We start from the raw sequence: 72,089 nt of genomic DNA, 5'->3' as shown, positions 1-72,089 counted from the left end.
TATAAATGGAAGGTAACTTCCACGAAACCAACGAGCAATGATTGTAAATAGGAAAGAAATGATTGGGTTATGACTGATTGACCTAGGAAAGAAATGTTTGACCATCCTTAAGACAGCTTGTCTCAAGACTTTGTGTTTGTGGATAGTACTTTCAAGTTTATCATAAAGGAACCGCCCGGTTGTATGGGCAGTCGGTTGGCGTATGGACGCCCGGACTTTGGGTGATGGCTTTTTCCACCCCGGTTTTTATAAATAAGGAATCCGCGTTCTTGCTTCTCCCCTTCCTCACAAGCACACACTGCACCGTGCACACATGCATCCACAATACATGCACTTTCATTGTATAGGGAGGGTTTATCTTAGGTACCTTTCTTGGTTGTATACACCTTTGCATCACACTATAGGGGAGTTAGAAAAATACACACTATACCATTGCATCACACTACAGGGAGAGTATAGGGTGTGTTAGATTCCTCATCTCTAGCTGTGCAGACCATTGTGTCATACCATAGGGAGGTTTAGGTTTGAATAATCACTTTGTCTTTGGCTATGTAGACCACTGTGTCACACTTTAGAGAGGGCTTAAGGAATGATACACTTATCAATTGATCACTTGTTCAATACAGTGCATTAGAAACTCAATAAGAAATAGGAAAGCTACACTATCATCACATCTACCATGTCTGCGTACACACATCTACTTAAACAGCTACATAGCAAGTTATGCAACCCTTTAGGAATATTTTTTTTGTGTGTGTGTTCAAATATGACAAATGTGCCAATCGTGCACCTTTTCCATTTCTCATTGAATGAATAATCATTCATTTTGAACAAGTGGCTTTACTACAAAGTTTAGATAAGAAAATACATTGTCCTTCACTGTGCAAACCATTGTGTTGCACTATAGGGAGGGGATAAATATAAACAAATGCTTTGTCTTTGACTGCACAGACCATCATGTTGCACTCCAAAGAAGGATTACGGAGTGATACACACCTACTTACCTACAATGAAGTAACGATTACTCGTAAAAAACAATTCATTACAAAATCGATGAGGAATAAAAGTTGTGCGCACTGTGCACATCTATCATATTTAGATACACATGCAAGTTTGCTTAAAGGGTTGCATAACCACGTATGCATTACTTCAAGCAAGACTTGTGTGCATTTTCAATTATGACAGGTGAGCACAATTGACAAATATGCTAGTTGTGCACATCTTCTATTTTTTACTACAGGGAGGACCATGGTTTTAATGTACACCTTGTCCTTGATTGTGCAGACCTCCACATCTCACTATAGGGAGGGTCATGTCTTTAAGTTTTTCATTTTAAACCACTTGCATCAATTTAGATCTTTTTATGTTTATATTTAATCTTATCAATTTTTGCTATTCACTAATGTTATTATGAAATTTTCATGCATTAACATTTTAGATTTACTTTTCTAATTTACTTTTCAAAATTCCAACCAAGATAGAGACAAAGTTGCCGCGTGCTCATCGTAAAGTCACTATTGATGTTCTTGTACTCTACCTATGTCATGTTACAGAGTATCATCTATGAGAGGCATTCAATTCGCTTGCATCCAAGTTTGAGGACTTCATTACAAAGCTTGTGAGACACTATTTGACCAAGCTAAAAACCTCATTTTCTTCAACCCAATTTGACCCAATCATGCTAGCAAATGGAGTCATGCATATAGCAATCAAGCATCTCTTGGGATAAATTGTTAGGATGTTTGGGAGCATCCAATATCTTAAGATCAAGACTGCCCAAGGGATTCTACATTGGATGCAACTTATTTCACAGCTCCGTTCAAAGTTCAAGGGCAAAAACAGAAGACTCCTCTAAATGCCCAAGGACTGAAGAGGAAGGACCAACAATTGTTCAATCTATAACCCAAATTCTAATAGCAATCACATCTTCTACATGTCCCTCTATCACAGATGCAATTGCTTTGGACAAAAGTCTAACCCCTCCAGGCCTTCTTTTGCTGCAACATATCACCCAAGGGAAAGAGAGAAATCCCTTAAGTAGGCTTAAGGCATGGGATTTATTGCTTTGTATAGATGGATCCCATAATGCTTGCTAGGGACACCCAATAGAATGAGTACGCACAATAAGGGATTCACCTACCTCCCTGAGGAGACAACAATCCTTGAGCACCTGGCTACTCAAGGTGTAGAACTGGCGAGCCACAGAGAGACTGCACAATCATTGCACGCTCATTGTTGCAAGCACTGGAAGCTGAGAATGGTGGATTGAAGCAAAAACTAGCAAGATACAAGGCAAAGTGTGGTCCCTTGGAAGAGGATATATTGGAAGTAGGGACAAGTAGGTCCATGGGAACAAATGATTTTTTCCTATCAGAGATCATGGGAGATTACACCCGAGATCTGAGCTAGATCTTTTTCATGCAAAGCCCATGTTTTTGTGAGTGCTCTTTCTGTAAAAGCCCACACTTTGTAATAACCAATTTAATGGAATTAGTTGATATCTGAGAGAGAGAGAGAGAGAGAGAGAGAGAGAGAGAGAGATGTCTAACACCCGAGGGATTTACTTGATTAAAGGTATGATGTATTTCTCACCCGCACATAGCTCTGGAATCATTACAAAAGTGGTTATGGGACTTTGAACCATCATATACAAAAGAGTTAGGCATGAGAAAAAATGGAGTGCTTATACATCATCTGGAGTGTCAATCATACGCACCATATCATCCACTTCCTCCACATCTGAACAGTCTGGATCCACATCTTCCGGATCCCACTCAATTTTATCATCAGAGTGGCTTCACCTACAATAGCTTCATGAAGAGTGCGCACTGTGTGCAGAGTGCAAGAGAGAAGAAGAGTAGACATGAGCACGATGTGGATGGATCTCTCAGTGAGGATTCAAAATTACCTCAATACTCCTTATTATTCTATATGATCAAAAAAATAGATAAGGTTAGTACGGTCAATGTGATGGGTGTTCGGCCATTTGGCCTGAACCCTAACAATCCCCCACTTGTAGTCCAACGTGGCCCAAGTGGCCTATGTATGTACATCTATACAACCGTGAAGCATCCAAGTGGCTTCACCCTATGTATGTACATCTATACAACCGTGAAGCATCCAAGTGGCTTCACCCTTTACCCATAATCTCCATGCAATGTGAAAACCGCATGGAGGGTAGGTTGTAATTAATTAACTAAGCTCTCCCTCTCAAAGGGGGAAAGAAGGAAACTTCTCCAAATGCTACCCCTTATTGCTTGAAATGACCATGGCTTGCCATTGGCCAAGCTTGGCAAGATCCAATAGAGATCAAGCTAGCATCAAGAGAGAAAGGGGTTGACCAAGGCAAGGCTAGGGCTCTCATTTTGGCTCGTTCTACCACTCACACACATTCTTTCATTGTGTTGAGCAAGAACTCCATCTCCTTCTCCAAGCTTGAGAAGTAGAGAGCCTATACCAACACCTCTTGGCTATGGAATGCAAATCCAACCAAGAGTCATGCGTCAAAGCAATGCTTTTCATCTTCTCCATCTTCATTACTATGCTATTCTATATGAGTAACTTCTTTCTCGTATGCTATTTCTTATTCCTCTTCCCTTACCTCACTCCATGCTAGCTCTCTCCACCTTTGAAGGTGTTTAAAGTCTTGGAATTGAGGCCAGGGACAAGTTAATGTTTTTTCAAGGTAGTTACGGGCATAATTTTGGTGCATAAAGTTTACCACCCTCATTGCATCGACAAGGTCTCAAGGAACACAAAGCATGTATTGTACCAAGTCTCTCTTTATGGGAGAATCTATGATACAAAATCCTTTTGGAGGGGGAACCGGCTCCAAGTAAATTTGGTCCCCAACCGTTGTCAATTTCTCTAATTCTCTCTCTCTTTTACAAGTATTGTTTATGCCAAGCTAATTAGGTATAATGTTCATTTTTCTACCTTTAATCAAGTGCTCTCCTTATTCTCTTTAAGAATTCTCTCAAGGAAATTCTCACTATTGTTACTTTAATTCCGCTACAATCAATATTATAGCCATATTCCGTTACAATCAGTGACCAAAAAAAGGTCTAATTCTGTCTGAAAACGCTCAAGGGCATGAGATACATGTGTAGATCTCCTTATTGCATGTGACTGCTAAACTTTGCTCTCTCAAGACCATCACTAGCACCCTCTAGAGCATTACTAGTGGCAGGTATGTAGACTGAGTTGTTTGTGTAATTAGACTTGAGACTACATCCTCAAATCTCACTTTGCGATACTCAACCTCTTTCACAAGCTTTTTGTGCATCTTTGACTCATTAAGGATCACTTACGAGTTGCAAATGACTCTTCGGGATTCCATTGCTCTATCTGCACCATAGCCAATGGAGATGCATTTGAGTGACTTGGGGTCTAGCTTCTTTCCAAGCTCTTTAGGCACATGTGAGAATGCCTCACACCCAAACACACGTAATCTGTCATAATTAGGCCTCTTGCCTATCCACATCTACCGTGGAATCTTGTAGTTCAATGTTGTACTAGGCGACCTATTGATTATATACACCGTTGTCATAATAGCCTCTCCCCAAAACTCATGAGGTAAATTTGCTATAGATAGCATGGAAATGACCCTCTCTTGAATAGTTCTATTCATGCGCTCACCAAGCCCATTCTGAGCAGGTGTAGAAGGTAAACTATGTTTTAATGCCTCATTTGCTAGAAAAGTCCTTAAACTCAGTGGAGATGTACTCTCCCCCATTGTCAGTGCACAAAGCCTTCAACTTCTTACCAAACTTGTTCTCCAATATAGCTAGGAATTTCTGGAAGACACTACAGACTTCGTCTTTCCTCTTCAAGAGGTAGACCCACATCTTTCGAGTAGAGTCGTCTATGAAAGTCAAGATATATAATGCTCCCTTGGAGACTTATGTGGCATAGGCCCCACATAGGTCACTATGAACCAAATCTAGAGAATTCCCTAACTTTCTATCCAATGGAAAAGTGGTGAGCCTAGTTTGTGTTCCATATATGCAATGCTCACATGAACTAAAATCAAAATAGTTTCACATGAATATAGCCAAAACGTTGCAATTGCTTCATTCCTTTCTAACTCATATGACCAAGCCGGCTATGCCACAACTCAATAGAAGGCAACTCAACTACATAGTATAGCGTTCTCTTTCACAGAAGAGACATACAAGGAATATAATGAGCCAGACTTTTGGTCTTTGAGAATGGACAAGCTACCCTTTTTAATTATCCAAGAACCATTGCCAAACATTGTAGTGTAGCCAAGGTCATCAAGCTCTCCTGTTGAAACCAAGCTCTTAGTTAGCTTTAGCAATAACACCTCAAAGCATGAACTCAGTACCATTATGCATACACAACTTCACATCTCCAATGCCACATATCTCAAGCTGGCGAGAATCACCTAGCTTAATTGAACCATGTGTACAAGTATAACTAGAGAACCACTCCTTGTGAAGAGTAACATGAAAGATGGCACCTGAGTTTATGATCCAATTCTGTACATAGCATTCATCAAGAGCTAATAACGCCTCTTGACTCAAATTGAAAGTTAAGACTAATACATCTAGTGACTGCGACATGTTAGGAACAACATCAACATGTAGAGACTTAACGACATTGAGCTCCTTTATCTTCACACTACTCTTAGGAGGTGCATGACTTACGACAATGACTTTACCCTTTTCTCTTTGTAGCAAACAACAATCTTTTTTCATGTGTCCTTTCTTGTGACAATATGGCATTCAATGTTCCTCACGTCATGTCCCCATGACTCTTGCAATGCGCATTGTTGTAATCCTGAGAATGACTTTACCCTTTTCTCTTTGTAGCAAATGGCAATGTTTTTTCATGTGTCCTTTCTTGTGACAATAGCGGCATTCAATGTTCCTCATGTCATGTCCATGACTCTTGCAATGCGCATTGTTGCAATCCTGAGAATGACCACGATTGCGACTACAACATCTTTTCCATTGATGGTTTTTCTGGCTACTTCCACTAATTATATATGCATCATCATGCCCACTAGTGACAATAGATTGACATCAAATCTCTTCCATGAGCAAAGCACTAGTAACATCACTGAAAACAAGCGTGCTTTGAGGGACAGAGTTGCTAATGGCAGTGTTAAATGGATCCCATGATGCATGCAAAGAGCATAACAAGAAAATGGCTTTCATTTCATCATATAAATTCAACCCTTTAGAAGCTAATTGTGTGAAAACACTACTGAAATCATTTAAATGCGAACTCACAATACTACCTTCTTTCATATTCAAGCGCATAAGATTTTTCATCAGAAACACTTTGTTCGATGCACTCTTACCATCCTAGGCTCAACATGATGACTCCTTTGCAGTAGTCTTGTCCATAATCATAAAGAAAATGGACTCACCAAGGTGTAGGCAAATGGTGAACATAGCACGAGCAGCAAGCTCCTCCCATTCAACATCGGTGTAAACACCCTTGTTATGCTCTTTCAATGGCATTGCAAGGCCCTTATTGACCAGGACATCAAGCATACACTGCTTCCATTGTGTAAGCTACCCTGCCTTCTACATCACCAAATAAACGTGCACACACCTTCTTAAAATTATTGGGGATCTCATTTAGGTTGAAACTTGTACATGAGCATGAAAGGACTGAAGCCTGTTGTGACATGCTTAGAACTGTTGTAAGCAAACTTGAGAATAGGTAAGTCTTCTTCCCAGTCTGTCTGTTTTTTGCTGACGTATGCTCTTAGCATATCCTCTAGCACCTGGTTAACCCATTCCGTTTGACCATCTGTTTCTAGATGATCAGCTATACTAAGGTTGAGTTGTGTACTCAATCGTCTAAAGACAGCTCTCCAGAAGTGGCTGTTAAACTTGGGGTCACGGTCACTAACAATATTACTTGGCAACCCATACAATTTGTATAGATTGTCCATAAATAACCTTGCTAGTTCCGGTGTCTTAACCGTTGATTTGGTTTGAATAAACTTACATAGTTTAGTCAACCTGTCTATGACCACCCATACTGAGTCAAGACCTCGTATAGTGGTTGGTAAACCTACAATGAAATCCATGGAGATACTTTCCCATTTTCCATTGGGAATTTCCAAAGGATGTTAGAGTCCTCCCACTTTCAAGCGCTCTGCTTTGTTAACTTGACATTTTTGGCAATGCAAGACATAAGCTTGAACAAATCCATGTAGACCTGGCCAGTAAAACTGTCGTCGTACGAGAGAATAAGTTTTTCTAATCCCCGGGTGCCCTGCACTTGGACTATCATGACATTCATAAAGAATTTGGCACTGAATGTCTATGTCCATCGGTACACAAGCTCTCCCCTTGTGGAGTAGGTACCCATTGTCGGTGGTGAAATGCTTCCATCGTTGTAGTTCATCACTTGATAAAGGAGAACTAGGTGTGGAGGTTAACTGTACACTACCTGCATTGGAGTGAGAAGGATCCCTCTTTTGAACATGGCTCCACACTTTGGAATATGTTTCATCTTGTTCATATTTGCCCTTGAGAGATTCTAAAAATTCACTACGAAGTTCCGTGAACAAGAGCGAATTGATCTCTGGCATTTGACTGAGAGCGTCTACCACTACATTGTATCGGCCTTTGCGATACCTTAACTTGGCATCATATTCCTGAAGGATCTCGGCCCACCTGGCTTTTCGACCCTTTAAATCTGTTTGTTGTGTAAACCATTTGATGTGTTTCATGGTCAAACACAATCTCGAACTGAGCACCATACAGATAGTGACGCCATGTCTTTAAGGCAGACACTATTGCATAGAGTTCACGTTCGTAAGCAAAATAATTCTGTTGAGCTGCATTCAGCTTCTTACTTTCAAATGCAATTGGCCGTCCGTCTTGTAATAGGACTGCTCCAATAGCACGGTCACTGGCCTCCATTTCCAAAACGAATGGTTTCAAAGGATCTACAATTGCCAGTATAGGAGCTGTAGCTAATGCATCTTTGAGTGTTTCAAAACTCTGTTGTTGAGCGGAACCCCACTGAAAAGCCTTACCTTTGCCTTTTAGTTGGTCCGTCATAGGTACAGCAAGGTGAGCATAGTTTTTAACGAACCTTCGGTAAAAACCTGCAAAGACTAAAAAGATATGTAATTCGTCCAGATTTTTAGGAGGTGGCCATTTCCGGATGGTATCCACTTTGGATTGATCCATGTATAGGCCATTAGCTGAAATGACATGCCCTAAATAATGAATTTCTTCTTTGAGAAAATCACATTTAGATTCCTTGGCATATAACTTGTTTGCACGTAACAACTCAAACACCTACCTGAGATGTTGTAAGTGCTCTTCTTCAGAAGCACTATAAACTAGAATGTCATCGAGGAACACAATGACAAATTTGCCCAAATATGGTTTCAAGACACTATCCATAAGGGTCATGAATGTCGCGGGCGCATTGGTTAACCCAAAGGGCATCACCAAAAACTCGTAATGTCCAAACCGTGTTCGGAATGCAGTCTTAGGTATATCGGCAAGCCGAATACGGACTTGGTGATATTCTGACCCGCAAGTCAATTTTCGTAAAAATGCGAGCATGAGTTGGCTTATCAAATAACTCATCTACCCTTGGCAATGGGTATTTGTTCTTAACTGTAACCGCATTTAAACCTCGGTAGTCTATGCACATGCACATACTGCCGTCCTTTTTCTTCACCAAAAGGATAGGCGAAGCCCATGGTGAAGAGCTGGGTTGTATAAACCCTCTGCTAAGGTAGTCAGCAAGCTGACGTTCCACCTCATTAGCCTCTTAGTAACTCATACGGTAAGGTGGTTTACTAACAAGTTTACAGCCTGCAGCCACGTCAATGCCATGTTGCACTGAGCATGTCGGTGGTAAACCTGATGGCAAATCATTAGGAAAGACATCTTGAAATTTCTTTAACAATTTTTGTAACTAATTAGCAACGTTTGCTTGTGTAGAATTAGAAATTGGCGAAATAGAGGAGAGAGAAGCATGCGGCGTTGAGGAATGTTCAACAAACTCAATGTTAGAAAGAAAATTAGACAGTGAATGACACAAGAAAACCTGTTCTATTTCATTATCAGAAACGAGCTGCATAAGCTCGACAGTACAAATCAGTGGTGATGATGGTATATCCTTTACTCCTCACAACAACACATGTGTGCCATGGGAATCAAACATTAAACTGTTGTGCTCGTAGCTACGCATCAGTGATGGCCCTAGGCTATGCAACCACTCCCTACCAAGAACCACATCAGCCCTTTCCATGTTCATAACTTGAAAATCCAAACAAGTAGAGTACCCTTGTACTTCCAATGGAACAGCTCGGCATTGAGTATCCCATATTTCACTATCATGTCCATTCATCATTGCTACCTTGTAGCGGTGGGTACTCGGAGTTTGAGGCAGTTTGAGCTTTTTCACCAATCCGTAATTGATAAAATTGTGCGTAGCACCGTCATCTACCAAGATGCGCACCTTGTGCCCTTGCAGATACCCGTGCATACGTACTAACTCATGTGGTCCAAAGGTTTGTTGCCACATGGAAGCTATGAGACAACATTCCTGCACCACCTCAGTGTGTGTTACTTCCACTGTAGAGAACTTGGAGGAAGACTCGAGAGGCAGTAGTTGCACCATGTGCACTGCTTTCTCCTTCCCCTGGGCAGCAGATTTCCCCTTGGGACAATCCTTTTTCCCATGGCCTCTTCCTAAGCATTGAAAACATAGCTTCTCTTTTTTGGCCTTATCAAAATCCTCAGGGGAGAGAGGACCCCCTGGGTTTTTTAGATGCATCTGAATTAGCAACTATAAATTCTTATCATCAGGGTCATCATGAATTGTGCTTTCACTATGGCTTCCTCAAGTGTTTTAGGGTCCTGGGATTTGACATACTTCTTAAGTTCTGGAGCCAAACCTCGTATGAACCCTCGTACTTGTTGAAAGGTATCCAAGCCTTCCAACTTGAGGATGACATCCCTATAGTGAGAGATATATTCAAGGAGTGACGGATATTGGCGCATGGAACACATGTCCCAATCGGTCCAATTCCGATCGGTCTCGTTTGTAGGCAAAAAATCCTTGCTAAACATTGATTCAAAGGCTACCCAACTCTGTGGTATGATGTTCTTCTCCTTGAGAGACATCCACCATTTGTAGGCCTTGCCTTCCAGAGTTAAGCTCGTTTGCAAAGCTCTTACTGCATCTGAAGTTCTTCGTAAGGCGTGAATTCCATCCCATTTACTGAGAAAGATGTTCACTGCATCCTTATTGCGGTCTCGGTCTTAGCCTTTGAAAACTGGTGGTTTAAAATTCTTCAACAAATCATCTACCTCTTTGGCAGTGAGAGTATGTAGTGTTTGATTAATTGGGCCTTGCCCTTGTGTTCCAACGTGCTCATGCATGTGGGTGTCAACCGAACTCTTAGTCTGCTGTTGCATCAATTGAATGACTAATGTGGAAAGTTTAGTAACATTTTCATTTAAACCCTTAAAATTTTCATCCATGACTGTCATGCGTGTCTGAAGTGCATGAAATTCTTGAATATCGAGCAATTCATAAGTATCTTCTCCTGCCATAGCGTCGCGGGTACTCTCCTTGAGAGGATCCGGCCGCGAGCCGTCATTGGCGGGATCGGGAGTACTTTGCTCAAAATCGAATTTCATGTTGATATCCGAATCCATGGCTACACAGTGCAGTGAAAGAAGTACTCAACAAAAAAATACCTGATTTTGGTAGCACTTGCAAAGTATAGCGCACTCCCCTTTGCGCTTCGTAGCACTTAATCGTCGAATAAACAATAATTTGCATCGGCGGGGTACAAATCGAACTCCGCACCGTGTATGGTTGAAGCTTCACCTTTGAGTCGAAGCTTAATTGTTGGAAGCTTCGACTATTATGTTGCTTGAACGCCTCTTGAAGTCGTCGCAAAAAAATATGCAGGTTCTGTAAATTTATGCAGGTACTGAGCGTAGTCGGACTTCGTGAGATTCGATGGGAAGCCAAGTGTTTGCCTTGCTTGTGCTGCTCTGGCCAAGGTTCAAAACGAATGGCCAAAAGGCCATTCAATGTGAAAAATCGAACTTTTTTTTGAAGCTCAAAACGCAGGCAGCGGGCCGTTCTCTGCGAGCAAGGAGATGGAGATGGTGTGGGTTGTTCAAGCCGGCTACGGCCGCGAGATGGTGGCGCAAATCTCTACCTTCCCATGGCGCTCCTTCTAAGCCAATCTCCTCCTGACTTCATGCACCACCCACAATTCAAAAACGGGAAAGGCGGCCCGATTTGTCAAAGAAACAGTCTATTTTTGGAAAAGCCCCCCCCCCCCCCCCCCCCCCCAAAAAAAGCCACTGTTCTCACCTAAAGAGCTTGCTTTTAGGGACCTAAAGAGACCACGCCTAGAGAGAGAGTGGAAGAGAGACTCCGAAGCTCTGATACCAGTGTAAGAACTAGGGAACTAGACTCTGAGATCCTCCTCCCAACCTCCCTTTATATATGCGGGCTCCTACCCCTTGCCCTAGATGGATCCCCTGTCCACACTGCCTAATCCGACCCTTGGCTGTAGTCCATGACTATCCTAGTTCTTAGGGTACAGGACCCTTGTCCTGACAAGACCAACCTTCTTTTTTCCTTCAACAAGTATTCTCTTTGCCTTGAGCACCCATTCAGAATATTTTTTCATGAATACCTTTGGGAGGGTTTTTGCAAGTGATGGCTCAAATGGGATGGAAAGAAGGCCGAGGTTTAGTTAAGCAAGAACAAGGCATCACAACTCAACTTATGGCTGGAAAAACAGGTGTTATCGTGAATGCAAGTGCAAAGAAAGTAGCCAAGACGGGAGTTTCCTTTTCATGCCCATCTACTCATGTTGTTCTTCTATGAAATATGGTTGGTCTAGGTGAAGTTGATGATGAACTAGAGAATGAACTTGTATCAAAATGTGCTAAGTATGGTATCATGACAGGGATGCTTGTATTTGAAATCATTGAACCGGATTTTCCTACCACTATTTAGTTCGGGCATATTGAACAAGCAACAAAAGCTTGTGGATTTGGATGGTTGATCTTTCGATGGAAGAGTGGTGCATGTTGGTTTTTATGATGGCCAACATCAATGAGCTAGTGTTGGAATTAGGGTTGCAGATAAACACACACAGCTTGGAGAAGACGAAGGAAGCTCAAGGCACACAATAGAGAGTGTGTTACTTAGTGTGCAATGGAAAGATAGATAGCCCTAGAGTGATGGGCGTATATACAATGCCAGGGGGGAAAAACCTCCTAAAGAGGGAAAAAATGCCCCGGCGGTCCTAGTGTGTTCACATACATCACTACCACATGTATATGGTAACAAATCCCCCCTGGAGTGATGCCGTGAACGAGAGCTGGCACATGAGTAAAGGGAAGTGCCATGCCCTGAGGACAGGATCGGTCCACAAAGGGGAGCAAGCCCAAAGCTTTGCGGAAAGCTTCAAGCTTCTCACAAGACAATGCCTTAGTGAAAAGATCTGCAAGGTTGTCCTGTGTTGGCACATAAGCCAAGCTGATCTCTCCTGCTGAGAGCCTATCCCTGACATAGTGGTAATTCACCTCAATGTGCTTTGTGTGAGCATGAAAAACTGGGTTCCTTGCAACTGTCAATGCGCTCTGACTGTCAGTGTAGATAGTGTTGGCAGTGTCCTGTCCAACACCCAAATCAGCCATAAGGCGTCTGAGACATACACACTCAACCGTAGCTGTGAAGATTGCCCTGTACTCAACCTCACAACTCGAAGTGGCCACAGTAGGTTGCTTCTTGCTCAACCATGATATACATGAACTGCCAAGCATGAAACAAAAACCACTTGTGGACACTCGCGTGTCAAAACAACCAGCCCAATCTGAGTCCTAAAAAGCATGTAAGTCTGGCGGCAATGATCCCCCTTGGGATAAAACAAGCCAAGATGTAAAGTGCCACTAAGGTAGCGGAAAATTCTCTTGACAGCCTGCCAATGCTTAGACCCTGGGCTATGCATAAATCTGCTGACCTGTGAGACTGCAAACTGAATATCCGGCCTGGTGTTGCATACATAAATGAGGCAGCCAACAGCAATTTGGTAGTGACATCAGCAGGATCGTCAACATCATGTAGACTCAACTTCAAACTTGTTTCCATGGGAGTGGCAATAGGTTTGCAATCCTCAAGTCCAAACTTACATAGCAATGTCTCTATGTAACTTTTCTGACACAAGGCAATACCACCATCACACTGCTTAAACTGTATACCTAAGTAATGATGCAACAGCCCCAAATCTTTCATCTTGAAAGTAGCATTCAAATCAGCCTTAAATTCAGCAATATGTCTCTCATTTGGTCCAGTGATCAGCAAATCATCAACATAAAGAACCACAATGAGAAGTACATCACCCTCACGCTTTACATACAATGTGCTTTCTGTTGGACTGTTACGAAAGCCGTGTTTGACCAAATGAGTGTCAGCTTTCTCATACCAAGCACGAGGAGATTGCTTCAACCCATACAAAGCCTTCTTACATCTGCACACTTTGTCCTCTTGTCCTTTTATGAACAAAAACCGCGAGGCTGCGTTACATAAACTTCCTCAAATATGTCACCATTCAAGAAAGCAGTAACAATGTCTGATTGATGTACATCCCAACCAATATCAGCTGCCACTGCACATAGAAAACGTACAGTAGTCATACAACAAGAGGGAGCAAAAGTCTCTTCATAATCTATGCCTTTTTGCTGTGCATAACCCTTTGCAACAAGTTGAGCCTTATGGCGATCGAGATCTCACCATCCGGCTTGCGTTTCAACTTGTAAACCCACTTCGTACCAATGGCCTTTTTGCCAGGAGGCAAATCACATAAAGTCCATGTGTCATTTTCTATAAGTGCATCATATTCTGATTGCATGGCAGTCATCCAATTTTCTGAATTCTGTGATTCATCAAAAGTCAGAGGCTCCTCAACATCATGTAAACTAGACACAGCCAAAGCATAATGATCTGATGCATAAGATGCATGGCGAGAGCCTGAACGAGTACGACTAGACAATGGTGCATCCAATTTACTGTCACACAAAGTGTGCACCCGCCATTTTGGCATACCTCTAGCCTGCTCATTTTCAGCCCTTTCCTCATTAAGTACATCATGTACATCTGCATCAGTAATAGGCTGATATAAAACATTTTCAGAAACCCCCATAGGCTGTACATTTGCCTCATTGGAACTTACATTCGTATTTCCACCACTGAAAAGAGGCAACAAAGTGTCATAAATGTCCTGTGAGCTTACATTATTGTCTCTAGTACATGACAGCAAGGGCTGAACAGAATCTTCCACAAACACTACATCCCGAGAAACCAGAATACGTTTTGTTTGCGGATGATACAACCTGTAACCTTTGCTTTCAGCACTATAACCAACAAAAATACATTTGACAGCCTTATCATCCAATTTTCTGCGCTGCACTTGTGGCACCAAAGCATATGCCAAACAGCCAAAAACACGGATGTGCTCAATAGAAGGCTTTCTATCATGCCATGCTTCATATCGAGTAATAGACTGCAAAGCTTTCGTAGGACACCTGTTAAGTACATAAGTGGCACACATGATGGCCTCAAGCCAAAAAGAATGCGGCAAAGCTTGACTTTTGACCATACATCGTGCCATTTCCGTCAATGACCTGTTTTTCCTCTCAGCAACACCATTTTGCTGAGGTGTATAAGGCACTGTACATTGGTGTTTTATCCCACGGCTAGCCAAAAATGCATTAAATTCATGAGACATATACTCCCCCCCTCGATCGAAACGAAGGGTGCCCATAGTACATTTCGAGACATTTTCAGCCATAGCCAGAAATTGTTTGAAGCACATAAAATTTCAGACTTCGCTTTAAGCGGAAATACCCATGCATGCCTGGAGTAATCATCAATGAAAGTCACGAAGTACAGGTAATTTCCCAAGGACGGAGTTTGCATGGGCCCACAAACATCACTATGCACAAGCTGCAACCTGCATGTGGCCCGAACTGAACCATCCTTTGGAAATTTAGAACGCTGCATCTTACCCAAAATACAGCCTTCACAAACATGTTTGACAGGTGCTTCAAGAGGCGGCAAAGAAGAAACCATATCAGATTTCTGCAAACGCAGCAAACTGGCTAAATTCAAATGACCAAAACGTGCATGCCAAAGTTTTGCATATGAAATAGCCCTTGAATCTGCAACAGCATTTGCAAAATTTTGTCCACACTTGTCATACAAAGTGAGCTCATACAGCCCACGACACAAAAGCCCAGATACAACAATTTCATCACCAAAACTGAGATCATGAACTGTACATCTGTCATCCACAAATTTGACTACAAGTCCAAGTCTAGCAAGTGCGGATACAGACAAGAGATTCTTCTTAATCCCAGGTACATAAAGTGCATCAACAAGTGTGAAGGAACTGCCATTAGCAGCAGTGAGCACAATCTTTCCAACTCCCTGAACTGGATAAGAGGCGTTGTTGGCACAAGTGACTGAATTCCCATGAGGGACAGACTCGAGAGAGGTAAACAATTCACGATGTGAGGTAATGTGCTTTGTAGCACCACTGTCGAAATACCACACATGTGAATCTGCAGCAACTGACAAGCATGCATCATGGACAGCAAGATTGTAAGTGCACTCTGCGCTAAAAGCCCATTGTGTATCAACATCAGCATTACAGTCTCCTTTCACAGAAGAATCAACAATGGCTGCATTTGTAGTGGAACCAACATTTGCAGTGGAACCACCCTCTTTCTTCTTAGCCTCTTTGGCCTTCAACTTAGGACACGACTTGATCAAGTGATCATTGGCTTTACAATAATGGCAACGCATCTTCTTTTTGCCCTTATCACCAGAATTTCCAGACGAATTGCTGTCAACAGAAGCATTAGGAATAGAATTTTTGCCACTCGCAGCAGAACCATAAGAAGTGGCTGCATTACTGTTACCACCCTTTCTTTGAGAAGCAATAAAAGCCTGTTCAACTGCACACTGCCTAGTCATGTTTTTTCTAGAAAGTGACTCTTGCAACAGCAATGTGCATAATGCATCAAACTTGACAACTTCAGGATTTCCTTGGGTCATCAGTCTCCAAGTACTAGCAAAAGTCTGGTAGGAATCTGGTAAGGCATCAAGAACAGTCTGCACAAGGAAACTGTCTGAAATGACTTCACCTACAGAAATAAGTTGCTCATTGATATCCTTGACACTAGCAAGGAAAGTGTCCATATCATCTTCCTCATGCATAATTTTCGACTCTAGCTCTTTACGCAGCAAAGCAATTTTAGCCTCATTGCGGCTTGCATAAAGACTTGCTAAAATATCCCAAGCCTGTTTTGCAGATTTTGCTGAATGGATGTGAGGAACAATGGTGCGCTTCACAGACAACGCAATCAATGCATGAGCCTGCGCATCCGTAACATCCCAACGAGCTTGTTCTGAGGTAGGCAAAACAACTCTAACAGCTGCAATCCTTGCAGCAAGACCTGCAACATCCTCAACATCTCCTACATCCTCAGAACCAGGACGTACATCAATGCCCTACACAATGTTCCAGACACCCTTTGACGCAAGAACATGTTGCATCATATAAGCCCACATAGGGTAGTTGTCCCCATCCAACCTGTCCTCAGCAGCAAACATCTTGAACACATCTGTGTTGTTGTTGTCAGCCATGGTAAATGATGCACCTAATGTGAAAACTACCCAAAAATAGAGAAACGGAGCGGGAACAACCTGTGCTATATAGCACAAACCGTAGAAGACTATAAGGCACCTGTTATGCAAAAAACGGCACTGACAGAAATTTTGCACAAAATGACGAAATAGCCTGTGCAGTACTGCCTGTAGTGGAAACGGAGGCCGAAATGAGCCCAAATCAAAATTCTGAGCAGACCGAGCTCTTCGAGTTTTGCCAAAATATTTGTCGACCTGTGAATGCTCGCCAAAGCTCACTGAAGTCGGAGAAAGTGAGAAGGCGTGTGCTGGAGCAGCTGGCGACTAAGCTCGGGAGGACGTGACCTGCTCTAATACCAATTGTTGGAATTAGGGTTGTAGGGAAACACACACAGCTTGGAGAAGACGAAGGAAGCTCAAGGCACACAATAGAGAGTGTGTTACTTAGTGTGCAATGGAAAGATATATAGCCCTAGAGTGATGGGCGTATATACAATGCACGGGGGAAAAAACATCCTAAAGAGGGAAAAAATGCCCCGGCAGTCCTAGTGTGTTCACACACATCACTACCACATGTATATGGTAACAGCCAACTCTACTTCCAGAAGAATTTCCAACATTGCAGAAAGATGTAAGCTGGTGTTTCATTAGCTATTCAAGCCTTGTTCAAGCTTGGTAGTGTGCTCATCGATTTAACATTCTCTGTCAAATTATCTGTCCTTTTTTTTTATTGCATTTCACTTTGAGAAGAAGTGAAACGTGTCGACATCATTTCCCAACTGCTTTGTGTGAGTGTGCGTGCGTGCGTGTGTGTGTGTGTGTGTGTGTGTGTGTGTGTGTGTGAGAGAGAGAGAGAGAGAGAGAGAGAGAGAGAGAGAGAGAGAGAGAGAGAGAGAGAGAGAGAGAGAGAGAGAGAGAGAGAGAGAGAGAGAGAGAGAGAGAGAAATGGTCTTCTTTTCCATTCCTCTCCTCAGAGTTTTCAGCCTTGCTATTATTCAATGATATAGGGATTAACAATTCCTCTCCTCAGAGTTTTCAGCCTTGCTATTATTCAATGATATAGGGATTAACAATTCGGGATGTGGTCAAAAGGGAAGAAGAGTTGATGGGAACCGATGTGTGCAATAGCCCTAGGCATTTTGCACGTGATTATCCAAGCTCAACATTGCAGAGAGAGGACACAATGTGAACTCTATTTCAACAAAACTATTTGCATATGGCAGTCGATGCGCTCGATAGATTTTGAGCCCCACGTCCTCAACGACTTCTCACAAGAAGGCATTGTAGAGGAAGTTGTTCTTCAAGGTAACCTTTGAACCCTAGCTTTAGTGACATATTTACATTGAGATGTCTATCTCTAATGATTCTTTAGTTGTGATCATGTGAGAGATAAATAGACTCTTCCCTTTTTTGCAGAAATAGAGGCTTTCGAAAGTGAACGAGTCACATACATCAATTAGACATTGTATTGTATTGCTCACCAACAAAATATTTGAGGTGGATTAAAAAAAAAACATTATTCAATTCACATTTCGTAATATCACCTCATGAAATTAAAAGAAAGGTCAAACTTTCATACGTGAGAATCATGCCTAAGCTCGCCTAAAATATAGCTCAAGGTAGCTAAAGAGAGAAACATTAACTCCACTTGAAGAGTAGAAGCATCCATTCAAAGGTGAGAGGCATCCCTTGAGATACAATGCTGCAAAAAAAATTCACAATTTTCTTTAATCAACATGAAGTGCTTGTTGGCTCAACATTTCATGCAAGCAACAACCTTATGGACTAATGGGTCAAGTTATCACATATTTACACTTGCATATTTGTTAAGTTTCCCTTCACTCAAATTGTGCGCGCATTACTAATAAGGGCAGTAATGCATGGCATGTTGCACGTGTGATGAAAATGGTATTTGTGCAAAAATGGGGCCACAAAATTTATGATCTCCCCTCAAACTCGATTGAATCCCTACCATTTTGATGCTTCCTTCTCAACATGCCAATGAGAAGAGCTCGCTTCATAAATTTTGGAGAGACACTGTTCAAAATCTCCTTTTGTAGGGCAATCACTTAATAGCTGCATAACACCTTTTCAGTGTTTTTGCAACTTTCATAGTATGGAAAGTTTAACTTGTGTGCTTCTTTTTTTCCTATAGCTTCTCAAAGGTGAGTTTTTTTTGGGTTGCAAACATCTTCAAATGTACAAGGTACTTATTAGGTCAACACCATGTCTTGGAGTGTACATTGTATTAGTGCTTTATGCAAAATTGAGCATGATTTTGCTTTAAACCTGAGATTGACTTTAACATCACAAATGTGTAATCTTTCTTGCTTAAAGTCATATGTATTCCTTAATGGCTCAAAAAATATTAAAATGCGTCACTTCTTGCAAGATGCTCTTTCACAAGCACTTCAATGAACAAGTGGATCTATTATGGGATGCGCCAACAAACTGAGAGAGAGAGAGAGAGAGAGAGAGAGAGAGAGAGAGGAAAATGCAAGAGAGATGCATGGTGGGGCTAGAGCGTTTTTAGGGAAACACAGATGGTGTCCATGTGGTCTGTTGGAGCTTGGTAACACCATAGCCTAGCCTCATTTTGTTGCCCACCATGGCTCTATGACAAGCCATCAAAAAGGGCACCTCGTTGAAGTATCCATTTTGGAATCCATGTCAGACCTTTGCTTCTTTGTTGTCACATTGCACGATGTCATCGTCACCTTGTTTCGAAATGGATTACTGCTTGTCTTCCTCCTCATGCTGCTATGCGTAGTGGAACCCTCACCCTTTTTCTTCATAGATTAGTCCTTTTCCTGCAATGTCTAGCTTCAATTTGAGTCCTGGCCTCAACCTCAACCTCAACCTGAGCAGTGCCTTGGCTGGCCATCTCCTACAGCTATCGCTGCTAATCAAGCTATCAATTAAGGGCCGAGGCATGATTGGGTGTGAGAGGATATTCGAGCCATCTACAATTCTTTGCTTCTAGATCTTCCTATCATGGGGCACAAGTGCACATACATGCACTCTACTCTCGATCAATCCCTTGTGTGTGTTTAAAATGGAGGTTGCCACCTATCTTACTCTAGATTTGTCATTGATAATGGTGCTTAGACTCCTAACCTTCCATATTTAATAAAGAGACACATGCTAAGCTTTTGAACAAACTATAGAAGGTATGAAATCCGATGTAGCTGTGGTAATTCATCAGCATTATTTTATATTTTATTTGAGTGGGAGTCAAAAGAAGCCAGTCGGTGGAGTTCCTACATTTATTTACTTGGTGAGCCAAAGGTCCTTTTTGGACTCTTTGAGCCCATAAGCAACCAAGTGGCGCATAAAAAACAACATGATCGACTAATTAGAGCAGCTTTATATTTGGAAATAGAGTTGCAGTTAAAAGCGAGCGAGCAGCTACAGAAAGGGATGGGATTTGTTTTTTTTATGGGATGGGAGAGCCGTCTCCAAAGAAGAGGAAGTCAGCGAGCAATGCATCAATAAGGAAGACAATGAGCTATAGAAAAGAGACGGCGCTAGTGAATCTGGCAAAGGACCAACGAGCGGCCACCGCAAGAGGCGAGCAAATTGAAGAAAAAGTCATCATCTGCAGGGGATGTTTTTCAGTGCACAGTAATTGAAGAAAAAACAGAGAGAGAACAAGCAACGGCAAGAGGACAGCGAGCTGCATAGGGAGGAAAACAAACAACGAGCAGCGTTGTTACAAAGAACTTGAGGAAGCTGGCGGCTGTTAGGGATTCTGAGCAAAGATGATTGATAGGATTGTGCAAGCCGATTTTGAAGGAGGGAGAAGCACTAGCAAGATTTTGCAATTGTGGGAGTGCGGATTATTTAAGACGAGTTGTTAATAGAGGAAAAACATGATGAGCAAGGGATATAACGTAGCGTAGAAGAGAAGGTAGGTTTGGACAGAGATAGCGTAAGCAACGTTTAAAGACAAGGCCGCATAATATAGAAAGGGAACCAAGAGTGGGTCATGAGGCCGTAGGAGAGTGGGTCATGAAACCACACGTTGATGAGTGCTGGCGAGATTTGGAAGGAAAAAGCGAGCAGTTGTAGGGGGTGAACAACACAAGCTAGGGGGAAAGCCGAAGTGAGGGAATCATCAGGGAGGGCCTTTCTTCAAATGCAATCACCTATGCTTGCACCTTGAAGGCATATTGTGGCCTTGTGGAAGGCCTTCACATGCGTGAGGGAGTTCATGATGGGATTGATGGCCAAGGACTATTGAAAGAGCATGCCTTGCTTGGTAGTGCTTTGGTCAATATGGAGCTTTGGTGCCCTTATATAAGCACAAAAGGTTTTTGATAAGCATCCGAAATGTCATCTTCTGCTGCAGGACATTGATTGAAGGATATGCAACCATGGTTGTGGCAAGAACGAAGCTACACATTGTTCTTAACTTCTTCCTCCTCATATAGCTTGAGGTGTTACCGTAGCCATGTATTGTGCCCAATCTGTATGCCAGCTCTATCTGCCTAGGACTAGGAGGGGGGTCACAATACAACAGTTCAACCACGACTTACACCAGTCCATATACCGTCTATAACGTAGAACATAAAGTTATCTGTGCCTCTCTTTAAGTTTAATCCATCCCTTGGATCTTTTGTATTTGTATCAACGTGTGTTTTGTGTGTGACAGAGAGGACATATATTCATAACAATGGATGTGTTGACTGCACAACCACGACTCCAGCTCAACAACACTGCAAGGTCCGTTACTTGCATCCAATTTTCCAAGTCTATGCGTTTGCTTGGCGCAACACATAACACTACGGGACAGGGCACAACTTTCGTTTCTTATAATTTCTGGAGAGACCACAGTGCCAACTCTCCACCATACTTTTGTATGGCACTTCTGCATGACGTGCACTGTATAATTAGCATTTTCACTTTGTGCCTGACTGCAACACAAAATGTTTAACTATTCACATTGCTTTTATGTAGCTTGACTCAAACATTGTCCTCCGGCTAGCACAATTGGATGAGACACCCGTACACGATTATTAGGTCGGTATTGCAGTTCAATTTTAATAGTGTGTTGATGCTTTTTGTATTTTTTGAGTTTGCCAAAGCTTCCTTAAGTTTAGTTTAGCCACACGTTAGAGCACGTAACTCTCTCTCTCTCTCTCTCTCTCTCTTCTACGAAAAATAAAGAAAAATTGACTACGCTTAATTCAAAATAAGATGGGTGTCTAAAAGATGGGTCCATGATTTAGAGACTAAATGTTCGATATTATTAGGCTGAATGATAATCTGGAAACAACTACCAAAGTAGGTTATAGGTTAAGTTTGTAACCCTTTTGCTCGATTCAATTACCCTTTTTAGTAGCCCTTTGTTGTATAGTCAACCCTATGGGACACAACTTGCTTCTTCCCAAAGCTCATCAAGTCCCAAGCCGAGCTATTACTGGTGCCTATCAATTGGTTCTACTCATATGCTTGTGTTCCACAAAACCCGAAGCGACAACAATCAGAATTAACTAACCAAGTAACCAACTACGCTCTAAAATCTATGAGATTATGTACGACAAAGGCCCACCAAGCAAGACTATTTTATATCTTAAAAGCCTTGGCGCTGGGTGAGATCAAGGGTTAGTGTGGGTGGGGATAAATTTTCCCTATTTCTTTGGGAGCCCCACTAGCCCATGGTGCTCTAATCCAGTGGACGATGCTAGTTGTATGAAGCCCCTGAGCGATGAGCGTGTGACTCAGGCCTAGGACTGAAACCTTTTAAACTTGCGGTTGGCTTCATGTGGGGCCATTGCAGAGCTCCCCGTTTAAAACCCCATTAATTCACAGACAAGCGATGATGCTCTCTCTCTCGGAAATTCTCTCTCCCCCTGCGAGCCTGAGTCTCTCTTCTCTCTCTTCTCTCTTACCTCCACAGGTGTCTAGCGCAGTGCAAGTATTTCCGCCAGAGCTCACGTTCTGAGGGCGTTTCGCGCACTCCCCACCGAGCTTGCGCGTGAAAAAGGCTTCCCAACTGCTCTCTCCCTCTCTCTCTCTCTCTCTCTCTCTCTCCGAGTCCTGTGTGCGCGAATCGCCATTCTTCGTTTCTAACTGCCGACCGAATATGCTGCTACTTGCGTCGATTCCCCTCCGTAGCTGCTGTTTTGCTGGTGGAAGTGAAAAGCTTTCTCTCTCATCATTGCCTCTTTCTATCCCAGCCACCGGAGAGAGCGTATGATCGCAGGTCTGGGCAGATAAGAAGGCGTTGATTTTACCAAGGAAACGCCCAAAATGCCGCCCTTCCAGTTTGTGGATTGGTGGGGAAGGGAGTCGCACCATGGCACATCTGTAGTGGTGAAAATGGAGAACCCCAACTGGTCTGTGTTGGAGCTGGAGAGTCCCGATGGGGATTTCCAAACAGGGAACAAAGAGAGGGGACGCAATGCAAAGCAGCTCACATGGGTACTTCTTCTCAAGGCGCATAGAGCAGCTGGATGCCTTGCTTGGATGGCTCACGGGCTGTGGGCAGTTCTTTTCGCAGTCAAAAGGCGCCTTTCTACCTCCCCTGGCTCTTCGTCCTTTGCAAACAGACCCCGCAAAGGTAAGCTCTACAGGGCCATAATTTTCGTCCTCGCATTTGCCCTTCTGATGCTTTGCTTCGAGCTTGTCGGACATTACAAAGGATGGCATTTCTACACCCCTCATCTGCGCATGCCTCACTCACCTGATCTCCAGAGTCTACTTCAGTCTGTCTACTTGGCATGGCTTTATGCTCGAGAGCACTATCTGGGTCCTTCCTTACAGGCTTTGGCGAATGCCTGTATTTTCATGTTTCTTCTGCAATCGGTTGACAGATTCACCCAATGCTTGGGTGCATTGTGGATTAAGGTAAGGCGAATCAAGCCCTTACCCCATTTGGAGTCTTTTGAGCTTGGCGATGTAGAGGATTCTGAGGCAGAATACCCCATGGTCCTGGTCCAGATTCCGATGTGCAATGAGAGAGAGGTAATTTGCGATTATCTCTTTTCAGTTGAAGAAGTGTGCAACCTCTTAAGGAGCTGTTGGGTACTTAGCAAATGTGCCACGAGAGAGTGTTTTGAGTTTAGAGAGAGCTTTTTTCTTTCTGCACTTATGGTCTCCTTTGTTTACATGCAAATGCATATCTAGGCAATTGTCTGTTTGGCCTAAGCTTTTGCATGAAGACAAGTAATTGATTGCATTTTTACTCTTGCGCCAACATGCATAATATTAATTACAACACACTCTATCTTGATGCCCATGTCCTTTATCTTTTAAAGAGGGTCACAAGCTGTCTTAGAGGCGCACGTTTTTAACTTGCTTTTTCTACTACCTGGGAACTGCAAGAACTCAATCGATTTTGCGATAATGCAGCCATGCGACAAGCAGCCATCGTAATGAGTCATCGGTTGACAATTCTGCTTGTTTGTTGGTATAGGAATTTCTGATGATGTCAATGTCCACGATGCTAAAGAAGAATCACAAACAATTGGATTACAAGTCAAAGTTGGAATGCAGATAGATGAGAGGAGGAAATGATTGAGGAAACCCACCATGATTCAATTTTTGTCTTAACCACAGTGCTTTGGTAGATGTGAAGAGATGATTAGTGAAGAGGATGTGCATTCAGCAAAGGAATACATCAGCCATATTCTTGTGATTGAGGAAATAAGTTAGGTATCAAACATAAAGCATCAACAAAGGTGTATCTCCTAGTATTTAAGTGTGAGATGCAATGGAATTAAGAGGTTTGGTAGAATCGAGCAAATCACACAATCAGAAATACTTTTCATTAATGAATGAAACCTTGGGTATTGATGTTTTCCTACTCAAAGTCAATAGAGAGATGTATAGAGAGATGGATCTCTCAATGTAGATAGTCACTTCCATGTGGAGACATGCAAATCTGAGAGAAAGAGAAATGTGTGTGTGTCAAAGAGAGAGGACTCTAGTGGACACATTGATTGGTGTGTGTCTTCCTTAGAAAATGAGGTATTTCCTTTTCATTGCATAACATATTATTCATAGATGCTCTATCTCAATGCAAGACTCGACTTGACTATGAGGAGATTACGCCACTGCAACTCTTCAAGATGCACTTGTGGGGCTGATTTGATGCACCAACCTGAATTTACTCGATTTAGATTGCAAAAGACTACCACCGTGAAGTTATGGGGCTGATTGTGAGAAGATTCAAGCGATAGAAGTAGTCTTCAAGATTAAGATCTGATGGAACATGGTGATCTAACTCGATGTGGGCTGTTTATGGCCACCATGGAATAGGTCCGGGGATGATATGCACATTCAACGTGAGCGGGATCTATGGATGAATGCTGGTCGCAAAAACGCAAATGTGGCTACTAACAACGAGATTAGAATGAGTTGGGGACTAGATCAACATGTTGTATTTATAGTAAGCTGCACGTTGGTGTTTTTGGATGTCTACCGAAGTTTTAACGCTTGTCAAACACGCGTACTTTTGCTTCCCTGGCTCGGATATTGAACCAATCACGAATGCTTGTAGAGCAGATGGATGCCTTTGCCAATGCCGATGCCCGTGATAGTTACATGCACGCCTATGCTATTCCCACGTGGTTGGATCGATGAGAGCATTGCCAAACATATGATGAAGCGTACCTTTGCCACCCCCGGCTCGGACATTGAACCAATCATGAATGCTTGTAGAGCAGATGGATGCCTTTGCCAATGTCGATGCCCATGATAGTTACATGCATGCCTATGCTACTCCCATGTGGTTGGGTTGATGAGAGCATTGCCAAATAGATGATGAAGATTGGCATATCCTTTGGATTGTCCATGAAGCGTGGCGAGTTCTGTGTGTGATGTCTGCGGAAGTTGCCATGTACCTCATAGACAAAGGCTCCTTGAAGGGTGAATCTGGGCTTATCTTTGGATTCACCTAAGTATTGTTCATGAAGCGTGGCAAGTTCTATGTGTGATGTCGCCATGTAACTCAGAGACAAAGGCTCCTTGCACTCTCCTTTAAGGGTGAATCTGGGCTTATCCGGGATTCACCTAAGTATATTTTTTAGTTGTATAGCTGACATGTAGACTTCACGTTGTGAAGTTTTTGTCCTAGTTACAACTAGTTGATATTTTGCTAATTCTTTCTGATTTTGCTAATTCTTTCTATCTTTGGTGGTGCGTATGCCCTATCAACTACCCCATTTTTGTGCTAATTTTTTCGAGTTAATGCTTCTTTTAGTGCTAGGCTTCATTATGGCTGAGTCTGCCCTTGATCTCCAGAGTTACGATAGAAACTTAGCTCGTTGACCTTTGTGTTGATGTATACTCATGTGTGCGTGTGTGGTGTCTGGGAGCATATTGTTGGTACCTCTACATCCACTGTTGGGCACTGGCGACGTTAGTGGGGATGTCGTGGTATTTAGTCAATACCATGCATGATGGAGCTGATGGTTATATTGTCTTGTGGGTGATTACCATAGGTGTATACGTTGCACTTTTCTTTAAGGGTGAATTTGGGTTTATCTTGGATTCATCTAGGTATATCCTCTTGGGACTTCTACTCGGTTGTTGGTAAGCTTTGGATAAATCCTCCTATCTGCAACGTATGTGGTTGTGAAGGTAGTCTCACGAGTGGTGTCATTCTTGTTGTGATTGCGCCCGATTTTGGATCTATTGGCTCTAGATTTGTGGCTCTCAACCATTAAGATGTAGACTAGAGGACATGGTCTGTTGCCAAAGATGTATCAATGATGATCTAATGCATGCTTCAGATTGATAGATGTCTCCGTGGAGTTGGGAAAGATGTTGTCCAAACAATTCCAAGATTCCAAGCAGGTAAGCTAATTTGGATGTCGCCTTTCCTTGTTGTTCTAATAAATCTTAAGACTCATGATCAACAAATGTTTTTGACTCATGTCTGCAACAATGCGACTTGTAATGTTGAAGAAGTAATTGTTATGAATAACCACTCAAGAAGTTGATCAAGTCTTCCCACCAAGGCAACTACCTTGTTGTAGGTGCACTACAATTGTAACCCTTGGTATTCAGTGTTTGCGACTGCTACACGCAAATGGGACTCTTGTTCATCTCTTCTTGAAAGAAACAATTGACAAGGTAGTCTCCTAAAGCGAGGGAGGAAACCAAGTCAAGCAACTGGATGCGCATGGTGTCACTAATGCACGCGTCTTGCAACAAGTGATACAACACTGATTGTGGCAATTAGTGAGCCATCTAATGCAAATCTCCTATTTAGGAGAGCCTTTACGATACGTTCTTCAAGGTCTATAAAATAGACCTTCACAAATCTTTATGTTTTACCACATTGCCTATTGCTTGGCAAGCACCAAGTAAGCTTAGAAAGAATTCGACAAACTATAGGATCTTGCTTGTAAAGTTTTAAACCTTGACTTTTGTTACCCAAAAGCACAAAACGTTCCGTCGTGAAGCTTGAGAAACCTTAAGATGTTAAAAACTCTGAAACGTTTTTGGTGACTTTGCCATATATAGATAAAGGTGACTTAGAGTTTTGGGGAAACGGGCACCTGTTTAACGGTGATTGTTGTGAAGAATGTTCCACATCATCGAAGAATATGGCATTAAAGCTAATGGATGTGCCACATTAGCTAGTAATACTCCACATTAGCATAAAAGCTAATAAATATGCAAAATGAATTAGAAATGCATATGCAAGGCCATTGTGGCCATACAACTATGGGATGAACATTGCAACCTAAGGTGCAACCATCTGGTAATGACATATCTCCAATACCTCCCATGATTTTCCGGGATGACTTCATCAATGTGCTCTACCATGCAACAAATCCTTTGGTAGGTGGTACACCCTTGTCCCTCATTGATACTATTGATAACTAAGGTCTTAAACAAGACTTGAGAAATGAATGATCCTTTTAGTTGATAGCACTCTTTTATCAAATCAAAATAGAGATAATATATACCCAATGTAGACCTTGGATTTCATTTTGAATTTGACCTACATAGCGAACTTGTGTTGTGAGAGGCATCTGTAACAGGCTTGGACACTCTAAGCGAGAAATCAATAGCAATACACGTGAGAAACTTGAACAACATAACTTGAAAGAGATAGAGAGAGGAGTGTTATGTCCCGCTTATTGGAGAGCGGATCTGGTCTAAGACAGTGTCCGGGCGAACGTAGTGTGAATCCACCCGGCCAGTGTGGCCGGCCACTTTTATTAAAGGGAGGCCAAGGCCTCATTTAGTTATCAACCTTCATTGGTAGAGTGCCAGTGGTTAGCTCGTGAGGCTAGGAGTGCGTGAGGGAGGAGGTGAGTGCGGGTGGTATGGGACGCTTGGTCTTACAGGTGCACGCCTACATCCTGGGACGCTAGCCCTATCACGTGGGAGGTAACGGATGGTGGCTATGGTCGGGTGGTTCGTTCGACGCGTGTTTGAAGGCAGTTCGTGTAGCCGGGAGATCCAAGCCATTGAAGAACGGAGCTAACCTGCAGATCTCGGCTGAGGAGCCTAATCCCTAAGAAGCAGAAGCAACAGAAGAAGAAGAAGCAGAAGAAGTTGCTACCAACCTATGAGACTCCGTCCGATGGGGCCCAAGTGACTAAAGGCATTAGAGTAAAGCACCCAGAAGACTAGCGTGGAGAGATGATGACGTGGCAGTTGCCGTATAGATATCTGAATTCTGTGTTGACATGTTGACTTGGTAGACCAGTACGGATTTCGGCAAGATGCGTTGGCTGTGCTGACGTGGTAGTTGTACAGATTTTCATGAGATGCGCCGGCAGCTTTTTTAAGCCAGTTTTTGGGATCAAATGCGTTTGAGCTTTAAAGCTTGTCATGTAACTGCTTTTCATGGCCAAGGACCTATAAATAATGAGCCAAGGGCTCATTCTCTGGCATGCTTCCGGGAGAAGGTGCAGAGTCTAGAGTACCGGCGTTGTATTGAGTTCAAGCAATATAAAGAAATACCAAAAGAGGCATCAACCTTTGGGGCCAGTGCTCTCTTGGGGTGGAACTCCGCCGCTCCCCGTCTTGTGTCGTCTATCTCTTTCAGTTTAGTTGCTATTTGAAGTGCTAAAAGTCTGTTCAGTCTGTTCTTTTTCGTTGGCATGTGGTGCCCGGTCTCGTGACACTCCGAGTGTTCGTTTCAAGGAGAGTCGCATGAAGGGGTAGAGTTTTGCTTCTAGATGCATTGGCCCCAAAGGCTGGTGTCCCTTTTGGTTCTTTTTTCTTTATTACTTCGTAAAGGTACAACAGCCGGAGGTCTCTGCTCCTTTGCTCTGCTTCCATTGAACCTAGAGAGAGAGAGAGAGAGAGAGAGAGAGAGAGAGAGAGAGAGAGAGAGAGAGAGAGAGAGAGAGAGAGAGAGAGAGAGAGAGAGAGAGAGAGAGTTTTAACGTTGTCGGAAACTATCCCAAGAGACCTTAAAGATCTAGCCGACGAGGAGTTGAACTCAAGACCTGTTGTCACAAAGTGATGACGTGGCGGACAGCAGAAACCCTAATTTCCGGAAATCGCGGAGGCTGATTTTTTTTTTTGGGAAAATGATGAGCGACGCAAATTTCGCTTTTTCTCTACTTAAATGAGAAAGAGAGAGAGAATGCTTTTGCTTTCATGTTTTGACTCTCTGTGAGAGAGAGAGAGCAATTGCTTTTGATTTGAAGCTTTTGGGGCTCTGCTTTTGGGCATCCCTTGTAACCTTTAAATTAGTGGTGAGGGCCTCACTTCTCAGAGCATCTGGACGCAGAGTCTGAGAGTGAAACCCTAACCGCTCTCTTGTACTTTGATGATTGATTAATACAAAAAGAAATACCGAAAGGGGCGCCAGTCTTTGGGGCCAATATCTCTAGGCACGGAACTCTGCCGGGCCAGTGCAAATCTATTGTGATCTGTGAATTGTTTTGAAGTGGTTATTTGGTGCTGTCGCGGTTGATTCTTGACTTGGAGTGTCCAAGTCTGTTACAGGCGAAAGCGATGTCAAACTGCTGTATGAAAGACAAAGCCTTCGAAGCATCTGAGTATCCTGAAAAGTATCAAACTTGATCGAGTGGCCACCTTCCTTAAACTCTCGGACTTTCTTGCTTTTACCTTTCAGGCGGAAAACTTGACCATATCTTGCTTAGCAGCACTTGCTCTTTGAAACTGGTATCACCGCAACACTGTGACTTGACACGGTTTACGCTGGTAGGTGCGACCGCCGCAAAGGAACCGACGGGCCATGTGCGGTTCTGACAACGGGACGGCGAGAGGAACGCAAAGCAACTGCCATGAAAAGCATGCGGGTGCCTTGTACTTTGTCTTGAAAATCCATTTCGTAGAAACCACCTTCCGCTTGTTGGGCCTAGGAACCAAAGTCCAGGTTTTATTCCGCTCGATAGCATCCATCTCTGTCTGCATGGCACGCTTCTAGCAATCATGCTGGAGTGCTTCCTCCACCGAGGAAGGCTCAACTGGTGAAGCCTGAATCTGAGACATGAGTGCAAAGTTCACGAACTCTGCGCCATCATAAAATTTGCCTGTCCTTGAGGCGTGCAGAATGTCGAGGTTGTCCAGGGCTTGGCAAGTCTGGTAGCTTCGTGACTCCACAGGAAGAAACCGTAGAGTAAAGCCAACCATGTACTAACTTCCCCTTGCGAGGTGGGACCGCCTCCACCGAACGAAAACCATCATCCATATCAGAATCGAAATCTGACATGGCATGATCGGGTGAAGTAATTGGCTGTGGTGTAGAGAGTACAGGAACAAAAACAGGGATAGAGGTAGGATCAGGTGTAGGAGGTGGATGAGGAGGAGGTAGGGAAGGTATAGGGCCTGGATGCTTCCCCCTTTGTAAGTGTGCTGAAAAGCTCCATGATAGTCACATCACGGCTAACTGTGGTAGTCTTATCGTCTTGTTGTGAAGATCATAAAGCCGTATCCAGCAGACTCTTGTGAATAACCCAACAAGATGAGCTTCTTCGCCTTGAAGTCTAACTACTGTTTCTTCTCCTTTGGCACATGGACAAAGGCCGGACACCCAAAAACTTGAAAGTGTGAGACCGAGGGCTTGTGCCCGTGGCCCCGTAGTAAGCCTAATAAGGAGTCATGTCTTGCAAAGCGTGGGTAGAAGAACGGTTCTGGATGTAAACCGCCATGTTGCACGCCTCTGCCTAGTAAACCCGGGGCAAGAAGCATGCGCAAGCTTCGCACGAGCCATCTCCATGATAGTTCGATTCTTCCGCTCAACTACTCCGTTCTGGGAAGGAGTGTAAGGAGTAGTCAACTGGCGTGATGCCCTCTGACTTACACCACTGTGCAAAGTCCTTCGAGGTGAAATCATCCCCTCTGTCTGAGCGAATACATTTGATGTGCAAGTCCTTCTCCTTTTCAACCATTGTCTTTCAATTTCGAATTAAACTGAAAGCCTCCGACTTGAGCTTTAAGAACGAAGCCCAAGTGTACCTGTTGAAATCATCCACAAGAACAAGCAAAAATTGTGAGCCAGAAAATGGAGTGCTCATCGAGCCACATAGATCAACGTGAATCAATCCAAGTGGTTCCGAAGCTCTGTTGGATGCCTACTTCGGAAAGGCAACCTTGTGTTGCTTGCCCATCTGGCAAGCCCCGCATACGCCTGATGAGGAGCATATCGCTGGTAAACCCCTCCAGCATAGAGGTCCTAGCAGCCCGCTGAAGCTGCTGATAACATAGTTGTCCAAATCGTGCATGCCATAGAGAAGAAGACTCCCTGGTCAGAGACAGAAGAGCAGTGAGGCGGTATAGAGAACCATCGCACTCACCGCCTGCAAGGATAGTACCTGTCGTAGAATCAGAAATGGTGATTGTGCCACTCCCAAAGTGTATGCTAGCTCCCTTAGAGTCCAAACTCAACACAGAGAGGAGGTTGAAGGCCATACCTGGAACGTAATGCGCCTCCACCGAATTGAACTTCAGGTCAGAGGTAGAACAAAAAAGGGTAATCTAGCTTGTGCCAGACACTTGAATCTCATGGTTTTTACCCATAGTGACGGTCTGCCCATGAGTCTCCCTGAGAGAGCTAAACCAAGACTGTTGGGAAGTCGCGTGAGTGGTGGCTCCACTGTCAACAACCCAAGTACCTGATTGCGATGTAGCAAGAGCGGGGCCCCCGTCATCGCGACAAGAGCAGTCCCCGCCATCTCGTGAGGCTACAACTGCAGTCAAGATTGTCTATTTCTCCGTGTTGGCCTTGTCTCACTTCTTCTTTCTGAATTGTGATTCTTTGTGCCCTTTCTTGTGGCAATGGTAACATTTGATTTCCTTGTTCTTCTTCTTCTTAGCGTTACTTTCTTGTTACCTTCTTGAGCTATCAAAGCTCCTTCTGCATCAATAGCACCTCCGACTCTGAATGCGAGTGCCCCTCCATCTGTCTTAGGGAAGGAAGAATCTCGTCCCAGGTGGGAAAAGAGGTACGTCCAGATGTGAGCAAACTCTGAAAGTAGGGATCAAAGCGTGGAGGAAGCTTGAATAGTAAGAGGCCAGCCATGCGTACCAAGGTGATGTCGCCTCCGGCAGAGACAAGGTTGTCCTAGACTTCCCGCATGCGGTGGGTCAACCCATCGAGCGAGTTGAAATCCTTGAACTGGAGGTTGTACAACTCCTGTTTAAGTGTGATTCGTCTGTCAAGCGAGGTCTCCTCAAACTAGTCAAGAATCCGTCTCCACAATGGATGTACATGCTCCACTTTGGAAACTTCCTTCGTGATGTGGTCCTAGAGGTTCATCATAAGAAAGGTGAAGATTCGTATGTCCCGATCCACCCACTCGTCGACCTGGGCTTGAGTGGCAATGGGAAGGGAAGGCAGAGTAGCCAAATGGGTGAAATCATTCAACCATTCCCAGAGTCGATGGTAGGCAATGATTGTGCGGTCTCGTGTCCTCCACACATAATAGTTGTGTAAATCCAACTTCTTCTCCTCAGCAAACTGAGTGAGGGCATAATTGTTGGATGTAGTGTCGGCAGATGCCGATGTAGGCGCGTAGATGTGGAAGTGGCTGTAGTCGTCGAAGACGTAGTGGCCCCCTTCTTGTACAGTTGTTGTTGTCCCTTCTACTTCGGAGTCTACATGTCGCATGCTCAAAGAGTAGTCCCAGAGGAATATCGAGAAGATCGCAAGTCGCCTATGAAGGTACTCTCTCCAATGCTGTAGAAGTCCAAAATAACCGCGCAAACAACCACTTGATGGTGTCCTAACAAGCAAGGGAGCGATCAACCGCTCAAAGGGTAAAAATTCAGTGTGCTGTCTGCCCTAAAAAACACTGCAAAGGGTGCTGAAAACGCTACTGTAATAGAGATTTCAGCGTGCCTGCATGCCACCGATTGGTACGGGAGTGTCGCAGAGTGTCAGAGGAGGGAGTTACCGCACTTTTCAGCCGTCGAGGGGCTGAAAACAGAGAAAAAAATGCAAGTAATAAGTACCAAATGTTGCCGATTGGGTGCAGATACATGTCCAAGGTGTAGATCTACGACTGCCTGTCAGTAGAAGGGTCTCCCGTACAAGTCTTGGCCGCTCCCGATCGTGCAAGAGGCTTAGCGTTTGCAGAAGACACAGCAACCTCAGAAACGCAGCAAGCGCACAAAAAATGCAGCAAGAAAACGCAGATCTGTCCAAAAAACGCAACCTGGTCTGAAAAAATGCACTCTGATCTGATACCGATTTGGGTGCGTTTTTGTTGCTGGAGGGGAGCTCTAGAGAGGGAGGTTGCAAATCAGGCTTGAGATGGGAAAACGCTGGCTGTTTTGCAAAAATGCAAGGGGTCCAAAAAACGCTAGGTGAGATCTGCAGTTTCTTTGCGATGGAATGGTGCATATCTGCTAGCGCTAGGCCTTGGGGAAGATCGATGCAAATTCTTGGGGTTCTAGCGACTGATACCATGTGAGAGTGAGCAATGGAAAGGGTGTGAGCCACGCGCGTTGAAAACGTTGTGGAGAGAGAGAGAGAGAGAGAGAGAGAGAGAGAGAGAGAGAGAGAGAGAGAGAGAGAGAGAGAGAGAGAGAGAGAACACAAGTGCTCTGCAAATGATGCTCTCAATACACAATCTAAATGACTATAAGACCCTAAGCATTCTATTTATAGAATCTTAGGTTGAGGCAGGGCAAAACGTGTAACTGGTGCAAAAAACATAAAAGCCCAAAAAATGGCTAAAAATGTGTGCACCCAGCCAGGCTCTAAAAATAAACGGCCGAACACGTGCTAAAGTGTCCGCCCATGCAATCTACATGATGTGCGATGGCCCTCCTAGGACAATCACTAGCCGTACTAAATGGCGAAGCAACGGTGGTGTAACTCTAATGTCGTGCTGGATTTCAACTTGGGAGTCCAAGTGCGTTACAGCTTAAATGAATTTGATATATGTGCTCTCTCATGTGTGTGATGTTTGAGTGCATATCTAAAAGACAAAATAACTGCAACATGTTGGTCTTGTTCACCTAAGGGTTAATGTGGATATGATAAGTAACAAGATTTAGTCAATCCTGATATCTACTAGAGATCGGTGAGATTTGGATGTGATTGCTAAATATGTTACGATGATCTTGATTCTCATCAAAGATCTCGACGAAGATAGTGATGTGGATGTTCGGTGACTCTCATCTTCGTGCAAGTACTGGAGATGTGTTGTCTAGTGTGTAGGTACTTAGAGTCCGTGTCTATTGAAATGGTGCTGGCTTATGTTGGTTTTGCAAGCATAATCGAGGGCGATTACATTTCTTTCAAGAGGGGGGTATGTCACTAATCACGTGGCATGACCTAAAGGGATGACTAAGGACAGAGAGGGGTCAGGGCCCTATGGAAAGATGCAGAGAAGTGCCACCAACTTGCAGAGCCTAGCCGAGTGACTTGAAAATAAAGACCAAGGATTTATTAAGTTATTCAAACTTATGGGTTCCCATCCGACAGGGCCGCACATTGCTTTTGGAAGGCCCATGGCCTATAAATAAAGTGTCAGGGCCTCAATCTCAGATAGATACGCTTGGGAGCTCTGCTGAGACGAGGACCCTCGGACATTGTACTTTGTGAAGCAATAATAATAAAGAAAATAAAGAAAGGGTTGAATTTTTTACTCAACTGATCCCACAGACGCGCGCTCGTTGCCTGTTGCCGCTCGCCCTCCCTCTCTCGCCAGCACCCACCCCCCCCGCGCCCTTGCGCCGCCAGCAACCTCTGTTGCGCATGCACTGCCTCCCGCCCTCCCCTTGCCGTGCGCTGCCACTCGTTGCCCGCCATCTCCTCGCTGCCGCTGCCGCTGTCGCTACCCTCACCCTTTTGCCATTTCCAGCCCGCACCCCCCCCCCTTCGTTATCTTCGTTCTCTGCCACTCTCGCGCCGAAGGTCTCTTGTGATTGGCTGTGACAAGTGCTAGTTTCTGGACAATGCTCGTTGGGGCTCTTTTGCAGAGAAAATTTCTTTCCGTTTCTTCTCCGACAGAGCAGCAGACACAGATGGAGGCTCAAGCTCCGCCACAGAGGGACTCTGATGAAGTCCCCTCGCCCGACCCCGCTGAGCCCACCATTCGACTTGCTCTTACTCCGATAGAGCAAGCGAGCCTAGTTGCAGAGGTGGATCGTCTGCAGGCGACTTCCGTCATTTGCAAGATTCTCGGCACCAACCCAGCATAGGAGAGCTGCGTGACCTTCTCCAGGCTTGCCTTCTTGCAGAGGTGGGCAAGATCTTGGACGTTCAGTTCCTCGGACGAGGCTACTATCAGATCGAGTTTGAGACCTCCAAGATGGCGTCCAAGGTCATAGCTATGAGCCCCTTGACCATCCGAGCAGCTCGAGCCCACTTTCGACAGTGGGGACACGGTTTTGACCCTGCTTCAGATGTTTTGGTAGAGGAGGTAGACCTTCCCATCTCTGTCTGCTTTCCTGGTTTGCGGAGGGAGTATCTACCACTTTTGTCCAGGCGCGTTCTGGTTAGGAACACACACTCTCGCGAAGGTCATCCTCCTTCCTCGGGTGAGTGAGGGTTGGTTTAGACAGAGCGTGGAGTCTTCGGGCCTCCCGAACCAGTGCTTCATTTGTCGACAGATAGGCCATCTTGCGAAGGCTTGTCCACGGAGGAGGCCCCGACCTACACCACAAACTCATCCCCAGCCTACAAGGGCTGGCCAGCAGCCAGAGGCAGAGAGACAGAGCACACCGGCAGAGCCACCCTTCGAGCCCCAGCTCTAGTGGAGGAGGGATGGCAGCAGGTTCGTGGTCGACGACGGCAGGGGCCACAACCAATGTTGCCAAGAAACGCGTTTCTTCACTCATGAAATGTACGAAACGTTTCAGAAACGTTTTTGTATGAGTGAACGTTTCAAAGGTAAAGTCAAGGCTCATGTTAGATGTAAATCTTGAAGCCTCTTGTTCTTTGTTTCGGTCATGAAATCCTCAATGTCATGAATGTAGCTTCTGTCTTGCTTCTAATGATGAAAGTTAGTCCTATTCTCCCTCTTTTTCATGTCTAATTGTAAGGTAATGCTTAAAACATAGATCTCAGCTTATACCACTTAAACTTACGTACATTTCTTTAGTTTGCACGAAACCTTTGTTTTGGTGTTTCTTTCTCGGATGAAACCGTTTCGAAACTTCTGAAACTCGTTACAAACGGAACATTTCGAAACTCCGTTGCAACTATGGCCGCAGCGACAGCTTGACACTCAGAGTGGTCCTCAGGTGCCTGCCCAGCAGGAGTGGGTTCCCACGGGAACTGATTAGGTCCTCTTGAGCAGGACGAGGTCCCTGTTTCAGCCCCCACCTCAACTTCACCCTCGACAGCCCCTCCTCCCCCCTCCTCCCCCCCTCCTCATCAACCTCCCCCTCGCCTCCTGCTCCTGCCGCCTCTCCCCCTCGCCTCTCTCCCTTTGCTGGTCCCCCCCTCCCCCGCTCCAGTTCTACAGTCGACCCAGGGGACAGGGCCATCTCCGGCTGCTAGGAGATCTCTTGGCAGCACCTTTGCCACGAGTCGCTTGGCGAGAGAGGGACAACCTTTCTTGCGACCCCCTCTACAGGTACATACGTCTCCCTTTGCAGCAGTTCCTCGTGGTCTGACGAGTTTTGACATTCCACGCCGACCTCTTCTTCCCTACCTCCCCCTGCTTCTACATCCCCCCCCTCCCGCTCCAGTTCCACAGTCGACCCAGGGGACAAGGCCATCTCCTGCTGCTAGGAGATCTCTTGGCAGCGCCTTTGCCACGAGTCGCTTGGCGAGAGAGGGACAGCCTTTCTTGCGACCCTTGCTACAGGTATAGATGTCTCTCTTTGGAGCAGTCCCTCGTGGTTTGACGAGTTTCGACATTCGGCGCCAATGGGACTTCTTTGCCTACGACTTTACACGTTTTCTCGGCGACTTCTCATCAGACCTTGAGACAGCCTGCTTCAGGGTTCATGTTCTGTTCCTTGCAGCTAGGGGGATAGAGGCCTTGGACTCAGCTGTTGGCTTCTCTTTTCCCCTTTGCAGCAGGGACCAGACTGAGTGGACTCGACTTAGTGTTGGAGTGGCTGCATACACAGGCCCTAGAGTTCTCTCACCACATGGTGAGACCTAGGAGTTACAGACATGCTTCAGACTTTGTGGCCATTGGCCAAGTTTGCGGTGACCCCTCTAGATGCAGCAGGATGTAGACACATTGTGGTTCACTTCTTTGCTGATACGCAGTGCTCGCCATGCTATGCACACATTCATGAGGACTCTGGACAGAGGAGGTTGCATTACGTACGACTCGGTCTACTTGGGCTTGGGCCATGCTCTCTTTGCAGTCACGCGTATCTAGAGGACTCTCGGATACGGATTACTCCCCATCCAAGCCAGCCTCGAAGATAGCACGTTTAGCTGCTGCGGCAGCATCTGTTCTCTCGCTCCCCATGAGGATCGTCTCATGGAACGTGCAGGGACTTAGGTGGGCCCTAGTTTCAGTGTGAGAGGGGCCGATTGCGTCAGGAGCTTCAGCGTTGCCTTGTGGGGGGAGAGATTGTTTTCCTTATGCTACATGAGCATCATCTATGTGATAGCTGCATTAGACGATGTGGTCAGCTCTTGCGTGGACGATATGATACTTATTGGTCAGCTGCTTTTGGACCTTGAGGCATCCAAGGTTGGGTATGTATGACTATTGCGGATTCTTTGTAGCAGGCCATTGTGGATAGAGGGATTATTGTGCCAGGCAGGGCTCATTGGATCACTATGCAGGTTCAGGGTTGCCTTGTGGGCTTCCTGAACATATATGCGCCCAATGTGGCGAGTGCACGAGCAGAGTTTTGGTCACAGATTGTTGAGTCTCTACCGCAGGCAGAGCAGGTGCATAGGGGGTGACTTCAACATGTTGGAGGACCCTTCTGACAGGATTGGTGGCAGCCAGGCTACTGTGCATGGAGTTGAGCTTGCAGCTTGGGAGAGGTTTTGTATGACTGAGGGTTTCGGATGTGCGGGAGCACTCTAGCTTTGTGAGGTCCCTAGACAGCCTGGCTTTCTCTCGCTCGGACCACAGAGTGGGAGGAGTGAATCTATCGCGGATAGATCGCTTCTACACTAGTGACCATTTCTGTGACTTGGGTGGGACAATTGGCATTCTGGCAGAAACTTCCTTCTCGGACCATGCACCAGTGATCCTCACAGTGGCAAATAGACAGAGGAAGGGGAGCACGATGCTTCGCATCCTTGAGAGGGTCTTGCTGGACTCTAGACTTAGAGAGCGAGTAGAGGCTCTCTGGACACAGAGCTTGGACATGCAAGATTCTCCTGTTGACAGAGTGGCGACAGGACTAGCTCAACTTAGCCGCTTCTTTCTCCAAGAGTCTTTGGCTCGCTTAGCTGCAGCGAGAGAGGAGGAGCAGCATCTCAGACGGGGCTTTACTTCCTTGTAGAGGATGCAGGAGCAGCATCCAGACAGTCCTTGGTTGGAGGAGCAGTTACAGCAGGCTCGCTAGGAGCTTGTCAGCACAGAGGAGCAACGCCATGAGTTCGCTTTCCATCGACAGACATCTCAGTGGACATAGGTGGGTGACAGTGACTGGTGCTTTCTTCGAGGCAGTGGGACCTCGGCATACGCATGCCAAGGAAGGTGAGTTGAGGAGGCCCGACAGGGCAGTTGCTTTTGAGCGAGAGGACATGTGTGCAGTTGCTATTGACTTTTACCGTAAGTTACTGTCTGTAGAGCCTCAGTCAGAGCGTTAGGATGCATGCAGGGAGTGGGTGTGGGCACAGATGCCTTGCCTTGTGACTGAGGAGATGCGTGAGAGGCTTGAGTTGCCACTTCAGCTTGAGGAGTTGCACACGGCTCTTAGTGCACTCCCCCGTGGTAGCTGTCCAGGTGAGGATGGCTTGACTCCCAGTTTCTTCTTGGAGTACTGAGACTTGCTTGGCCCAGATCTCTGTAGTGCTTCTCAATACATCTTGCACACAGGAGAGATGCCTGACAGCATGAGTGAGGGTCTCATCTACCTCATTCCCAAGGAGGGTGGCTCCTTGGATGAGATTCGACAGTGGCGCCCCATCACCATCCTCAACTCAGCCTACAAAATTCTTGCCAAGGCTCTGAATTTGAGGATCGAGGACTCAGACAGGTTTTGTCAAGGAGCGCAGTATCCTTGACAACATCTTTACTTTTGGGGAGGCTTCTGTCCTAGCGCGGCTCCGAGGTGAGGATCTTGTGATTCTTCTTCTCGATTTTGAGAAGGCCTACGACAAAGTTGATTGGGACTTTTTGGAGGGCACTCTACGCAGGATGGGCTTCTTAGATGCTTGGATCAGAGGGGTGTCAGCTTTATACAGACGGGCACAGAGTCTGGTACTTTTGTCAGGAGGTAGAGGTGATCGTTTCATGCTCACACGTTCGGTTAGACAAGGCTGCCCTCTTGTCCCATTCCTCTTTCTGTTCTATGCTGAGGCGATGAGCAGGTTTTTGGTGTCGCAGCAGGTTGGTCTACAGGGCCTAGCACTCCCTATTCGGGAGATGAGCTATTGGACGCTGAGTTTGTTGACGACTCAGCCTTGTAGTTGGATGGCCAGGAGGCCAACCTTCACAGCTGTGAGCAGGCTCTTGAGACCTTCTGTTGTGCATCTGGCGCACTGATCAACTGGAGAAAGACAGTGGCTTTCTCGGTTGGTAGTGCTTCTGTACCCGATTGGATGCAAGGTGAGGGTTTCAGGTGGATTCCCCCAGGGATTGCAGTTCGGTACTTGGGTTGTTAGTTTGATTTGGACTTGTCTCCCGAGCAGTAGATTGCTCCTCTCCTCTTGTCTATCAGGAGGAAGTTGTTACATTGGAGTTCCGCACGACTTTCTTTGGTTGGTAGAGTTGTAGTGGCCAACCAAGTGGTGTTTGCTACTATGTGGTACATCGCTTCTTGTTGGATCTTCTCGAGTTCTTGTATCAGCCAGGTAGGGAGGCTGATCAGGAACTTCCTTTGGTCAGGGCGTGACACTCAGACAACCCAGGCCAAAGTGGCTTGGCAGGTCATCACTCTTCCTTGTTCATAGGGAGGGCTTGGGATCATAGACCCAGCACAGCAGAGCAAGCCCTTCTTGGGAAGTTCATCATCCGAGGACTTCTTCCAGGTGAGGAGCCCTGGAAGGAGTTTTTGCTATAGCTGCTTCGTGCTAAGGTGCCTCAGGCAGGAGGCCCCTGGTAATCTTTGACCAGATGGATCTTCACTGAGATGCGCAGAGTTGGTTTGAGCAGGAGATTGGAGGACCGCTTCGCTGTTGGTTTGCTTCGATCTTGGGAGCACTTGCACGGAGGAGCGCATGTGACAACCCCTTGTTTGGAACCCCATGGTTAGCACTTAGAGAGGCCACTTGGTTGGTAGTCGGCCTCATGTTTCTTGGGGTTCCATGGCAGCGGGTCCAGCAAGCTCTTTAGGTGACTGGTTACAGTTTTCAAGCTTGTTAGAGGAGCTGCATGGCTTTCAGTTTTTATAGGGCATGAGAGGGGTGCAGAGCATGTGCCAGGACATCTCAGAGGCAGTACCAATTGAGTGGCTCACACCTCTCGAGTCAGCAGTGCCTAGATGGATGGGAGCCTTCACTCGACTGGAGGTTCTCATCTCAGTTCGGGCTTGCTCAGAGACTGTTCCCTCCCTGTTTTTCGAGGTTCAGGGGGAGGGACGCTTACAGCGAATTGCAGTAGAGGCCCCGCAGGTGGCAGAGTGCTATTTTCAGAGGATCCGAGTGGTGGGCATTTGTGGGAGGACTTGTGTCATCGATCCTGACCCAGCTGCTCTTAAGATTGGAAATTGGAGATTGTGGGCTTGGGAGTGCTGTCCACTGGCACGAGTACAGTGGGATCCTGGAGAGTGGCTTTGGAGGGACCCTTTCTCTTCTGCAGACCACCCAGGTGTCCCTTTCTTTCAACACATTGTTCGACTGGGACGTCACATACCGGCAGCACAGAGAGAGGCTCGCCCTGCTGCAGCACCTCATTGGCAGGAGGAGGGTCTCACAGCTCAGTTCTTGGCAGCTTTTTGGGAGAGGTTGTGGGACTCCAGGCAGCCGAGGCGAGTCACTTTGTTTCAGTGGCTGGTCACACACAGAGCTACAGCAGTTGGGAGTTGGCTTGTGCATAGTGGTCTCTCGGTTGCATGCGAAGCTTGTGACCATCTTGTGGAGAGTCAGCGTCACTGTCTTTGGGACTGTCCATTGGCACAGCAGGTGTGGCTTCGTGTTCTTCGGCTGATGCCTGCTCTCTCCACGGCTCGGCAGTACACTTGGGGGGCAGTTGCTTGGTCCACACTCACGGGCCCGACACTTCAAATTGAGCTATCTTCCACCAGCAGGATGATAGTGATGCAGGGGGGGGGGGCGACCTACACTCCAGCCTGCCATAGAGCTTGCTCCACAGGAGTGGTGCAGTGAGAGAGAGAGGAGTGTTGGGAGCTCATTAGTGGCCTGACACTCTGGTTCATTTGGCGGGCCCGTTGCTTCCGCGTCTTTGATGTTCGCCTTGTACCACCGGCAGAGACTGTTCGCTATCTTTGGTTAGAGCTGATCTACCCATTCAGAGGGCAGCTCAAGAGACTTCAGGGCAGCTCCGACCGCATGACGGAGCGGAGAGAGGCCTTCCTTCGACTTTGGCGTCCTGGGCCTTTTTTCACCATGGTCCAGGGTGTACTCAGATCGCACTACCGTCCACTTGTGTGGCTTTCCCCCCTCCCATTTCTTGATTTAGCCTCATTGTACATATGCTGTTTTTTCATTGGGAGAGTCTCCCCATCATGGTTGTTGTAGCCCTCTCTCAAAGAGGTGGTTGTAGCCCTATGGGCAGTTTCATTAACTAATAGAAGGATCTTTTTCTCTAGAAAAAAAAAAGAAAATACCGAAAGGGGCGCCAGTCTTTGGGCCCAATCTCTTTGGGCGTCAAACTACACCGTGCCATGTCGTCTCTCTCTCAGTCTTGTTCAGTTTAGTTCTTTCAGTTTGCTCTCGTGTGTTGTGGTAGATTCTCAGATCGGAGTGTCCAAGTCTGCTATAGTGACTGCTTTGGACAAAGGCATCTGTTAAGGACCCCATTGTACATCTCCATTGCAAGCAGATAAAGGTCCTTCAGCAAACAAAGTTATAACAATAGTAATTCAATACGGCCGAGAGTATAAACCATTTTATTCCTTGTCAAAATGTTGGGTCGGATCTTAGAATCCATTATCTTGGATCAAGAGGTTCACTTCCAACGTCTCTGTTCCAGCCCTGACTCGAGATGCCTAGAGTGGATATTGTCCACAAATCGAAACTAGAGGCAATCTATGAATTAACGGTATGCTCAGCTTCATGGTGGCGCGAAGCCTCAGCTTCAAACGAGGTGTCATACGGAGTTCGACTAGTCATTTTAAGACACTTGAGAGGGAAGAGTCCTACTAATGGATACAATCCTCATGGTATCTCAGCACAAGACCACGTTCAAGACATCCTTTGGATTGTACAAGTATTTGGTGATGCCTTTCGGTCTCACACACGCTCCTGCAACGTTCAACAGTAAGATGGACCGGATTCTAAGGGAGTACAAGCAATTTGTTGGCACCTTCTTTCACGATATCATCGTATTCTCCAAGAATGAAGAAGAACACAAGAAACATCTCTTACAGGTTTTTGGGACACTATGGCAACACAAATTGGTGCTCAACAGGAAAAAGAGTGAGTTTTTCCTCGTAGAGATACATTTTTTGGGTCATGTCGTCTCTACAGAGGGTGTATAGATGGACGTGGCCAAGGTAGAGACCATTCGGAATGGGCTATAACCAAAGAATGTCGATGAAGTTTGAAGCATTTGGGTTTGTGCTCGTATTGCACACAATTCATTTGAAAGTTTGGAGAGATTGCTTTGCGTTTACATAGCCTAACTCAGGAAGGTGTTTCGTTCACTTGGGGACCCTCAAAAATTGCAACGTTCAATACATTGAAAGAGAAGTCGACGACTGGTCTGGTTTTAATATTAACATAATTGAAGAAGCCTTTTTACTCTAATGCTTGTGGTAGCACTCTAGGAGCGGTCTTAATGTAGGAGAGCCATGTCATAGCTTATAAGAGTAGAATGTTCTCTAGATTTGAGAGGGTTGCACATATCTACAAGGAGGAGTTGTTAGCACCAATACACTCTCTAACTTAGTGGAGACATGTCACGTGCACACTTCACTTGTGCTACGTGGACATGCTTTTGCTACGGTCTAGCATTAGTCATTAGCTTAGAATTGAGCTTGGCACCTATGTGAGCCTCTAGCAAGACGAGCATGCCCAGGCCAGTCATAGTTGCATACCTCTTGCACAATAGGTCATTTATTTATAAGCGACTTTTAGAATTCTTTTTAAAAATCGTGAGTTTGTTGGAAAACTTGCCCGACCCAGACTATAATTCTTATAAAAGAAACCCTAGCGTTGGGAGAGAAGAGCAGAGGAGTAGTGCAATAGAGCCTCTCAAGCACAGTGGCTTTCCAACGTTTTTGCCACTCATTGCATCAGGGTTTTGAGCCTTAGTACCTCGCCGTCATCAGCGTCTTTGGACAATCAGCTTTCAGCCCTTAGCCTCACAAATCCACCCCATTCCTCGCAGCACATCTATCAACGTTTTCAGCCCTTGATGACTAGCGTTTTCAGCCCAAGACAGCCAGCGTTTTCATCTTGAAGCGCCATCAAATTGCAGCCTAGTCTCGTCATGGTTGCAAATCCCTTGCCATCGACATCGCTAGTAGATTCCAACATTCAGCCTTAGCGTCGTCGTCGTCGACATCATCGTCGTCACCGTCGTCGACACAGTACCCCATCATCTAGTACCCCTTGTGCCCATAGGGATCCACAGAACCCGTCGTCGTTATCATCGTCGTCGACATAGAACCTCTCAATACCTCAGTACCTCGTGGTACTGGCAGTACCACCAATACCTAGTAGTACCCATCAATAGCATCAATACCCATTAGCATCAGCATCTCAGCATTTAGCATCATTGTATGAGCATTGTGCAAGAATAAAGAAAGTACTTGATCTGGCAACCGAGCAAGGGGGTCCTTGAGGGTTTGGGACCCGACATATCGTGTCTTTTCTCTCTCTCTCTCTCTCTCTCTCTCTCTCTCTCTCTCTCTTTTCATTGAGTCTAGTTCAGTTCTTTCAAGTGAAGTAAATGTCCCTTGTGTTTGTCCGGAGTACTAGTTCCGAGCTAAATCCATAAACACTTCCGCTGCACCTAACAAGACATTACTTGCTTGGGGCAGATTTCACTGTACTTACAAATCATCAGAGTTTGAGATACTTCTTCTCCCAGAAACAACTTTCAAATTAGCAAATGAGACGGGCAAACATTTTGTCTCAATTCCATTTCCACATTGTTCATGTGTTCACGTTCATGATAGAAGAATTTGGTGGCAAATGAATTGTTTTGGACGTCACACGTATCGGCTATCTCGGCCATACGTTTTTGAGGATATGCTTAATCACTATGTGACAAATCTAGTGTGACAGGGAACGAGCGGAACTCGGCCCAAACGGCGTTCTAGACAAGTCCCGTTCCCGAAACGGAGCCGAGGCGGAACACTGTTCCGGAACGGGGTGTAACCGGAACGGAGTTCCAAAAGGGGGAGGAACAAGGCGAGACGCGGGGCGGAATGGGCAAAAGTAGGCGTTTGGGGGCAGAAAAGTAGGCATTTGGGGCAGATTTGGGGCTGTTTGGGGGCAATTTTGGAGTTGGTTTAGGACTAAGCTGCATGGAGGTAATTCAAGCCTTACTTTAGTCGACCGTTTTGCCCCCATTCCTATTTCGGCCCCTCCTCCTCCTCCCCATTCCTGTCCCCTTCTGGACCTTCCCATTCTCGTTCCCCATTCCCGTTTCGGGTAACTATAGACAAATCCTAATTTTGCAGACATCTTTGACTAGATACGAAGTGGGGCAACGACATGCTATACTATCAAGGAAGGTTAATTGATGCGGAAAACACTATTGTGCGTGACACGAGGTTTGAGGAAAAATGTGTTAACGGAGTGCCATAACCCTCCTTTTTGGACTTAGAGGCATTGAGAGTACTTTGAAAGGAGTGGAAAAGTAATTCTATTGGCCTCAGCTTAAGGAGGATGAGGGCGACTTTGTGCACACTTGTTTGGTGTGTCAAAAGGTAAAGTTTGCCACGCACAAATTGAAAGCACTCCGCTTTTACCTATTCCTAACCAACCTGGGGAAAGTATAGCAATGGATTTCATCTTCGAAAGTTCGACCTTTCAAAGACTTGGAATTGACATGATGGTATTTGGATCTCATCGACGACTTCAACAAATAGGCTCACTTCCGGTAAAGAGGACAATAAAAATAGATTATTTGGCCAAAATGTTTGTCTCACAAATTTTGATACTACCTGGCATGCCTACATCTATAGCTTAAGATAGAGACCCTAGATTCACGAGCTTATTTTATAGAGAAGTGTGGGAGAATATGCCTAGGCACTCGGCATAAATTATCATCGTCGTTTCATCCTCAAACAGATGGGCAATTGGAGATAGGCAACTCAGTGCTTTTGGACTTTTTGAAGTCTTCTCTCTCTGATCACAAGAATTATTGGCAGTAGTATTGGCCTCTGGTAGAAATTGCTTACAACAATAGTGTTCACAGGTCTACGAGAAAGATGTCGTTGAGGGTATTAGAGAGGTTCCACTGATTCTCAGCACCAGAGACAAGACTTTTGAAGCAGATCACAATACAAACACGATCTAGGCTTTGCGAAAGTTTCAAGCACGACATTAGAAGGCAACAGCCGCGAGCATCAACGCGACTTGCAATTAAAGAAGAATGATTGGGAGTTACTTCGGTTTGAAAAAGCGTGCATACGAAAGAGGACGGGTAAGGAGAGGTTTTTCCCAAAGCTTAATGTGCAATACTATGGGCCCTTCCAGATACCAAAGAAAAATCAACGATGTATTCTTTCGATTGAAGTTGCAAGATACTTGGAAGATTCATAATCCATTTCATGTGAGTCTTTTGAGACCTTTCAAAGGCGAAGTGCTAGAGGACAGGGAGCCACACGAGCAACCAGAAAAGGAAGAGATTCTCGTTCCACAACAGGCCTTATCGCACAAGGAAAGGAAAGCGAAGGGTAAGTTGGTCGACTCATATTGGGTCAAGTTCAAGAACCATCCAACTCTTGATGCAAAGTTGATGAAGGAGAAGGACTTAATGGTTCCCTCTACAAACACAAGGTGAGACTTGTTGCACGGGGTTTCACAAAGCGACCAGGCGTAGACTTTGTCGGCTAGGTATAGTTAAAGGTTGCAAAAGACCATGCCTGTTGAACTTGACCTTCGGGCATATCAAACAACTAGGAACAAACTCATCCACATCCTTTTTGAGCCTCGGCCAATAGAAAAACCGCTCCACACCTTTCAAGGTTGTGTCTATGCCACTGTGGTCCAAAAAGGTGGACAGTGACACTTTGTCAAAACCTTATTTCTTAACTCTTGTGTAACACACAAGTTCTTCCGCATCAAATAGCCTTCCTTGAGCCAATAGCTCGTAACCACTTCCCCATTCTGCAATCGGTTAAAGATGTCTGCAAAATCCGGATTTGTGGCGTATTGATCTACCATATCCTCGAAGCTGTGATGATGAATTGCCGAAATAGCCAACACCAAAGGCTTACGCGACATTGCATCCGCCACCACATTCTTCTGTCCCTGATCATGGACAATTTGAAAGTGAAAATGTGACAAAATGTTTGCTCATCGCATTTGCTTGTCTGAAAGTTGTTTCTGAGACAAGGAATATCGTAAACGCTGGTGATCAGTGAATAATGTAAAATCGGCTTCGAGTAGAAAGTGTCACCACTGAGTAGAGCATGGATAATTGCCAACAGCTCCTCCTCGTAAATCTCCGCAACCCGTTATGGTCTTGAATACATTCCACTCTCATAGGCCACAACATGGCCTTCTTGCATCAAGACCTCGCTCCCAGACTGCAGCCACATGCATCACAGTATACCTCAAATGGCTTTTGCAAGTCTGGCAAAAGCAACATTGGCTAGTCGTCAACTTCTCCTTGAGAGTCTTGAAGGCTGCAATCTTAGATGATCCCCATGTGAAAGGAACCCCTTTTTGTGTCATAGCATGTAGAGGAGAAGCAATCTCTGCAAACTTTCGAATGAACAGTCGATAGTAAGAACATAAACCCAAAAAACTTCGAACCTCGTGAACATTCTTCAAATCTGGCCAATCTGTGATGGTCTCAACCTTGGCCGGGTCGATTTTGACACCCTCTGCAGAGACGACGTGTTCCAAAAAGTGGATCTCTGGTAGCAGCCACATGCATCACAGTATACCTCAAATGGCTTTTGCAAGTCTGGCAAAAGCAACATTGGCTAGTCGTCAACTTCTCCTTGAGAGTCTTGAAGGTTGCAATCTCAGATGATCCCCATGTGAAAGGAACCCCTTTTTGTGTCATAGCATGTAGAGGAGAAGCAATCTCTGCAAACTTTCGAATGAACAGTCGATAGTAAGAACATAAACCCAAAAAGCTTCGAACCTCGTGAACATTCTTCAAATTTGGCCAATCTGTGATGGTCTCAACCTTGGTCGGGTCGATTTTGACACCCTCTGCAGAGACGACGTGTTCCAAAAAGTGGATCTCCGGTAAGAAAAACTCACTCTTCTTCCCATTCAGTACCAACCGATATTGCCTTAGTGCCTGAAAAACGTGTAACAGATGGTGTCGATGCTTTGCCTCATTCTTGGAGAATACGATTATGTCGACAAAAATGGTGTTTACAAATGATCTATATCTCTCGAAAAATCCTGTTCCTCATCTTGTTGAATGTTGTAGGAGCATTTGTGAGACGAAAAGGCATCACCAAATACTTGTACAATCCAAGGGCGTCCTGAACGCGGTCTTGAGACTTGTATACATCTCCAAGAGCAATTCTGATATGATGATAGCCACTTTTCAGGTCGATTCTAATGAAACAAGTAGAACCGTGTAACTTGTCCAGTATATCATCGATCTAGGGTATTGGAAACCCGTTCTTGATGGTGAATTTATTGAGAGCCTTGTAGTCAATGAACATTCTCCAAAATCCATCTTTCTTAAGAACCAACAACACCGGTGAACAAAACGGTGATGTATTGGGTTGAATCAATCCTTCTTCCAACAATTCTTTCACTTGGTTCATAATCTCTTCATTTTGGGCTCTGCTTACTTTGTAAAGTGGCCGGTTCAGTGGCGTATTGCCTGAAATCAAATCAATATTGTGATCTTCACGATGTTGAAGAGGTAACTCTCCAAGTAAGCCTTCAAAGAAACAGTTAGCCTGAGCTTGCAAAATTCCCGGTCGTTCCTTTTTAAGGTCGGACAAATTTGACATTTTCTTGTCATCTATCTCATTTAAGAAGATCGAGTGAACAAACAGAGTGCATTTCATTAATTTGGAAATGGTCGAAGCCGATACAAGTGGGGCTGACTCGCCCTTCAATTTTACATCAAGTACTATCTCTCTACCTTTTCATTCTTCAAGGTTAATTTTCTCGTCGTGTAGTGGACCACCACATTGTTCTTGTGGAACCGAGGGATTCCTAAAAGGACAACACACCCCTCCAAAGGCATGATATAAAAGTCCTCGTGCCCTAAATACCCTTAACAATGCATCCGAAGTTTGCCTTTGACGGGTATAATGACAACATTCTGTCTAGGTGTCGCTAGAACTGCCTCAGCGGGTGGTCCCTTAACAATGCATCCGAAGTTTGCCTTTGACGGGTATAATGGCAACATTCTGTCTAGGTGTTGCTAGAACTGCCTCAGCGGGTGGTCCCATTTCATCTGGCGTAATTCCAAGTCGAGCCGCCAATTCAGTCGAAATGAAATTGGCCTTGGTTCCTCCATCGAAGAAGATGAGGGCTTCTTGGTCTCGTACTTTGCCCCTCGCTCTACAGAGCTCTGTACTTTCATCCATTTGCTCATGGTCAGTCCCCACGAAATATGCTACCAATCCAGCTTTTGTCTTTCCTTTCTTTGCTCGTTCCTCCGCTGCGATAGAACTCTCCCGCTTGTCCTCTGGCTGTTCTTTTAGTGCCTTGTTAGGGCACCTGGCTAACACATGCCCGTGTTTCCCACAACCGTAAAATTTACCCTCCTTGAAGTATTCGGCTTGTTGCTCTATCAATAGTCGAGGGCATGAAGGTCTCTTCTTCTGTTGCTTTCCCTTCTTTTTGTTACTGTTGTTCGTATCTTGTCCGGTTGGATCTGTGACCAATCTATCTGTAGGGTACGTAAGAGTGCCCCATGCATTGCAAACCCTTGCTTTGCATGTTCCATCAGTTCTTGCACCGACTCGGACTTCTGCACAAACAATAATCCCGTATCTCTTTAGGTAGACCACAACATAATCGCTCTATTTGCTGCTTGAACGTAATTTTCTTGAAAGAAGAGGCCAGTAAGAAAGTGTCCAAAAATATCTGACAATAAGTATCTAGTGTGTCTTGGTCATCCTTAGATGATTCCAAGCTGTTATCACATCTCGCTCATATTCTTGAGTGAGCCATGAGGAAATAAATACTCTTTTGAAGTGAAGCCACTTTATTGGTGCCTCCCTCCATAGAAGCAGGGTATACCACCAAGTCTGTGCGTTCCCCTTGAGGTAGGATGCCACCCTCCGGACTTTGGAATGCTCTGAATGGTGTCCGCCAGAGTATGCAATATTAGATTGATGAATAAAAGCGAGGGCAGTGAGTATCCTTAAAGCTGTACAGGTACCACGCCAGCAGCCAACGCAAATCACGGAACGTCCATACAACGCTGTTGCGTTAGCATCTCTACGCGATTTGGGTGTCCAAGCTTTATTTCAATCTCTAGTGTCACTGTAGGCCCTGTCGGATGGGAACTCATAAGTTGGAACAACTTATAAAATTCTTGGTCTTTATTTTCAAGTCCCTCGGCTAGGCTCTGCAAGTTGCTAGCACTTCTCTGCATCTTTCCATAGGGCCCTTACCTCTCTCTGTGTGGAGTGTGTCATTTAGGTCATGCCACGCCATCACTTTGTGACATCCACTGTCATTATTTGCATCTCACTTGCACATGCATTATAGGTGCAATAGGTGTCTGCGTGTTCACACTGTTGGGTTAAAGGCCCAAATGGCCCCCTTTGTGTATAGTTTTTAAAGGTTATTAATCTTTGGCCAAATTCACATTGAACTTGGCCACTAACTTTAAATTGGTCCTATACTTATAATAAAGGGAAGTGAGGAGCTCAAATCAACTCACTCAAATTTCCCCTTCCAAAATCGTGCGCTACCTCTCTCTCTGTCTTCTTTCGTTCCCTAGCGCCATCAGCTCTGTAGGCCTTCGCCCCTCTTCACGGTACACGCCCTGCACATCTCCGCATGCTCTATCACTTGCACACACTGCCCCTCGCTCATCAATTGGTATCAAAGCCCAATTAGGGTTTGCTCCCAAACCTGCAAACGCTGATTTTCAGCCAAGGAGGTCAAATTTCACGCGAGATTTTGCATTTTCATCGCCAAAGGACTCGTCCCCGGACAATAGAGAGCTCCCGGCAAGCCAAATTGACCTAAAACAGGCTGAAATTAAGTAAAAAGCAGCAAATTACAGGTTATGACAGCAAAATACAGGTTTTGCAAATCATGTATTAAGGTGTGGGAACATCTTTGCTAGGTCCCCGCTACCCGAAAACATCGAAATTACCGAAAAACAGGTCCCAAAACAGGTTTACGTAGGTTTTTTCAAGTGTTTTTATGATGCGACTACATTGGGGAAAGTGCAAATTGATGCAATCTACGCACGTTTGACAAGTTTTGGCTATGTATGACCATTTGTGGCTCAATTTCGTACAATTTGATGCTACAAATTGGGGCTTTTGCTCATACATGCATTGTTGTTTTTGAGCACAAATTCGCTCGCTGAAATTTCCTGCGCATAAATTTCAGAAATTGTTTTTTGTGCCTAAATCGACCTATTTTGCCCCAAATTGCTCCTGTGACCATTGGAACTGTAGTGCACACCTCTGTGAGGCTATACTCCGGTTTTTGTGCATTTTGTCCAAAAATTCAACGTATTAGCTCTCTTATTCGTGCAACTATGGCCTCATCTTCTTCGGATGTGAAGAATCTCTTCGAGGTTAGGAGGTTCAATGGAATAGGTTTCGACCTTTGGAAAGACATGATCCAGGGAATCCTATTTCTTAAGGATTGTGAAGGGGCACTTGAACAGGTAAAGCCACAGAATATGACGGATGAAGCATGGGTTAGCCTGAACAGGAAGGCTGTTACATACATTAAAATGGCCATGACCGATGAGACAGTCATTGATGTGAAAGGTCTCACAAGTGCTTTTGATATGTGGAAGAAGTTAAAGGGAATGTATGAGAATACAACGCCTGTCAACCAAGTGCATTTGATGCGAAAACTTGTTGGTATGCAACTAGATGAGTCCAAAGAGCGCGGGAGAGCACTTGTCATTATTCGTAGGTACTTTGTCGCAGTTACAGGATTCAGGCTTGCCTCCTTTCGATGATAAGCTGAAAGCTATCTTCTTGCTTATGACCTTATCTGAGTCATGGGAAACATTGGTGGTTTCATTGTCCAATAACCCCAATTTGACCTTTGATGGTGTTAGGGGTTCTATCTTGAATGAGGAAATCAGGAGGAAAGCAAGTGGAGAGGAAGGCAGCTCTGCCAACATGGTTAGAGGCAGGACAGAGAAGAATGTTGTCTATGCACAAAGGAGTAAGAGTAAGAGTAATTAAAGGGGAAATGCCAGCAAAGGCAAGGGTGATGTGACTTGCTATCAGTGTGGCAGGAAAGGTCACAAGAAACCTGATTGCAGGTACTATAAAGCCGAGTTAGAACGGAAAAAGAATGGCGGAGACAAAAAGAAAGAGAAGAAGGAAGTCAAGACAGATGCACAGGATAGCTCAAAGGACAAAGAGAAGGCCAGTGTGGCTTCTAGTGTTGTGATTGAGGAGCTGTCAGATGTAGAGGACATCTTGTGTGCCACTTTGTCAGATGATGATGCTTATGACCTTGATGCCTCTCTTAATGTTCATTCACAGGACATGCATATCACGAAGAGTGATCTTATTGATGCTTTGTTGACTGTCAATGATGCATTATCCCAGACTTGGATAGTTGATTCCGGTGCTTCATTACATGTGACTCCTATCAAGGAGTGTTTCTCTACTTTTGATGCAGGCAAGCATGGCCATGTATACCTTGGAAACAATCATGCATGTTCCATTGAGGGTATTGGCACTGTGCATCTCTCCATAGATGGCACAAATGAGCTTCTCTTGCATGATGTTAGACATGTGCCAGGAATCAAGAAGAGTTGGCTTTTTGTTGGTCATATGGATATGCATGGTTACAGCATCTTGTTTGAGAGAGGATCATGGAAAATGACTAAAGGCTCAAGGCTGATTGTAAAGGGCACAAAGAAAGGGACACTTTATTGCATGCATGGAAAGGCCCTGTTGGGCAAGTTTATTGCATTGGCTGAAATTAACTCTCACATGGAGTTGTGGCACAAGAGGCTTGGCCATATGAGCCAAAAGGGCATTTCTAAGCTTTGTACTTTGAACAAACTTGATGCTAAAGGCACAAAGCTTGGCTTTTGTAATGAATGTCAATATGGCAAGCAAGTAAAGCGTTCTTATTACTCTGGTGTCTCTCGTAAATCTTGTGTGCTTGATCTTGTACATTGTGATGTATGTAGCATGCCTTCTAAGTCTATGGGAGGTGCATGCTATTTTGTCTCCTTTGTTGATGATCATTCTAGGAAAATTTGGGTTTATTTGCTTAAATCTAAGGATGAAGCCTTTGCTGCGTTTAAGAAATTTCATGCATTTATGACCGCCCAAACAGGTAGAAAACTAAAATGCTTGCGTACGGACAATGGGGAGTTCACAAGTGCTGAATTTAACAAATTTTGTGAAGATTTGGGCATTAAGAGGGAGCTTACTGTGCCATACAGCCCCTCTTCTAATGGTGTGGCTGAAAGATTCAATAGGACACTTTGTGAGAGGGTGAGATGCATGCTGTCCACAACTAACTCTCTCATGGATTTTGGGGAGAAACTTTGAAAACTGCAGTGCATATATGCAATCGACCCCCTCACATGTCTTTGAAAGGTGACATCCCTGAAGATGTTTGGTCTGGCAAGCCTGCTTCATATGATCACTTACACATTTTTGGTTGCGAAGCTTTTGTGCATGTTAGACCCGAGTTAAAGAACAAACTAGATGCCAAGTCCATTAAAGGCCTTTTCATGGTATATGGTGAAGAAGGCGAAATGGGCTACATGATTTGGTTACCTCAGCTCAAAAGGGTTGTACGCAGCCGGGATGTTGTTTTTAATGAGGCAAGGCTGCTACAAAACAATTGTGCCTCAAAGCACTACTATAAAAGGGTCAAATTTCAGCATGACTAGCCACTTGTTAGGCCTATTTTTGACCCTCAGGATACACCACATATGGCTGAAAATGTAGATGATCCAGTGGTGTTTGAGCCAGATGATGTTGGGCAGCAAATTGAGGCTCCTGAAGGGCATTTGCAGCCACGAAACAATGCTGAAAATGGTGCTGAAAATGATGTACAGCAGCCCATTGTTGATTATTTTATCATGCCACCTGATGTAGACCCATTACCGGATAATGTGGATCATTGGGTGAGGCGGTCAACTTGTCAAAGATGGCCTGTGAGTAGATATGATCCCTCTTTGCATTACATTATGTTGACAGATGAGGGAGAGCCTCTTACGTATAAAGAGGCAAAGACATGTGAGCACAACGACAAGTGGGAGCTTGCTATGCAGGAAGAGTGGAATTGCCCAAAGGCAGGAAGGCTATTGCTAACAAATGGGTGTATAAAATCAAGACAGTTGATGCAAAACCCAAGTATAAGGCAAGACTAGTTGCAAAGGGATATGTTCAAACCAAGGGCATAGACTTTCGGGAAGTGTTCTCTCCTGTTGTGAAGATGACCACTTTGCGTGTACTGTTTGCCATAGTGGCTGCTCTTGATTTGGAAATGGACCAAATGGATGTACATACCGCTTTCTTGCATGGTGACGTGGAGGAAGAGATTTACATGAAGCAACCTGAGGGTTTTGTTATTCCTGGCAAGGAACATTTGGTATGTATGCTCAATAGAAGCTTGTATGGGTTGAAACAATCATGTAGACAATGGTACAAGAAGTTTGACCGCTTCATGCTTAAACATGGTTACAAAAGAAGCCATGCAGACCATTGTTTGTATACCAAACGTGATGAGGATGGCAGCCCATGTAGATGATATATTGATAGCTGCAAAGAAAAGAAGCACTGTTGATGCTCTTAAAGGGTAGTTGAAATCTGCATTTTCAATGAAAAACCTTGGGGCAGCTGAACATATACTTGGAGTGCGTGTTACAAGGCAAAGGGACCAACGCATATTGTATTTGTCGCAAGAAAAGTACATTGAAAAGGTGCTGGACAGATTTAACATGGCTGAAGCAAAGCCTCTTGGTGTGCCATTACAACCATATGTCAAAATCTCAAAAGATGATTGCCCCAAGTCAAAGGAAGAAGCCAATGACATGCAAAGTGTGCCTTACGCTTCAGCTTGTGGTTCACTTATGTATGCTATGGTTGCTACTAGGCTTGACATAGCCCATGCAGTGGGAGTTGTGAGCCGGTTTATGGCTAATCTAGGCAGGTTGCACTGGGATGTAGTAAAGTCCATTATGAGGTACTTGAAAGGGACTAAAAACAAATGCCTCTGCTATGGTAAAGGACCATTGGAGTTGAAGGGATTTTGTGACTCTGACATGGCTGGTGATGTGGACACACACGGAAATCCACAAGTGGCTATGTGTTTACTCTTGCGGGAGGTGCTGTTTCATGGTGTTCTAGATTGCAAAAGATCGTTGCATTGTCTACTACAGAGGCTGAATATATTTTAGCCACTGAGGCTTCTAAAGAAGCTATTTGGTTAGCACGCCTATGCAGTGAGTTTGGTTTGCCTGCCAAGGCACCTATGCTTGGTTGTGATAACTAGAGTGCTATATGTCTGGCAAAGAATGCGATGTTTCATGCACGCACAAAACATATTGATGTGCGGTATCACTTCATTCGAGAAGTGCTTGAGGATGGCCTTATTACATTGGTTAAGGTCCATACATCACAAAATCCAGCAGATGCTCTCACTAAGTGCTTATCCAAAGCACAACATCATCTATGCATACAGATGGTGGGAGTCATGTAGCTTAAAGGCGCCATTTATGCCTTTAAGTGGGAGGTTGTTGGGTTAAAGGCCCAAATGGCCCCCTTTGTGTATAGTTTTTAAAGGTTATCAACCTTTGGCCAAGTTCACATTGAACTTGGCCACTAACTTTAAATTGGTCCTATACTTATAATAAAGGGAAGTGAGAGCCCAAATCAACTCACTCAAATTTCCCCTTCCAAAATCGTGCGCTACCTCTCTCTCTCTCTCTTCTTTCGTTCCCTAGCGCCATCAGGTGTGCAGGCCTTCGCCCCTCTTCAAGGTACACGCCCTGCACATCTCGGCATGCTCTATCACTTGCACACACCGCCGCTCGCTCATCACACACTGTGTGTGGAGATGATGACGAGGCTCTGATGTGTTAAATGGAAGGCTGCTTTGATATGCTTTGGGCTAGAAGTGCTGAGTGTAATATGTGGCTGGTGCTCCGCTGAATCAACCTCCGACCCATTAAATGTGACTCTTAAGCTGGCCAAGTCCTCATAGCATGTCACATATCTACATGCAGATATAAAGGTGGCTGGAGCTTGGTGAAGACCTTGTGTTTTAATTGAAGAAGTTGATCTCAACAACAATGTGTCATTTTCATGAGGCAAGGCTGAGGTGTGTCTGTTGATCTCTCGTTGGTGTGAGTTTGTGCCAACTCACTTCGTTTTCTCTTGTTTTCATCACAATGGTGCTGTGTTTGCAGAATTGATTCATATTGGAATGGTCATAAATTGTGCATTTCCAGCCATGGTGTGTGAATGAGCATACCATTGCTGCATGCATGTTTGTCCTGTCCTATTCAAATAATGTCAATTCATTTATGGCCTACATGGCTGAGTCTGAGAGAGGGAGATGTTTTTTTTGGGGGTGGGGATCTATTTTTTATACTGAATTTCAATTGTTATGTTAATGTCTGCATATTTGTTGGTATATTCAGGTTTACCAGCAATCAATAGCCGCAGCTGCTCATCTCGATTGGCCGAAAGGAAAAATCCTTATTCAAGTACTGGACGATTCAGACGATATTGAAGTGCAAGACCTTATTAAAAGTGAAGTGCAAAAATGGCAACAGAATGGCATGCGGATAGTTTATCAGCACCGTGTTGTTCGAACTGGTTACAAGGCAGGGAATCTGAAGGCTGCCATGAACTGTGACTATGTGAAAGACTATGAGTTTGTTGCTATTTTTGATGCAGATTTCCAGCCTCAGCCAGACTTTTTGAAGCGAACTGTCATCCATTTCAAGGTTTGGACTTAAGACTTTTGCTTGTTTTCATAAGCTTTATGATATAAGTTGTCAAATTTTCTGTACAAGCAAGCGATTTCATTTCTCTCCTTGATGTTTTAGTTTTGGGGTTTCCTATGTGGTTTGTGGTATTGTCTTAGTAGTTTCTTGTGAATACTTGTATCTTTCACATTTGTAGGCTGAGATCTTTCTAGCCTAATGAGATATATACTTAGGTGAACTTATTTTTTGCTGCACTTGCTTCTCAGCGAAAAGTGGTCTTGAATTGTGTCTAAATTATGTTTTGAAAGGGCAATGATGAGCTGGGTCTCGTGCAAGCAAGGTGGATTTTTGTCAATAGAGATGAAAATCTCCTGACACGGCTTCAGGACATCAATTTGTGCTATCATTTTGAAGTAGAACAGCAAGTAAACGGTGTTTTCCTCAACTTTTTTGGGTTCAATGGGACTGCTGGGGTATGGAGGATAAAAGCTTTGGAGGAATCTGGAGGATGGCTAGAGCGGACAACTGTGGAGGATATGGATATAGCTGTCAGAGCCCATCTATGTGGCTGGAAATTCATATTTCTCAATGATGTCAAGGTTCAACCTTTATTATCTTATGCTTGAGGACATGTCAATTGCAAACATTTCCCAGTTTTGGCTTTGCTAATTTAAAGCTCCCATGTGCAGTGTGTTTGTGAGCTGCCAGAATCTTTTGAGACATACCGGAAACAACAGCATCGGTGGCACTCCGGTCCAATGCAACTGTTTCGCTTATGCCTTCCTCACATTGTATCGTCGAAGGTGATGTAGCATTGTTGCACTTATCCTGTTGCTCTTGCAGTCGCAGATTAAAATGTTTTTCAATTGTTGTAATGCTATGAATTTGTTTTTCAGATCTCCAAGGGCAAGAAAGCAAACTTGATTTTTCTCTTCTTTCTACTTCGAAAGCTGATCTTACCTTTTTATTCTTTCACACTTTTCTGCATTATACTTCCAATGACCATGTTTATACCAGAAGCCCAATTACCTGCTTGGGTTGTCTGTTATGTTCCTGCATTGATGTCCTTCTTAAACATCATGCCTGCACCCAAGTCATTCCCTTTTATTGTGCCCTATCTTCTATTTGAGAATACCATGTCAGTGACCAAGTTCAATGCTATGATTTCTGGGTTATTCCAGCTTGGAAGTGCTTATGAGTGGGTTGTGACAAAGAAAGTCGGGCGGGCATCGGAGACGGATCTTGCTGGCATTGGCCAACTGACAGAGCAGGAAGAAGGGTTGGCCACCACAGAGCAAGAACTTCCTGTGCCCAAATTGGCTGACCCTCTACAGCCACATAAAAAAAAGGTGAATCGAATTTATCGTAAAGAGCTAGCACTCGCTCTCCTTCTCTTGACTGCATCAGCTAGAAGCTTATTATCTGTGCAAGGTATTCATTTCTACTTCTTGTTATTCCAAGGGATTGCTTTTCTTGTAGTTGGCCTTGATCTGATTGGTGAGCAAGTCAGTTGATCCTGAAACAAGGCTAAAGACCATCAGTTTCTGTGGGTTGACGTCATTATCACTCTTGATATGAGTTGCTTAAAATGCCACTGAATGGGCTACAAAGTAGCTTCTTGCAGTGTGTGGAGGAGGAAATGGGAGTTATAATTTCCCCCCGGCCGCGCAGGAAAGGGGGAAGGGGGGGGGAGGTTGGAGATCAAGTGTAGAGCTTGCTTGCATTTCAAGTACCAGACTACCTCACCATTGCTTCAATTTCTCTGAAGTATGTACCTTCATTCTTTTGGCCTGAATAATTGTTCAGGTCCTCTTATCATGATTTTTTTTTTGTCCTTTGAATGTGGATGGTGGTGCATTGTATCATTTTCTGGGGCATTATGAAGGCCAGTGACATGAACACACTGATCTATGACGGGAACACACGTGGTTTTAGCACAGTATGGAAATCTCCGGTTCTAGAAGGATTTTACTCAATTTGCTTGGGCTTGCATTTATTCTATTCAAATCAAGGCTGAAATGTATCATTAAAGAGCTTTCACTGCAAGCAATCAGAAGATCGTAGTTGACTGTCTGAATGTCAATGGCAGCCGACAATGTTTCTAGCTGCTTTGGGTATTTTTCTGTGGAGAGACAACATGCATTCCTTGTTATGTTGGTGGGAGTTCTTCTGCATTCTGCATTCACCTCCTACTTTTAAATCATAATAATTTGCCCTCGTGTGCTCAGATAGGCACATGTGCATGCATTAATATCGTGTATGCCGGGCAGTTCAAAGTCCCAAAGCAGTTTCATGATACAAAAGTTGTTATTGTGGATTGCACAAGACCGTTCTGCATAAAGGGCATAGCAAGGTGTTCTAATAGACTAATAATGAAATTCTCATACTGCCTGGTCACTCGATAGTTTTACACCCAGCACTCTCTTCCACTATAACTCTTGTATTTCCTATCGCACCATGTCAAGTACAGAAAGTGGGTATGGGTTGCAGCCATGTGGGAAAAAATTCTTGAAGAGCCACCTTTGTCAATGAAGTTTTCCCTGGATGGTATGGTAATGGCATGCCTTTTCCTCTTCACTTTCCAAGACCTTTGTATAGCTGAGAATTGTACCGTTAGCTTAGCTGGACAACGAGCGCTGGCATTCCTTCATTACCCAGGATTACTTTTGCTTGACACGAGCATTAACTAGGCTATGTTTCTTGCAAGGTAAACTTAATAGCCTATTTTGCAGGGTCTCTCCTGTGAGGTAACCCATTTAGCACCTTATCCATTGCTCTCTCTCTCTCTCTCTCTCTCTCTCCCTCTCTCTCTCTGTCTCTCTCTCTCTCTCTTTTCTCGCATCCCCACTCGAGATAAACATTGCCTGATGCATCTTTGAGGTCTTTTGGGATGCTCCTAAGATGTTACAATCTCTCTCTCTCTCTCTCTCTCTCTCTCTCTCTCTCTCTCTCTCTCTCTCTCTCAGCATTGACGCTGGAAAAATGCAGCACCTCTATGGTTCAGAATAAGAACCAATTTCACATGCAATTGTGCATCTCAGACGAAAAGTTAAATTAACTGAATAATCTAGTAAGTGCATTTAATGTAAGCACACGCCAAAAGCTTTTGCAGGGTCTATTCTACTGGTGTCTTGAGTCTTTGTGAAGGCATGACTTAGTGGTTCTTACAAATGACTTCGTAAAAGGATAACTTTGATGGTCAATCAGAAGTAACAAAAACATAAAATTTCTTATTCTGTACGTGTTTTGATGGGTAAAATCTTAATTTGATGCGAGCGGACATGGATATACTCATATGGCCTTATACAACCACCTTGTGCAACTATGATATTCAAGACAAGGCAACCCTTCTTGGTAGAAGAGTGTGATGACGAAAAAAGTTTTGAGCTAACCAAGATTATAACTTGAAGCATGTTGTTAATTGTAATCAAAGACTATCGAATCCATCACAATTGTTCTATAGAGCCACTCAATAGATCCATTTGATGCATTTTGGTTTATAGGAGTTTTGATTGTAGAGTGAAGACATAGAAAACGGGCACCTAAAAATGTATTTTTCTATTCAAAGAAAAAGAGAACATATGCAAACCTCTCCTGGTTTCAAGGTCTATTGTACACTAAAACATGGTAAATATGCAACAGTGGTAACTTGGTATGATATGGTAACTTTTGCATAGATTTCACAAATTTTATTTGGTGAAGAAATACAGCATAGGTCCATTTTTATACACACTAGCGTTGTTCTGGAAGGGTTCCACCTTACCCACGCAATTTGTAGCTATGGGATGGAACCATTCATGTGCAACGTAAGTGTGTACAAATACTAACCTTTGCTGTATTTCTTCACCATATAAAATTGCAGAATTTGGACTATATTGCAAGCTTGCCTTGAAGGAAATCAGCAAATTAAAAAGGTAATTTGACCATCTGGACTTTTAGGAATTTATGAAAATATATTGCTTCAAGTTAATTGGGTGGGAATGGAGTAAAGTAAAAGAGGTAGGGGACCACCTAGAAGGGATTAAGTACAAGGTAAATGCAATTTCAGTAGATAGATCAAATCAAAGTTAGTGGGGCAATTAAAAAAGAAATTTCTACATGGATTGTAATTATAACATTAGCAGAAATTGTACCTTTTATGGAGCACATGTGCACATGAAAGGATTACCTTGTGACTTATGGTGCACGCGCGTAGCTGTTGGCCAATGCATACTAATTGTCAGGCAGGAAGAGAGCCAACCATGACAACCTAAGATAGTAGCGCAAGTTGAAATTGCATTCATAGTTTCAAATGGAGTAGATCTTGAAAAGACAAGAATAGAGGAAATCAATACCCTTATGAGAAATCTAATAGTTGAGTCATCCACTTATAAGTAGTGAGGGAAGACGAAAAGTGAAGATATTGGTAGTTACTAGATCCAAGACAATAGAGCAAAAGCCCTTATAAAAATTCAATAAGAAAAACATCTCCATTGATCTTCGAGAATATATACAAAAGGTTATAAGGAAAGAACTTGGGGGGATGGAGAAGAAGCAAGAAGAGCACCCCTCTTTCCAATCCTAACCTATGAGGATGTGGGAGGTTTATTAATCATGGGTTGGTGGAACTAATGAAATTATAGAGGACCTTCATAGAAGCACATTCTAATCTAAATGTGTAGCAAGGTTTATAAGGGTTGGTGAGAGTGCTGAATTTATAGAGGACCTTCATGAAAGCACATTTAAATGTTACTATGGAGTGAGCCATGGACCTTGTACTAGCTTTCAGTTAAACTATGTTGGCTGATCTAGATGAAAAGTGTATTATGACAATTCAAAATGAGGATAGTGCTAGTAAAATCCTTAAGATGTTTGTTTAGTGCGTGATGAAGTCCTAGTCTTGGATGTTAAAGGATTGAATGCATTGCTCAAGGGAGATCTACTACATGGAGGATTTTGAGTAAACGTTGCATTAGAGAAAATTTGTCACAAATTAGAAATCACCAAATTTGATGAAGCACCACTTTAGGTAAAGAGAAGACCACAAAAGAGTACAATCCCTCATGAGATTTGTACCATCTCCATTTGTATTCCCATTCTGTCTCTCTCCACAAACCATATGCATGAGATCTGTACCATCTCCATCTCTATTCCCACCCTCCAATCTGTATCCACCGCCATTCTCTCTCTCTACAAGACATAGCTATGAAATGTGCACCATTTTCATCTCCATCTCCTTCCCCATCCCCATCCTCCAATCTTTCTCCATCACCATTATTCACCTCCATCTCCACCACCTTGCTTGCCCCCTTTCTCCATCTCCATGTTCTAAGCTCAAGAAGTCAAATTATTCTCATCCTCCCTAGTCTTCTTCTCCACCTGCATACCCTTCTACCCATAGAGCTTTTCTTTTGCCATCCCTACGAACGCCTTTGTAAGATATCACCAACAAGCCATCCAAGTTTCCTTTACATGTTGATTTAGATGCAGAGTATGTTACATTACATAGCAAGTGTATTATCATTCCACACAACTAGCTTTGAACGGATATATCCAAATCCATTGACCTATGGATATAGGAGAATCTCTATCCACCTCACCTTGCTTCTACTGCTCCTCCCCCCTTTACTAACATCACTAGTTCTGTGAGATTTTTTGTTGGCGGGTTCAATGGGTTGCTCAAATATTGTAGAAGATTGTATGTCTACTACTTAGAAGATCTTACAAGAACAAAGGAAGTGCAACAGGAATTTGACCAACTTCAAACCTCTCTTAGTGAGGAGAACAAAAGAATGACTCAAAGAATCGGCAATCTCATGGAGGAGGTAGCTATGCAAAGAAGGAAACTTGAAGAGCATGGTTGCACAATTGATCTATTTATAGACAACTATGTTCACCTTTGATCCTCCACTTGCAACCTTCGCCATTATGTGGACCACTTGACACACCTTCCCATTGGCTTTCATGCAATCCATAGAAAGCGCAAAGCCATAGAGCTTCTCTTCAACACCGGAGGGGCACACAAGAGGCAAGTCTGTGCAACAAGGTAAACAATGTTCTTATTGATTCAATGTCAATGCATCACGTACTTTTTTTTTTGGTAAATCACTAAGGCAACATTATGCGGTGGTAGGAAATGTGGCAAAGCAAATTTAGGGTGCAATGGAGAGAAGGGAGAGGTACAAGCTTCGCTGCTACAACATCTCATCTACAAAAGGGATATCATCAATATGACAACTAACTCATCTAATGAAATATTGCAAAAATATTTGCGAGCACATTTCTTGCAAGAGGTACATCGCTTGGTCACTCTAAGGGAGATGCTCAACGTGTGTGATTCTACAGGTATTAGCCATAGAGGATACAAAGCAATATACTGCTTGATCACTTTAGCATCGCATGCAAAGGTGTTGTGAGGTCCTTGCTGCCAACTCCATACACCATTTAAATGATAAGGAAATCAATGAGTGAAGACATTGGGACCATGTTTGGTGGTTTCAAGTACGTCCAAGACAATTCCACTGTCTTTTATGAAGTCCGTCCATTATTACAACAAGTTCAATAACGTATTCATTGAGGTGGAGGCACTTCAATCCAATTTCCTGACCTCACTATTGAGGAGGCAGATAGAAAAGAAATTCTCATTGTCTTATTTGATGAGTGTCAAGTGGTCAAAGGTCAACGAGTGGAGAATGTCAATTTGATGCTGATGAGTAGGGCTCTGAATGGAAAGATGCTACAATGAGAGGAAGAAATAGAGTAGGTTGTGGGAAAGCGTGGAAAGAATATATGATGGCTAGTAGCATGGAACCTCACACATGAGAGCCATTGTAATGGAAATGGACTATGAGCATTGAGGATAGCGGATTTAAGTAAATTGTAGTACAATTATGCCCTTAACTTAGCTAAATGAAAGCATTAACTTGTCCCTGGCCTCAGTCCCAAGACCTCAAACACCTTCAAAGGTGGAGAGAGCTAGCAAGGAATGAGGGTAGGAAAGAGGAAGAAGAAGTATTCTTACAAGAAAGAAATACGGTCCTCTCATACCATTACTCATAGAGCTTAGCATAGTGTAGTAGCATAGTAATGGAGATGAAGAATTTGGCTAGCATAGCATTGAAGCATGGCTCTTGGTTGGATTTGCATTCCATAGCCAAGAGTGTTGGTGTAGGCTCTCCACTTCTCAACAAACTTGGGGAAGGAGACGAAGTTCTTTGCACTTCTCACACTGAGTGTGTGTGTGTGTGTGTGTGTGTGTGTGTGTGTGTGTGAAGGTGTATATCCCTCAAGCTAACCCCCTTCTTGCTTGCATTGACCCCTCATCCCAGCTCATGCCTTAAGCTCATTGGCTCTCTCAAGCCTAGCCAGTCTAGGTCGATTCAAGCAATAGAGGTAGTCTTTGGACAAGTGTCCTCCTTACCCCTTTGAGAGAGAGATCTATGGAAATTTCATTTTTGGACACAATATGTCCCAAAATCTTCCCTTGTCTTACCATGAAGACACATTTGTTTTTGGATTCAAGCAGATACGATAAGTCCTACACTTCTCAAAGACCTTTTTTAGGTGCTCTATGTGTTCTTTTCTCAGGAGAGAATGCACACATAAGTCCTCCATGTAATTTTATAAGAATTGTCTTAGATACTCTTTGAACGCGTGACTCATTAGCCTCTAGAATGTGATAAGTGCATTGGTTAAACCAGATGGCATCACTCAATAAGCAAATATATCCCATTCTATTGCAAATGCCATTTTTGCTGATCCTATAGCTTTAAAGTGAGTCTATTTTAGCCAAAAAGCCATCAAGAAAGCTGTAAGCTTCAACGTCTGCGACTCTCTTAAACACATGATCTGTAATGGCTAAGGAATAATTATCTCTTATGGTTGCAGCATTGACGTGCTTGTTTGAGATTCACATACACTCACAATTTTCCATTCTTTTGGGACACTACCACAATTGGTGACACCCAATTTGTGTGTTTGATTTCATTGATAAACTCCGTCTCTTTAAGTTTAGCTATCTTCTCTTTGATTTTCTTCGCAAATGTTCCATTGTAAGTGTAGGGACATTGCCTACAAGGTTTGGTATCTCTCTTAAGGGCTATTGTATGATAACAAATGCTCGGATCAGCTCCCTTAAGGTTCTTATATGACCATGCAAACACTCCCCTCTTCACTCTCTATCTCGGTTCTCCAAACTTCTTTTAGGGTTTGTTTTAGCCTTTTATATTCACGTTTTCGCTCAATTTGGACATTTTGGATGATGCTTCAACTATATCCTTGGGTTTTCTTTTGATTTGTATTTAGAGAAGCTAATTTCAATGGCTTTTTGGTGATTTTGTCTCAGACAGAGTCGCCCGCTCCCATGAGCATAAGATACTGTGTTTTGCTTGTTAATCGAGGCATTGGTTTCTCTTGTTTGCTTTGTTGTTTTCTTGCTTGTTTCATTTGATATCTTTGTTGTCTTCTTGATTTTTGATTTGGAAAACCATAGAAGATTGCCTCGTGCTGTTTTGGTTTATTGTTGTTTTCAGAGCTACTCGATAGCTCATCCTCAACGTCATTTTCTAGCTTGTCATCCCTCAAATCATGGAGCTCCTTGTCACTTTCATTACTAATGTCCCGAATGGAAGCCTCCTCCACTATTCACCTACAATCAACCGTCTTTTGAGTTACCACTGTCTCAATTTAGGTTTTTGGTTTCAACATAGCATTCACCATCTGGAAGGGTATTATGTCATAACCTTCCTTGTCACAAAGTTTTGTGGGCGTTAACTTGTTTACGCACACATCTAGAGTCCCAATATTTGATCCCATCCAAAGGGTTCAAATGAATCCTCTACAAAAAGGCTCTCGCATGTATCTTTTATTCTATACCAATCAATCTAGTATGCAATCCTCCTTTCTCATGCTTCCACATTCAGATGCTCCGCACATCCAAACATGTGTTTATATTGCCAAGCATGTAGGGAGTTGTTTGTAAAAAACTAGAGTTATATCAAAGTCTTCCAGCGAGGTTTGATTAACGTCTATGTAACTATGGTCCTTTGTATTGACCCTCGTTGTTATGCCTTTATGCCGTAGGTAGAGATGGTCATAGCCCCAATATTGCACCACTTTGAGTCGCATAAATGGTCATCCCAAAATAACGTCAAAGTTATTGCTTTTACCAAAGTCTACTATGGAAAATCTATGCTCATATTCAATACCACAAGAGGATACAATAAATTTTTAAGCATACCCAAAGATCTCTCTACAAACCCGTATGCTAGTTGTAATTTCATGTCTTCCTACGAGCTGGTCTGCACCACTTCTCCCAGATTTCTTTTGTAGCAATGGCTACAATAGCTCCACTATCAAGTATGGCTGTAGTTTTCACTCCTTTGTACTCTAGTGGTAAGGTGATGTTCCCTTCTTCCCCTTCACAATAGTCACCCACCTTGTCCACTGGCCCAGGTTTTTCCTTTGGTTTCTCTGGTTGAGTCTTATACACATTTTCATTTACAGGAACATCTTGAGGAGGGATTTTCAACCCCATTCTTTCCAACTTTTTGCCCATTTGACTTCATAAATGTGGTCTAATATTCAAAAGTTTTGAGAGAGTAATGATGCATTTTATAGAAGAAGACATCAATTCATGAAGGATCTTTGTGTCCATCATCTCTGAAACGGACTCCATTGAGATGGCACGACTTTAACCTCTTATTTTGTCTCGTGTTCCCTATAAAAGAAGGCAAAGTCTTTCATGTTCAAAGTTTACTCTCTGTGGATTCTTTAAGCTCTGCATCTCTGTATAATGACTGTATATCCTTGTGATAAATCTCATGGTCCATGTTGATTTTTAGGATTGATAATGACTGTAAAGTAGCACTACCATCTTTTTGATTTTTGATTGTTTCCCACAAGGATTGTAGCCACGGATCTTCCACTTCAAGGATAGGGTGTATCTCTTGAGACTTGATATCATCCGTTGTATTTGCAACTACCATTGTATCAACTGGTGTTTTGTTTCCTAGTTTCATTGGGTCACTCATTTTGTTTCCTTTATGTGCGCTTTTGTCCTCCTTTTTAGATATTGCCACTACTTGTTTTAGGAATATTCAATGTTTCTGGCTGCATTAGAGCTTTGGCTACCTCTACAAGCAGTTTACAAATTTTCAATCATTTTGTCTCGCCTTCTGGATGCGGATACATCAACCATCTTTGTTCTAATGTCTAGTTGTTTTTTAGTCTTGCCTCATAGGCTTTCATCATGGCATCCAAATGCTCATTAACTTTTTCCACTAAGACTAAACCACCCAAAAAAGTTTTAGACACTTTTGTTTCCTCAAATTTTCCTTTGTTTTCTTGTTCATGTTTATTTTAGCCCTGTCTTTAAGGCTGTTTTTTCCTTGAGCCTTTTTGCTTTTATTTTGTCTCTTTTTCCTTTCCAAGATTTTCTTTGAGCCTTACCGTTAAGCTCTCTAATTTAGTTGGTTTAACAAGAGTTGTCGGTTCTGACTCAGATCCACTTGACTAAGGCAAAACTCCAATGACACTCACAATTGTAGTTCCCTTATTTTTTGGGTTCTTGGGCAGTGTTGGATCAGGTGATCTTTTTTGCAACCCTTGCAAATATTTTTGCTCTCTCGCCCTTGTGTGGACAAACTCGTGCCCAATGGTTACCTCCACATTCATAGCAAGGACCTTCTGATTGAGCGGCTAGTGGTGCCCCCATTGGTTGTCCTATCCTAGGAGGATATCCTCGCGGTTTGTAGTTATGGTTTGCTACTAACGTGAGCTTGTTTTCATTCATCATGTAATGGTTTTTTTGTGTTTGAGATACAAATGAATGTTCTATAGCCTCGTCTCTATGCTTTTCCAAAAAGGACACGCCTCATTGGTATAGGTCACTCCTTCAAGCTCTCTCCCATAAGTATCTACTAGCTCTTCATGATATAAAAATTTGGTGGCAACATCTATTGGCTCATGAGTGGTTCCACTGGCTATGTATACTGAACAATGGACCTATTTTCTTGAGATAAAGGGGGTTGTTGGCCCACCAACACGGGTTCTCCCCCTTGTGCTGCATTATTCAATCCTATTTTGGTACCTCGGTGGTGGTGGAAAAGGTTTCACCCCTATTGGTCCATATGGCCTCTCCCTCACATAATTTTGGTTGTGAAGACACTCATTTGTCTTGTGGTTGGTGTATTTCTGTTCGATTGTTCAATGGTCTTGGTACAATTGTTTCCTACAACGATTGTTGTCATAGGTTTGGATTTTGTTGGTAAGCTTGATTCATTCTTTGAATCACTTATTTAAACATTTGATCAACATTTTGTGTGATTGAAGTAGGAGCACCGCGTTTTGTTGATGTCTCACTGGTGGTTGAAGAGGTACTACTGGTTGTTGTATCTATGTCTTCCGATACCTCTCCGTATTGCAATTTTCAACTAGATACAATGTCTCTAGTGACTTGCTCAAATGTGGTGCATGCCTTCAAGTGCAAATATTTCTTGAGAGTCTCATTTCTTAAGCCCTCTATGAGCTGCACACTCTAGCTCTTGCAATCTACACAAAAAGCACTTGGTGGCTATGAGTTTAGAGCCGCTATGTTAGTCAAAATTTGAAGTAGACAAAAGTTTATCGCACTTTTGGATTTTTTTCTCTTTGGCTTGTAAAGTCCACAATTCAACTCCAAACTCAATTTTGAAAAGACCACTATGCTCCTTGGGCCTAACTCTAGCTATGGTACATTTTGGGCTTAATTTGTGACAAATGAACATGGATCACAATCCATGTACCTTTGTGTTAGAACTTGCTAAAACTTGGTACACAACTTTCCCTTGGTCTATGATTTCAACTATCTAATTTTTGTCTAATTTATATCAGTTTTGGTCACCCAAAAGTCAAACCCTAGGTCTACTTGGTGGTTTTTGGCCTTGAATTGATTTTGTTCACTTTTGATCCACTTTTTGAACGTTTTTGGCTACCTTGCCTATGCAAGTTTTTCTTGTAATGTTGTTTGCTACCAGCTAGTATGGTCTCTATCCAAAAAAATAAAAAAGGTACACGTTCCATCAGATTTGGACACATTTGGCATGTTGGTTACTTGCAATGTAAATAGTCTACTCCTAAAGTCTGTTTGGATTTGGACAACATTTTGCAAATCAAATGAAAATTTTTGTGTCTGCTTTGAAATTTTTGGCAAGCTTCTGATGTTTTGGTGATTTGACCAACATTTTGCAATTTCTTTGCTATAGTGCCTTTTTAAAAAGTTGTTTCAAATGGTAACAGCTACCTACTACTCAAATCTTAGCCCCAAATGCTCAAAAGGTACATGCATTATTTTAGCATGAAACTTGGCCAGCTGATTCTCTATGCCATGTGGAGGTCAATTCCCACCCCTTTTTGAATTTGGATCTCTAAAACTTTGAAAACCTCAAATTTGGTCAATTTCCCAAGCTTTTGCAGGTTTTATCCAATCTCTTGATTTTGAGCGTGTTTTCAATGTCAATTTCACTTCAAAGTTGTATATTCAGTTGCTAGGAGTCACCCTTGACCCACTGTATTAGCCTCTATTCAAACTGTCACAAAGGTACATGGATCGCAATCCATTTTCCTCCACCAAACAGGGTGAAACTTTGCAACTTGCTTCTTATGGGTTTGGTTATCCCCTTTTGCACCAAATTTTTGAATTTTGATTAGCTTTCAGGCAGTGACCATCAAATTTTCCAATTTCCAAAATTATGTTCTTGTTTACCAGAATATGGTTTTAGATAGTTTTTGCCCTGAAATTTTCATCCCAATTTGATGATAATCGTTGCTACTTAGCATACTCCTAACTGTCAAATGAATCTAGGAACAAAAACTCTTGGGGGGTGCACTATGTAATTATGTTAACACACCACGTGAGTTTAGTAGGATGGGTTTTAAAATGCAAAAAATTTAGGCAATTTAATAGAGATGCATTAAAATAAGGGGTTTTTATATTCAAATTTGAAAAAAATCCTAAAATAACGGTCATTTTATTCATTCAAACAGGGGGTTTTGAATTACCCCGCGGACGCACATTATATAGGGGGTACCGAATAATGCACCCCTCAAGCAAAAAGCGACAAACAATTCAAATTTGAAGGTGAAATGGATAATGGAAAAATAATTTCAAAGCGTCGAGAAAAATACAAAACGGAGTGCTTTTCGTATCTCACTCACATTTCTTTATGCCTATGAAGAGTAGATCTAGCCAGTCCCCGACTTCTAGCCTCTACCAAGCACTAAACCTTGCGTCTAGCAGCTTGACTGCTGAGGTGTAAATAGAATGCGTATCAAAATCAAAAGATAAGAAGGCTAAAAAGACGTTTGGATCACTCACCACCTAAGGATCACTACCTCTGACAACGGCGCCAATGTTAGCAGGTCATTGTGATCAGACGTCTGTAGCATAGGTGTCTGGCACTAACATAATGTCAATACTTAGGGAAGCGACTCAAATAGGGCACAAAGACTCTTTGAGAGTTTCAATCTCAAGAAGTGAAGCTATCATTAGCACTAGAAAATCTATCATTCTCTACTCAGGAAAATCAGCCTATGTCGTCCTATCTCATCGCTCTCAATCGTCATGCCATTATGTCATTCAAAGAAACTCAAAATGCAAAAAAACTTAAGGAGGAGGTAAAATAGGTCTAGGGATGCTATCGTACAAAGTCTGGTTGTAATCCAATAAGGTACCAAAATCACAATCCATCATGAACAAGGTCCTTAAAACTGCAACATAACTAGCTACAAAAATTCATCCTATGGTCTAGGAACACTCTCCTATGGTCAAAACATCAAATAACAATCACTTTTATACTCACAATAACATATTTAGCTCACAGATAGGTAGTTGCGAACCACAGCAAAATTAAAAATGATCACACTTAACTAAAAGAACAAAAGACAAGGAACTCAATACACTTTTTGGAATCAAAATCTAATTACCAAAGTTTGAGAAAAATGGACTACAATGTGCTTCAGAGTAGCCGCTTTTAGTTGTATGTTGTGGGCTCTTCAAAACTTTAGATAAGATATAAAGTTCTCTGTTCAAACTTTCTATTGGGGGTCCCATCATTGCATAGCTCCAAAATTATCAATCTGGAGGGATGAGCTACCCGGCTAGGACATGAAAACACTCACATGATTAGTGAGCTAATCATGGCAACACGAAGGGTTGACTTTATGAGGTGAGCTTCTCGGCCTATGGAGGAACTAAGCCATAATGATGGGCAATCTTCACATCCACTTCTCTTTACCTCTAATCAACCCAATCCCACACACTAACGATTGCAAGACGCACACAACACTAATCCTATCATGCAACACACTAATCGCAAGCACACACACATAGATCTATTGAGCACTAGACTCGAATCAAACCTACATGCACACACAAGCAAGAGAGGGCAATCACACAAGTTTAGAGAGGGATTAACCACTAATTAGTTACGATCTAGCTAATCTAAGCATCATAGGCAATCATAAGAAGCATGAGAGAGGCATAGTGAAAGAGAATCAAGCATTGATTAGTGTTAACCAAGTCACATGAGCAAGGAGAAGCTCAAGGACTCCATAGACACACACCTCAAGAGCTCTCACCAAAGAGTGCTCTCAACAAATGAGTTTGAAACCCTAATTTCTTTTAGACACTACCTTATATACCTAGGGTAAAAGTATGCAATGGCCGGGTGCCCAAGGCCTTTAGAACTCCACCACTTACAACTTAGGCACACTAGCTGACTTGTTCTTTAGAGCTTGGAAACTCCCATTGAGTCCGTAACACATTAAAATATTACAACGGCTTGAAATAAATCGGGAATTTACAATACATAACCATTTTGGAAAATGTGAAAAATGTGTAACTCCAATCTCTACTGCTTCTTCCTGTTGATCTTTGATGTACATCCGTAAGGCTCGGACCTTTAGCAACTTCTCTTGACTAACATTGACTCAGTTAACATTCGCCCCTTTCGATTTTAGTGCCCGTCCTTAGGCACTGTTGAAAAGTGTCCGTGGAGGCTGTGGAAGGTTTTTGATCGATTGTTGATGGCCTGATCGTCTTCATTTGTCGTTGAATTTGTTGATGAGGTTTAATTTTTTGTAGCATCTTGGTTGGTCCAAATATGTCTGATGTGAGAAATGATGTTGCATTTGTCCATTGTAATAGGATAATGATGAGGCTACCCTTTATTTAGAAAAGTATGTACAAGGGAAGTAGAATGATGAGGTTCTAAATTAGGGTCTTATACCTGGATGACCAAAGGGAAAAACCCCAGCGGGAAGAAAGTGCCTTTGGGATACGCGAATTATTGGAGTACTCATTAGCATTGGAAATATTAGTAAAGTACTCAAAGGATTATTTGCTGATAGATAGGATAGGAATAAAAAAGGCAGCAAATATGAGAGGGTAGCATGATGGAACATTGGTTTGCGTATTGTAGTCCACTCAAGGTGCATAGGTGGAAGCAAAAAGAGTGTCTAATGCATATTTCCAAT

The 72,089-nt window shown here is 43.6% G+C and overlaps 1 protein-coding gene across 1 annotated transcript; it reads left to right on the top strand.

Annotated features, from left to right (window-relative positions):
- Positions 1-22,513: 22,513 nt before the first annotated feature.
- Positions 22,514-58,674, top strand: LOC147457376 (putative xyloglucan glycosyltransferase 5). Its single transcript, XM_086512267.1, has 5 exons — positions 22,514-23,667; positions 56,307-56,615; positions 56,906-57,196; positions 57,287-57,400; positions 57,494-58,674. The coding sequence occupies exons 1-5, from the start codon at positions 22,954-22,956 to the stop codon at positions 58,109-58,111; spliced, it is 2,046 nt and encodes a 681-aa protein (XP_086368393.1). The 5' UTR covers positions 22,514-22,953; the 3' UTR covers positions 58,112-58,674.
- The last annotated feature ends 13,415 nt before the right edge of the window (positions 58,675-72,089 follow it).

Source organism: Adiantum capillus-veneris, chromosome 5 (genome assembly GCF_014529385.1).
Source record: "Adiantum capillus-veneris isolate H3 chromosome 5, ASM1452938v2, whole genome shotgun sequence".
Taxonomy (NCBI): domain Eukaryota; kingdom Viridiplantae; phylum Streptophyta; class Polypodiopsida; order Polypodiales; family Pteridaceae; genus Adiantum; species Adiantum capillus-veneris.
The sequence above is the reverse complement of the archived record's forward strand: the minus strand, read 5'-3'. Positions and strand labels throughout refer to the sequence as shown.

Bases quoted from the DNA above. Each gene is read 5' to 3' on its own strand.
- LOC147457376 (XM_086512267.1), top strand. From the start codon at position 22,954: ATGCCGCCCTTCCAGTTTGTGGATTGGTGGGGAAGGGAGTCGCACCAT. The intron at 56,616-56,905 runs GTTTGGACTTAA...ATGTTTTGAAAG, and splicing joins GAACTGTCATCCATTTCAAG to GGCAATGATGAGCTGGGTCT. The intron at 57,401-57,493 runs GTGATGTAGCAT...TTTGTTTTTCAG, and splicing joins CTCACATTGTATCGTCGAAG to ATCTCCAAGGGCAAGAAAGC.